This window comes from Sceloporus undulatus, chromosome 5 (genome assembly GCF_019175285.1).
Source record: "Sceloporus undulatus isolate JIND9_A2432 ecotype Alabama chromosome 5, SceUnd_v1.1, whole genome shotgun sequence".
In the NCBI taxonomy this organism is placed as follows: Eukaryota; Metazoa; Chordata; class Lepidosauria; order Squamata; family Phrynosomatidae; genus Sceloporus; species Sceloporus undulatus.
This window is the reverse complement of record NC_056526.1, coordinates 143,150,464-143,221,887: the sequence shown is the minus strand read 5'-3', so window position 1 is coordinate 143,221,887 and position 71,424 is coordinate 143,150,464. Positions and strand designations below refer to the sequence as shown.

At 38.7% G+C, this 71,424-nt stretch overlaps 1 protein-coding gene across 3 annotated transcripts; it reads right to left on the bottom strand.

Annotated features, from left to right (window-relative positions):
- Nucleotides 1-10,807: 10,807 nt before the first annotated feature.
- On the bottom strand, nucleotides 10,808-41,367 carry MAP9 (microtubule associated protein 9). Of its 3 annotated transcripts, none has more exons than XM_042470401.1 (15): nucleotides 41,131-41,367; nucleotides 39,055-39,203; nucleotides 38,040-38,124; nucleotides 36,229-36,807; nucleotides 29,915-30,147; nucleotides 28,958-29,069; nucleotides 25,995-26,275; nucleotides 24,996-25,051; nucleotides 22,425-22,590; nucleotides 21,420-21,509; nucleotides 19,216-19,380; nucleotides 17,788-17,933; nucleotides 17,469-17,601; nucleotides 16,097-16,168; nucleotides 10,808-11,881 (listed from the first exon to the last, which is right to left on the bottom strand). In XM_042470401.1, the coding sequence occupies exons 2-15, from the start codon at nucleotides 39,127-39,129 to the stop codon at nucleotides 11,759-11,761; spliced, it is 2,316 nt and encodes a 771-aa protein (XP_042326335.1). In that variant the 5' UTR covers nucleotides 39,130-39,203; nucleotides 41,131-41,367; the 3' UTR covers nucleotides 10,808-11,758. The 3 variants fall into 3 exon arrangements, with proteins under 3 accessions (XP_042326335.1, XP_042326334.1, XP_042326336.1); XM_042470400.1 differs by lacking the exon at nucleotides 41,131-41,367 and adding an exon at nucleotides 39,752-40,022; XM_042470402.1 differs by lacking the exons at nucleotides 19,216-19,380; nucleotides 41,131-41,367 and adding an exon at nucleotides 39,752-40,023.
- Nucleotides 41,368-71,424: the final 30,057 nt, after the last annotated feature.

The following is a 71,424-nucleotide window of genomic DNA, read 5'->3' as shown; positions in this document are numbered from 1 at the left end:
ATCATCATCATCATCATCATCATCATCATCATCATCATCATCATCATCATCATCATCATCATCACACTAGCATTGTCAAAGCAAGGGAGACTTGTTAGCATTAAAAGCACCCAAAACACGCTTTGGAAGGTGACACTCTCTCAGCTTCAGAAACAGTGCCTGCATGCCTCTCAAGCTGAGTCATATCATCATCATCATCATCATCACACTAGCATTGTCAAAGCAAGGGAGACTTGTTAGCACTTAAAGCAGACAAAATAAAATAAAAAAAAAACTTGAGGCCTCTGGCCACTCACCACCTCCTCCTTCTGCTCCCCCTCCATCTTTTCATCCTCCTCCTCTTCCTCTTCCTTCTTCTCTTCCCCCCTCCTCCTCTTCCTCCTTCTTCTTCTCCTCCCCCCTCCTCCTCTCCCTTCTTCTCCTCTCCCCTCCTCCATGCGCTGCGTGGCCTGGGGACGGGGCGGAGGAGGCAGGGAGGGCACCGCGGACCCGCGTGGGGAGGCGGGGAGGGCAGCGAGGGGCCGCACGGGGAGGCAGGGATGGCGGCACGGGGCTTCCCTCTTTTCCCTCCTCTGCCCCAGGCCGCGCGGCCTCTCCTCCTCCACCGTGCGGTGGAGGAGGAGGAGGCGCGCGGCCTGGGGCAGAGGAGGAGGTGGGAGGAGGAGGTGGTCAGCGGTGGCAGAACTGGGCTGGGGCCGGTCCTGCTGCCTCCGCGGGCTGCATCAGGCCCGCGGGCTGGGGGTTGCCGACCCCTGGTTTAGAGTCTTAGTGCAGGCCCTCAGGCGGCTTATGTTAAACAGGCTACCATCAGTACAATAGCGTATATAAATGCCATCTTCTTATTTGAGATCTGCCATAGCCCTTTGGAGCATCATGCTGAAGAAGATTGTAAATAGAGTTGGAGCGAGAACACATCCTTGTTTCACACCATTTGTTATTAGAAAGGGCTCTGAGAGAGCATCGCCATATCTGACTTGACCTTGCTGGCCTTCATGTAGCAGGATGATCATTTTGAGGAATTTGAGGGGGCCTCCTAGTCGTTCCAGGATCTCCCACAGACCTTTTCTACTCATAGTGTCAAAGGCTTTGGTGAGGTCGACAAATGTTATTAATGCATAGGATTAAACATTGGAGCTCTTTAATACTGGACATTCAAATTATGTTAGAAGCAGCTTACAGATATGACACTGTTGAAATTTCCATTTCAGAGACCACGGAAAGATTAGCAAACACCTTCACCTGTCAGAGTGAAGCGAAAGCTTTGCATTATTGTTCACTGAGATTCACAACTTAATCTTGTGGGTGAATTGGAACAGAGTAAAGGAGGTACCATCAGCAATAAATATCAGGGCTGGCGAAGGACATTTTAACATGCTTGAATGAATGTGGCAATTAATATTTTGAAGAGCAAGAGATAAGAATGATAAAAGTTGATGGGCAATTGGGAAAAAGAGAAGTCTCTCCTCAGTGGTTTTCTATTGCACATAGAATATGATAAAGTGGATTAGGGCTGCCAAGTCACAGCATGGAAGATTCTTCAAACTGAAGCAGAGGAGGCAGAGCTACTCACAAGACAGGAGGGTCTCCTGCATGTGACTTTGCAATCTTAGGGTCCTGCGTAGACATGGAAAGAATATTAAGAATATTAAAAATATTCAGAGTTTGTTTTGGGGGGTAAAACATGTTTTGGGAGTGTCAGACAACCCTGACAAGAAGAATCTTGATGATAATCTTTGCAGCACAGGACTTTGTTGTTAACAACTGTCTGTGGAGTTGACCCTGACTCATGGTAGACTTCTTATCCTCTGCTGCTCTGCCTAGGTCCTGCAAATTCAGTCCCGGGACCTTCCTAATTGAGTCTATCCATCTGGTGTGTGGTCTTCCTCTCTTTCTACTGCCTTCTACCTTTCCTAGCATTATTGTCTTTTCTAACAAGTTGCGTCTTCTCATGATGTGGCCATAAAAGACAACCTTGATTTGATTATATTGGTTTCCACTGAGATTTCAGGCTTCATCTGTTCAAGGACCCATTTGTTTTTGTGTGTTTTTGGCTGTCAACAAAGGCTGGTGCTGAGTGAGGCTAAATGGGGCTGTTCCAACTGAGTTGTAGATTGTCCTAGTTTGCCTGTGTGTTGAGCCTCTCCCCAAATGTATTGCCACCCTCTCAGAAGGAGGCATGATACTTTCTTATCAGTTCTGATGCAGTTTGCTCTTTTCTTATGGCTAGCGGTAGTAAAGAAAGAGCAAGTTATATGAAATAGAGGGGAAATTGGCAAGAAGTTAGAGCGATTGGACTTTGGCAACATTAGTAGGAAAGGGCTCAAGGCACCTGTGAGACACTTAAGGACGTAATGCTCTTGGGTCACAAGTTGCATGAACCCTGATCTATATTAATCACTCTGTGTGGTGAATGCAAAGAGGAATTGGATGAAAAACTATACCATGAAATATGCAGTGCTATGTTTGCATTCCTAAGCATTTCTTAAAAAAAAAAACAACAACCCTGTAGGACCACCTCTGAGCAAACTAGAAGTGCTGTGACCAACAACTGCATGGGGAAGCTCTTAAGAGTGGCACTACCATTTCTTTTTTGGATGGATGGGGTAGGACCAATCAGCACACTGCTTGAAGTATGCCACAAATAGGATTTCCCCAAGATGTTCTTGGTCCAGTTCTCAAACATCCAACAGAATGTTCACTGCACTCTATTCCCTCTTCTGACTTAAGACCCACAAATCTTAGGTGAGAAATAAAGGCAAAATGGTGTAGATACTCAGGGTGTCAATTTTCTGTACAAAGACTATATGTTCCAACATCTCTGTCAGGAGAAATGATACTTACCTCAATTTCTGTTGGGGCATATATGAAGGTCCTGGGAACTTTGACTGACTATAAGTTTTTTGTGTATTGGCCAGAGGTACAATTATGCAGAATGTGATAGCATCATTCTTCAAAGCACAATATACTGTGCAGAGGTTTTAGACTGCATATTTAAAATGAGATTTCATTATCTATTATTTTTACTGTCAGATGGACTCTGAAGTAAGTTCAAGCAATGAAGGGTGGGGTTGGGAGAAGGAGCAAGGTGCTGAAAGACAGAAGGGTATGTAGCAAGAGAGCTCATTCTCCCCAGCTGTAGCACAGAATGTTCCTGTCCTGTCACCAGTAAAGAAATAACATTTAACTAGCAGTGTAATTTTCTTTATAGGAAAGAAGTGATCTTGCCTCATATTTGGATTGCCATATTTCAGGACACTAGCTGAAGGCTCAGGGAACTGGTGTGCTTCTCTGCCTCTCCATATTGGGGAGTGGGGGGCAGGACAGATCTCAGGGACAAGGGAAGACAAGAAGGTTGCTTTTCAATTTGTGATGCAGCTTCAAAGCATGGACACAGATCTTCTCTCCACTGAGGTCAGGATTCACTAGTCCAGCACACTGGGCTATGCACATGTGTGGTGCTTGTGCAATCTTGGCAGAAGGCATGTTTGTATGCGCATGCGTGTGTGCGCATACACACGCATGCACACAGCAAGCCGGGGAAAGGAACTTGGAAAAAAATGCAAGCTTTACAGGTTTAGGGAAGCTTTACAGGACCTTGTTACTGGACCAGTTTAGGAATAAGGGTTAAAATGTGAATTAACATATGGATGAATTCACTGCCTGACTGAGCCACCAGTGAAATCGGCTTGTGATTTGTCGTATGCACTCACAGCACACTTCTTGACTTTCTTGGAAAGCACTAATCCTGCCCACTCCAGTTTAGCAGGGATGCTGTTTGTCGTGATGATTCCACCTGCTGTTTGCTTGGTTTTATTTGAACAGAACTTCATTTTTTAAAATGTGATGTGCTGCGCCGGAGGTTTTCAACTGCATATACGAAATGAGGTGTCATTATCTGCTGCTTTTACTCGAGTGGGCTACAAGTACTCAGTCAATTTTCAGAGAACACTTCTTTGCATAACAGCGTCAAACATTTTTGCTCATGGGAGAGAATTTTAAAGTGTTAGTCTTCACAGCGGTTACCTTCTATACCTTTTCATACAGCCTGTAAATAGGGTAGTCTTGTGTCCTATGTTACAGAAGACAGTATTTTATTTGAATACATCCTCTATTTGGAGAACTGTCTGATCCAAGTCCAGTTTAAAGAAGTATAACAAATGAAAGCATTAGCTTTGTAAGTCAGGAATTAGTACTCATAATTAGCAGTTAGCACAATTGCCAAAAGAGAGCCATGATCTCATAATTTGGGGTCCTTATAAGCTCAGTCAGTGTGTTGTCGTTGTTCAAGTGTTGGACTGTGACTCTGGAGACCAGAATTTAATTAACAGCTCAGCCGTGAAACCCACTGGGTGACCTTGGGCAAGTCACACTCCCTCAGCCTGAGAGGATGGCAATGGCACACCCCTCTGAACAAATCCTGGCAAGAAAACCCTGTGATAAGTTTGATTTAGGGTCACGATAAATCAGAAATGACCACACAACAATTGCCAGCACTGAGCACCTGCCCAGCTGGTCAGTCTTCCCAACTATGCTATAAAGGATAGTATTTTAAAGTATAGTAATTTTTTCAAATGTGCATGTAATCAAGGCGAATGCACACATTCCCTGAAAACCCATGTCTTCTTGTTTTTTAGTAATGCATAAGGCACCAGTCATATGAAGCACTACAATGCTGGGATCCTGCTGAGGCTTCACACGGGTGTAAAATGCCATTACACAAACAACTGCACTATCTCAGAAATTCTTCAAAGATAGCATCCTATTCAGGGCAGTGTGATCCCTGTGACCCAGGCAGTTTGAAATCCCAAGAGATGCAATCTGTTCCTTAGCAATGGATGGGGCTTTGGATCAACCGCTGTGCAACGGAAGAGTGCATGCCCATACTGTCCTGTGTGACTGGGTGAACCACAGTGCTACTCACTAACTACAATGCAGCTATACCAATGTAATTTTATGCTCTGCAAACACACTGGATGACTGTGGGCAAGTCATTCTCTCAGCCTTACAGGATAGCAATGGCAATTCCTCTCTGAAGAAATTAACCAAGAAAACCCCATAATAGGGTCACCATAAGTTGGAAGTGACTTGAAGGCACACAACAACAACCAGTGAACAGGATTTCATCCTGTTCTTATGTATACTGACATCGGAGTAAGCATAAGTGAATTTAGTGGCACCTCTGAATAAACACCTATAAGATCAGGCTATTCGTCATTCCGTTACTGACATAAATTGGTTAAAATATGGCCTTCCTTTCATTTATTTAAAACAAACATAAGAAGAACAGTAATATTAAGGGACAGGGATATAGTTAGTGGCAGATAATGTGTATTGCATGCAGAAAGGTTTCAGTTCAGTCCTAAGCATCTCCAGACAGATAAGATAGAATACGACTTGCTACAGACTCTCAGGAGATATTGTCACTGTAGACTAGATGAGATTACTGATCTATCTTGGCATCTTTTATTATTATTACATTTTAGATGCCATGGATAAAACAAGGGGATGATACTTTACTAGTTTAGGTGTGATAGTGAACTTAAATAAAATTTGAAGGGCATGCACCAACACATTAGCCTGCACATGCAGGACACTGTGTTGATCCAGTTCTAGCAGTTTTCATCTGACCACCAGAAACAGGTATTTTGTAAAGCTGGGGGTTTTTCATTTCTTTTAAAAGACAACCCCTAAGTATTCTGCATAAAAAAGGGATACCTCACAATAATGTATTGCTGCTGGAAAATCCACCCCTTCCAGTTACTGTGAGGACAGCAATTAAATTCTAAGGAAACAGGGAAGCCTGAGGGATAGAGCTGAGGTGACAAATAGTATCATTGTTTCTGCCAAAAACTTGGGGCTCTGCCATTACAAAACCTGCCTCCACAACACTTCATTTTCCAAGATACTTCCCCTACAACCCAAATCAGCTTGGCAGATCCACCATCTCCTCACATACATCCAACTAGACCAGCTGATGAACTTTGGGAAATTTCCTACCAGTTGAATTTCAAAAATTCCCGTTCTAAATAATCTGCATTATGTTCAAAAACCATGGCAAAGTTTGTTCCCTCAGATAATGTTCTTCTATGGTCTCTGCATCACCTATAATTTCTGTTAGCTACAGATTACCTGACAGTAAGGCAAACTTTTATTGTATTGATTGAAAATTGGTTTTGACAATCTGAGCTAGAAAAGAGGTCACATCTGTATTTTTCCAGTTGCATTATTTTTTATTCAGAAACCATCATGTCCCTTACAATGTAACTAGGAGCAGAAACAGGCCCTGAAAACACTGCTGGAGGAAACAGTGTGAGACCTCTATTTTAGCAACTCCAATGCTGTGACCTAGAGAATGATTGAGCTTGGGGAACTGATGAACATGCCGTGGAAAATAGATCTCCTTGCTCCACTGGGACTCAAAATGTTCCAAGCAGTTGGCATGAGACAGGCCTTTTAAGGCTTTCCAATCTGTCTTTCTCTCGGTGTTTCTCCTATTCCTGCCAAACCTGCCACTCGGCTAGGCAAAAGTGGGAAGGGCATGGTGAAGCATGGCCAAAAAATTCTTCTGCGGCTGTTATTTGATCCAAGAAATCAAGGTGACAGCAATTTTCTAGTTATGGTCAAGCATTATATGCCGGTCAAATCACTACCTAAAGTTAAATGACACCAGTGGTATTACTTTCTGCCATGAAATAGGCTAAATTTAAGTATGTCAAAATGGTCACACTTTCCCCCGAAAAGAAAACAGAGTCTTGAGAGATATTTATGCTCCAAACATGCACTGGATTTCTGCCATGTTAACTCTCACACTGGAAAATTCCTTAAAAGTAAACCCCTATATACTGGAGATCTGGGAGATATTGAGCTTACTGTGAGAGTCTAATCACATACCTTTAACTCTCAGAAATGAAATTTCCAATTGAAGCAGGTGTACACACTGAGTCTTTTTAAAAAGTGACATCATGTTGTTGAGCCATTTGTCTACAATCATATGATACTGTACTGACAATGAGCAGAGGCAAACTGTTGGAAAAACCAGGGATGATGTGATCTAAGGGCAAATTTTGTTGTTACTGCTCCTCTTTTCTGCAAGATGACTCACTCCTCAAGATGTGGGTAATTGACGTACTGCTCTCCATGCTATTTAATATCTGAATCATTGCCCATCCATCAGTGCTTACAGAATATATATCCAAGATTTTTTTAATATATAGTATACACATATTCAATATAATTTTACTGTAATCACTGCTAAGCAGGCTCCACAGAAGCATTGTTTACAACAAATGGAACTACATTCATTTTCTGTTTCTACCAATAGAAATATGCATTTGACTGGCTTTATTTAAAATACCTGGATCATCTAAGAGAAAGATTGAATGCTCAGGCAAAATAAAATCAAATTTCTTATAACAAAATAGAATTTATTTTATATAAACATTTTCTCTTCAAAATACAGTAAGCAATAAATATATCTACAGCATCTGCTTAAAGATGTTCTGTTCAAGAAATCCTGAACAATCTTTCAAGAAACTTTCTCTAAACATTAAAGCTAGTCCAGTTTGAAGAAACCATCAGAGTTTTTACTTGCTTGTTCTTTTCCATGCCAACTTGAAAAATATAAAAATAAAGGTGCAGTGTCATCTTTCTTCACATTTCTTAAAACTATTGTCTCTTGGCTGCTGAAGACTGATGTTGCTGAGTTGTTTTAATATGTTAGATTCAGATAAATTTTTCTTCACCTCTCTGGGTGATCAGCATTACACTACCTTATGGTGATATGAGCTCTGGGTACACAAAGGAGGAGCCTATCTACATCCAAGGTTAGAACTCACAGAAAATGCTACAATATCCATCTAAATCTAAAGTATTGAACTGCGTTGTGTGCTTATATTTACAGCAAGCAATCCATCCATAAATGATATCCTGCAAAGATTAGAAAAGATTATAACTGACACAATTAGGAAGAAAGAAACTATCAGATCAAAAAAGATATCCAAGACATAGCCACACACCATTACATTGCATTGATACTACTTTATATATCTTATGCAGTCCAGAGATTTGCATTTTAATGGCACAGATTCAAAATTCTTTGCCAGAGAGTTTTAGTGTCTTGCTAAACCATAAATCCTAGGATTCTATAGGAAGGAGCCAGGGCAATCAAAATGGGAACAAACTGTTATAATTGTCTACTGTGGATATACCTTAACACATGCTCCAGCCAAATTCAAAAATATATGTTATATGTTCAAGGGACATGTTACAGGAGAGATCACCAGTTATTAAAACCAGTTCCAAGGAGGATTAGTGCATTTGTGGTGTAAAGGTGGTTTTATGGGCAGGCAGGAAATAGCAGGAAGATCTGCCTTGACTGCTGTACTAGCTGGCTGACTGCATATATGAATTCGTGGAGAAACAATACCAAGGCAGCACAGGGCCTGGGTATTGGGCACCGGATGCCAGTGACTTGTAGAAATGTATCATTAGAGGCAGCACAGTATAAGGTGGTTTTGACTAGCCATGTTCTCTATTGAGATCTGTCTTTTGTGTAGCACTTAATCGGCTCATACCCTATTCCTACCTTATTCTTAGAACAACCTTTATCAAAATAGACATTAAGGCTGACAGCTGTCAGCCATTCTCCTTAATTAGCAGCCCACCCCCTGGGGCAGAGACCAAGTCTGTTCTGTGCTACACACTGCAAGCCAAGCCTTGAGAAATCCTATGAGGCTGAAGCCCTAACATTTTAACACTATCAAACTTAGCATTTATCTCCCAAAAAGCATCAGGTAGCAGCATCAGCTGTGATGTTTCCTAATTGTTCTGTGTCTTTCTGGCAAAACCAGCCTCATCCAGAACCACTTTTGGATGTGACAAATATCATGCACAGAAATATATACTGTACAGCTCTTGTGTAAGCAAATGCATGAAGATTGCATACAGATGAACCCTTATGAAGGAAATTAGCCTGTTTAATTTCACTGCATGGAAATGGCATGTGTACTTATCATTAGATACATGTAGAATTGCATAACAGGTCACCTATGATTTCTTCTCTCCAAACTGTTGTGCAAGTGGCAACTTTTTCTCAGCCAAACATTTTTTATTTTTTTTTGGTCTCCTTTCTATTACCATCTTCTGTTGTGCTAATATAAACATAATGACAGCTTTTATGGCCCACTTAACAGATTCATAGAATCATAGAGTTGGAAGAGACTGCAAGGAGCATCCAGTCCAACCCCCTGCCATGCAGGAAATCCAAATCAAGGCACTTTACAAACAGAAACCTGCCAAAAATGTGGAATGTGTCTTTTCCCACTCAAGATGATATATAGTCAGAACTGGAGATGGGTCCAGAAACAGTAGATAAGGTTGAATCAACCCTCTCCCACTGATATTTTATAGACCGTGCACCACTTTAACTGACCACATTCAGAACAACTAATTAAACTAGTGGTGTTAATCTGAGCAATTTCTTTTCCTGTTAAAGAAAATGAATGTAAGAAAGGTTAATTGAGAGTGCTGCAGCAATGAGATACTTCTCCATCTGTGAGTCATGGTTCACCATTCCTTTCTGAAGTCACAGAAAGCTGAAGTTACTTTCAGGCAATTAAAAGCATTGTATGACCAGTTATGAAATAATTTCAGGCACTATGGTATGATTAATATTTACAGGTACCATAACCATGTGCCAATTAAATACTTTATAATCAAGGCTAAAAGCAAAAAGAGCCAGGGTTCTTGAAAGGTTCTAATAATGATGCAAGTTTCATGAAAATATTGTCAAAAGCCTAACACCCATTATATTTATGCTGGAAGAAATTGGCAGAACAGCTATTTATAATAGTATCTGAAAGCTCTTCAAAATGAGGTGCTGCAACTTGCAAATATTGTGAAAATCTAGTTATTGGATCCCATTAACATAGTTGTGAAAGAATGTCATTTATAACCAAGCATCCTTCTACTAGCTACTTCTGAAAGTGTTTTTTAAAAATCTGGTTTTTATATAGAAAAATAAACTTGATTGTAAGTGAGACATGATTGGCTCATCTAGTCATTTATTAAGGAAAAACTTGGGGAGCCTTTTTACTATAGATGACAGCTGAGAGGTCTGCTCACACATATACACTGTTCTGTCAGGTTAACTCCAGAAGGTGGTTTCCTCATGTATAGGGCACACACAGCCTCATGGAGCCACCATGTGCAAGGATACCATCACATACTGGGAAAAACATTTCTGTGGGCGAGGGAAAGAGTACGGAGAACTCACCATCATTTCTATGATCACAGCCACAGTGCATAGCCAATTAAATTAAGAGAAAAAATGGCTACCTTGAAGCTACTTATCATAGTGATCTTGTTTCAATCACAATCAACACATGCAAAATAATGCTCTAAACTGTAACTGTGGTACACTGTACAGCAGACTGCAGAAGTCTCCTTCATTTCCTTTCACAGGCATATGTTAAACTCATTCCACCACACTTCAAATGTCATTCTAAAATTCTTGTACCTTCAGGGATGAAAAGAAATCTGACACTACAGTCAGCCCTCCATATCCATGGATTCAGCATCCATCCACAGATTCAACCATCCATGGCTTGAAAATATATTTTTTAAAATGTATTTTAAACCCCACAAAGAAAACCTTGATTTTGCCATATTATATTATGGACATCATTGCAATCCATGGATTTAAGCATCCATGTACAGCAAGTCCCTGTTATGCCCAGTGGCACCACATGTATGCACTCCCATTGGGGACAACAGGACTTGAAGTTGTGTAGATTTTGGTATCTATGTTTGGGTGGGGTGGGGTGGGTCCGGAATGGATCCCCTGCAGATACTGGGGTCCCACTGTACTATGCCATTTTATTTAACGGGACATGAGCATTCACTGATTCTGGTATCTGGTGGGGTCATGGAACCAAACCCTAGTGGATACCAAGGGCCCACTGTATAGTATGGTGTTTCTAAAGTGCCAAAATATGATGCCCTGACTTGTTTGAAATGAATGTGATCTCACAATGTATCAGAGAACCATATTGTGATATTTTTCTTTAAAAAAGGGATCAGGTAATGCATTAAGAAGCACTTAAAGCCTTATTGCACAAGAAAAGAAAGTGGAAATGGAACAGAGAGTAGCAGCTTTTTCCATGCTTTACCACATGTCACATGCTTCAGTTCTTTTCCCATGGGAGATGGTTTTAAAAGCCTGTCTTTTTTTATAGCTGGAAAAATCTGTTTGACAGAAGACATGCTTTTATAGTTGTCTACTACGGGAAGAGAACTGAAGAGCTATGATGTCATGTAAGGCACCCAGAAAGCTGCTACTTTCCAGATCCGTTTCCACTTTCTTTTCTTGTGCGATAAGGCTCTTAGAAATGATGTCACAGCTATTTACCCTGCTTAACTATAATTAAAAAGTGTACTTAGAATACTATCCTTTGAGTATTCCAAAAATCCTGTAATCAACAGAGATTTTGCTTCTACTGTACTTGTATTAGCTGCTGCACTTTGCACTTTCAATGTATGAGTGGCTTTGTCAAAATGGATTTTTAAAAAACCCTGGGAAATTATGTTACATACTGAGTTTCACACATTTAGGACATCTGGTGTTCCTATACAAAGGAGCCAAATCTCCACCTACAAAGAAAGGATACAAGAGCCAATTTCATGTTAAAATCAGATGTTGTGGAATAATGACGATTAGGTGATGGCCAAACACTGGAACGTTCCTCATGACACTGGCATCTCAGTAGCTTCTTGAGGGCATAACTTTGCCAGGTGGGCTCCATGGAGGTGGAGTTTCATCTTCAAGGATCACCTGGAGCTTCTTCTGCTTTCTCTGAATCATTTCATCCATCTCTTTCTTTTCCTGTTGACAGTGAAATACACTGTGATAATTAGTAGCACACTGCTTGAATAAATGCTAATTAATTTGTAATTTATACTCTACTAGACAACCTTAGCGGCCTTTACAAAATTACAGGCATGCCAGCTGCACACCAGAAGAACTGTATACTGGTATCTGAAGCATTATTTCTCTAAAGAAGTTTGTATGTTTAATTATCAGTAGGCTATACTGTGGTGAGACTGTATGTCAATAATCATCTGAAATAATTTAGACAGCTTTGTGTCATGCAAAGAATTGCATAAGGTCCTAACAGCTTTGTTACAGCTTCAAATACAGCACCATACAATTAAAATAATGAAAGCTAAACAGAATGCTTGCAGACACTTTTTTTGTTTTCTAATTAATTAACACTGTCTATCAGTGCATTCATTAAAATATACTCTTGATGGTTCAAGAAAAATAACTAGATTGTGTTAATTATATTTAAAATTCATTGTTTGGTGGACAAAAAAAATACAATTTTAAAATTCCTGTACTACATTTAATTAGACCCTGCATTTACTATAACTAATAATATTCTCTATAAATGCAGTTGCAGAATTATATTTGTCATAATTCCAAATATTTCAAACACAACCATACAAGGCCATTGCATTTATTTGTTCAATGAGATTTGTAGAGCTGAGCTCTTCTCATCATTCTCAGTGCCACAGCAGTGTGTTCCCTGAACTCACCTCTCAATTATACTCACAACTTAGGGGAATGACCAAGTTAACAACTATCAGCCTCACCAGGGAAATCAGAAATCTTAGAGAAAGTTGATTTGGTGCTTGACCTTATCTGAGTTAATCTCTGAAGTTTAAAATAAATTCAACAAACTGTTCTCATCAGCCTTTTTTGGGCTGAGGTTACTCTTTCATACTGCCCCAGGGACAGATTCTTTGGATGAAGGTGCAGTATGCGTATAGTCAAGCAAAGGATATCAAACATTTTGAAGTGTTTTTGTTTGTTTTGTTTTACTTTTTAAACTAAGAGCTATGGATAAAACTAATCAGTTTTCTTCATTTCCTTTTTTATAAAAGGATGATACAGAGATTCAGAGTTGATATTACCTTATGATAAAATATGGCATCTCCTCCTGAATTAACTAAGATAAAGGGTCATATTGAAGAAAATATAATTTGACTGAAAAGTAGTAACTGTTCTCATGAAACTGCTAGGCAAGAGCCTTCTAGTTATATCACCAGTCTTTGCGCTGGGAACATGGCAGTGTACATTTGCCCACACAAGCGCAAAGACACACAACTTCTCAAGTGGCACTTATGGGAATGACTAGTATATTAGTTTCCCAAACACAAGTGCCAGGAATAAATTTAATAGCAAAAAACTTATTTTCTCTAAGCCTACACAGCTGCTTACTATTGTAAAAGACAGCATGAATCCTCAGTAATTAAACCAACAGCCTTCCATATAGGCCATATTAGTTGTAATAGACCAAGTACACAATCCGCTCCATGGTTCAAATTGTATCCTTCATTCAGTACCTTAGATCAATTAAAAATCAGCCAGAGTGTGAATGTAAAAAGAGCTTAATAGTACAACCCTGTGCCTGCTTTCTGAGACCTGCTGAGAGTAATAGAAATTGCTCTAAAGTGGATTACAACACCTCTAAGAAAGGAAATCAGGGACATTTGCTAAACTTTCATTTAAAACGTGACTATAGTTATAGTTTTGTAGAAGGGTATTGTAAAAGAAATGTCTATTTAATAGTTCAATGCTCTTTTTGATACATGGCCACCTACTATAGTAGCATTTCATGACTTCAGACATGTTAAAGCATGAAATAAGCATTTTTCTTTATATTGTTTGATCATACTTAGTTAATGTTTAAGCCACATAATACTGTTGGGTGTTTTTGTAGCAGGGAATTAAGTTTCACAGTCAGCTAGCACATCTTATCTGTTACGTAACATATTAATCATAAAGACAAACAGCTGAGAAGAATTTGGTGTCTCTTTTTTGATTCTGAAGTTATATCAAATTATAATACCCACAAATATCCAAGGCAGAAAATACTGAAAAACACTTAACAGATGTTTTGTTGATCTACTGACCTTAGGGATATTAATCCTAAAACTGTATTTCCAGATCACTGAACACACTGAGCTCATGGTGTGCAGTACCTACACTAGTACAAGATCTACACCACAGAGTGAATTTTAAATGGCCGGTGGTGCTGTGAGCATTAGTAAGTGATTATCTAATGTGTAATGCTAAAGTTGAAACATAGGACATGGAAAATCCCCATAAGGCTCAAAAGAGATCAGTTTCCTTTATTCCTCCTTGAGATGCACAAAGGAAAATAACAGACAATTGCAGAGAAGGAAAAATCTATATTAATATTTATTATTACTAATTTCTTTTTGTTTTCCAAAGAACTCAGGGTAGTACACTGTCAGTTCATGGTCCCAATGCATCACTGCCCCCTACATTTTTATCTCAACCACCATTTAAAATACTTTAATCTGAGGGAGATAGTGGGTCCATGGTCAGTCAATAGGCTTCAGGACTGAAGGGGGATTTAAATTTGCAACTCCCAGGTTACAATCTGACACACTAAGCATTATACCATGCTGGCTTTCCATCTTTGACAATCTAAACTATTCTGTTCTAACTAGCACTCAGCCAGTGGAGGCTAGGTGGGGATATTTATTTAAACTAGTGGTACATAGCAAAATAAAAAGGACTAAGGAAATAAAATATGTTAGCATAAGGGTACCTGCAAAAAACTTAGCACAAAGTACTTCGACTCAGGGAATTATTGAGGATTCAGTTTCAGCATTGCACCAAATTCTGCAACAGTATTCTTGACTAAAAACATATGAAAATGTGTATTTTTTAAAATTTTCTCCCATCTTTTTTGCAAACCAGAGGTGCAAGGCAGCTTACATGACACTCCCCCAGCAGCCAGCCAGTTGCCAGAAGCCTGACTAAATAAAAAGGCCTTTGTCTTCCAGCAGAAGACAGCCAGCATGGTGTAGTGATGTGAGTGTTGGACTATGATTCTGGAGACCAGGATCTGATTTCTGCTTAGCCATGGAAACTGACTGGGTGACCTTGGGTAGGTCACACTCTCTCGGCTTCTGAAGAAGGCAAAGGCAAACTCCCTCTGAACAAGTTTGCCAAGAAAACCTCATGTATAGCTGGGTCACCATAAACTGGAAATTACTTGAAGGCACAGAACAACAACAACTTCCAACAGAGGCACAATACATAGGACTCAGCCTAGCCACCTGTGGAAAGGAGCACCATAGCCTGCAGGCAGCCAGTGGGAAGGTGCTTTCTTGTATCCTCACTGAACAGGATTATAAAGGCAACAGGACTGAGAATGTAATCTGCCCTGAAAATCGGCACATGGGAAAATAGAATTCAGATTAAGGATAAGAGGCTAAATAAATGTGTATCTTAGGATAAAATATATACAGAACTGTGCATTTTGTGAAAAAATATATTTAACACCTGTATTTAACTGAAATTTTTTTGAAATTGCAGATTGATGCAGAAATGTGAACAAATGGACTTGTCAGTGTATACATGCCAAACGGTCATGGAAACAGAAATAACCTGATCCATCTGTTGCTATTTTAAATGAGAATCACAGCCATACTCAGTGTTTTTTTTAAAATAAAGCTTGCTCTGGCAGGAAAAAGTAATATATATATCCACATAACTAGTTCTCTTTGTTCTATACTATAATCACAGTAGCAATGCACTCATTGGCTTGGAAAAGTTGCATTTTGGAAAAGCACAAAACAGTCTCTTGGAAGTGCTTATAAACTGTGACATCACTGAGAGAAAGTGTGGTATAGCTGGACAGCTAGAGGGAAGCTACACAAACTATGCATAACAAATAAAAAAGAAGTACATATGTACTGACTGTACATTCGGACTAGTAGGTGCTATTTAAACCATAACTGTCTCACCTATACTGATTAGTGCTTGGATTCACATGGAGTATATTATCATTTCCCCACTTCTGCAAGAGAGCATTGTGCATTTTGGTTCCTATAGCACTATGATACTTAGATTAAAGTAGTGCTTCCACATGTTCTATGCTAAAATACTTTATGAACACATACACACACATATATAAATCCAAGTGTAATCCTTTACGCAATTCTGAGTAACTCACATTCGCTTTTACAAATTAGTTTCCTTGTATCTACATTCACTCACTTGTGCAGCAGCTGCTGCTATGCTTTGCTGGTTCTGGGCTGTGCTGACAAGGCCTTGCGGAAGTGGCTGTTCCTGACAGTGAACAGGAGAAGAGAACACTCTACTGTCACTGACTATAGCATTGGGACTAGAAACCACCAGCATGACAGTGGTATACCATATATACTCGACTATAAGTCGACCTCATGTATAAGTCGAGGGCAAGTTTTGGGGCAAAAATTATGGATTTTGCTATGACCCATGGATAAGTCGAGGGTAAAACTTAGAAGCATATCGCAAAGGCTCTAAAGGATGTAGCAAAGTAAAACAATGTCAAAGAATTTACAAAATTCCAGCAGATATAAGTCTATGTGCTTAGTCTTAAGGCTGGATGGACGAGAGAGTAGAGAGGGTGAGTGATTCCAGGATAGATTATATAGGGGATAGTTTCTTATTTTAAATAAGAATTAAGATACTCTACATACATTGACTCATGGATAATTCGACTCAGGGTTTTGGGGTCATTTTTTTGACCTAAATTTCTAGACTTATACATGAGTATATAAATCTTTGTGAGGCAGCCAGTTTGCAGTACTGTAAGTGGTTTTCCCTTCTACTAAAAAAGAAAATCTATCAAGTCTAAGAAAAATGCTTAAAATGTAACCAAAGAAGCAGACACAGATGTGCCTTTGGGAGTCCACAAGGAACAAGTGAGGATAACTCTCAATTAGTTCACACATCTTTTGTATGCCTATTACCAAACCACATCTACATATGTAGTTTGATGTAATGTGTATCTTTTTTAAAAAAAACCTGTAAATAGTATCAACCACTGGGCACAAGGTATGAGGCATGCAGGAAAAAAGAGATTAAAAACTCTCTTTACAACATGACTATTGTCCTGATACTCTCTCACTGCAGCAATTTAATACAAGACAAATGTTGCCATTGGCCCTGAAGGAAGTTTAATTCTTGTGCCAAATAGCAACTTCAGGGGAACAATTTTTACTAGGTATGGCGTGGGTTAAGCCTTTTCTTAGTAGCCCAGAATGTGACAAGGACCTTCACTTGCTGCTAATTAGTTTTTTAAAGATACATGCAGTGCCAAATCACAATTTGGCTTCCATGACACTATTACTCATATCTAAATTGTTAGTTGAGATCTAAAACAAAGTATCACTTGTCCATACTATATAGAAAAGTTGCTCCATTTAGTAGATATCAGCCAGTTTTGTTTCCACATCACTTTATGTCAAAAATTTTGCTAATAACTTTTGGTAGAAGCACATTTCTGTGCTTTTCACTTAGACATCTTCATATAGTGGAAGTGGATAAATCAAAATGAGAATACGTATATCTATGTTTGCACATGATCAGCAATGCACATACTTACCAACCATTTTTCATATGCCTCTATGGCTTTTTGATCTTTTTCTTTCATCTCAACTTCTTGTTCTACTTCTTTTTTTCTTTCTTGGATTTTTTCTTTTTTCTTTTGCTTCATGAATTCTTCTTTTTTTTCATTCCTAAAAGGTATACAGAATATGTTTTAAAACATAAAGCACATTCATGCCTTCAATTAACGCAGACAATAGCAATAATGTAATAAAGAGGTATAACAAATAAATGAATTCATTTTGGTTCCTAAGGCTGACATATTCAGGTATAATTATGACAGTATACTGTATAAAATCAGAATGATTTATATGTACCATTTTTCAACAGCAGATCTGCTGTCTTTCTTCTTCTCCGCAATAATCTTCTCCTCTTTCTTCTTTTTTAATCTTTCAACTCTTTTCTCCCTTTCTAATTGCTGTTTCAAATATTCTGCTTTCTTTTCTTTCCATTTCTCAAATGCCTGAAAGAAAAAAAAAGCAAGACCATTAAGATTTCTGTGTAAGAGCTTTCATTAATGTTGTTAAGCAATTAAACAAATTTCTAGTCAGTTCATCAGCTGCTTGAAGCCACTCGATCAATCAGTTTCTTGAGTGTGCATAGTACAAAACAGTGTTAAACAATATACTATTTTATAAATCAATCTAATATTTACTGGGAGAAATAAAGGACACCTGGACTCTATTTATTAGAACAACTAATTAGTTTTGCTACTGAGAGGGTCTTATGAAATAAAAGCATTAAAAAGGCAGTAACATTCATTGCAACAAGCAGATAAAAATCCAGTCTGAATCAGAAACATTAAAAAACCCTGAACAAATAAAAGAGGCCTGGACAATAATAATAATAATAAAAAACCCTGCTGCCTTTCTTCTCTGCAAGAATCTCTTCTTTTTAATCTTTTAGCTCTTTTACACCTGGTATCAAATAAAGCATCAAATAAACCTCTTTGAGAGAGGATTCCTACAATTGGGTACCAGCACTAGAAAGACTTTGTTTCTGGTCAGTACTGAATTTACTTCACGCCACAAAACAGAGGTGGGAGAGGCACATATTAAACAGAGTTTCATGTTAATTCATCTTGGAGGAGACAATCTTTTAGGTGTCCTGTCCTGATCAGCAAGCAATGAACTTATTTCAAAACTGACATAAAATGCTCCCAGATAGTAATCTGGCAGCTATATTTTACACTAGGTTGATCAGTACAATCCCCTCGCAAATAACATTCTTCTGTTATTTAATTTTATTTATATCCTGCCTTTCCCCTTGCATAGGACTCAAGGGAGCTTGCATCTAATTTAAAACAAAATATAGCTGTTGTTAATTTTTTTTCTAAAAGGTTTCTACCAGAGTAACCACCAGCCTAAAAACAAGCATCTCTAATTTTCAGTCTCACAGATTAAAATTGGTCCTTGCCTTTTAAATCTCTAAGTTTTATTGAAGGATTGGTAAATTAAAGCCTCTTTTTATAGATTTTGTCCTGCTGATAGGCTTCACATATTGCCAGATCTACTTGCAAAATTATTTTTCTAACTCTACACTGAATACTGTCATATAGAGCACTGAAGGTTAACTGTAAGTGCTCTATTTACACTTGGCCAGTTTACATATGAAGTTCATTTTCAGAATACTATAGTAATTAAGATGAATTGTAGGGGAATGGAAGTACAATGAACATTTTCTGCAAAGTCCATTTTGCACAGTCCTTTTCTAGGTTTAATGTTTGCAACATAGAAATTTCTCACTGCCTTTTGTGCCTCTTCCTTTTTCTTCTCATTTAGTTCTGCTTCTTTCCTTTTCTTTGCCTCTTCCAACTTCTTCTTCTCAGCCAATTTTTTTGCTTCTTTTTCCTTCATAGCCTTCCAAGCTTTAAAGGATGCAAGTGCTTCTTCTCTCTTAGCAGCTTCCTTCTAAAGAGAAAATGTGCACTTTAAAAATATATAGGAATTTCATTATCACTAATTTTGGACGAATTTATATGCACTGTGAATTACCATATATACTCGTCTGTAAGTCTAAAAAATATGCCCAAAAATTGACTCCAAAATCCCAGGTCAACTTATCCATGATCACTATGGTAATGTGAAAGTAGCTCTTTCAGATTTCCCCATGCAGTTAGCAGAGCAGTTAATTTCTCTCTTGCACTAAGCAGACAGAGTCCTGAATGATTAACTGATATTGCTGTTTAAGAATCCTCTCCTGCCCGCGCATCTGGCTGAAACGAAAGCTGAAATGATGAAGCAAAAAGCCTCAATAAGAGTCTCTCTTGCCATAACACACATACACACATGAAGGAGCCTCTGAGTTTTGCCCTTTATCTATCCACAGGTCATGGCAAAATTCATAATTCTGGCCACAAATCGTGACCTTGAATTATACATGAGGTTGACTTATAGTTGAGTATATACAGTATAGTTTTTATGGGTACATCTGCCCCAAAATTCATGAAGTCTCCTACTTATCTTTGTACCTACTGGCTACCTACATGTTTTAACCATAAAACACACCAGCTGAAATCCTGCATCACCTTATATTTAAGTACTTAACTCAGGGCCAGAACAGATGGCAAGGAAGGGCCAACTTGAAGCTGCCCCCACTGAAGACACATTGGGGCTGTGGCAAACACACACTGCAACCCCAATCCACCCTGAACCCAGCTCAAATAGGAGTGGAAAAGATCCACTACTATTTGGACCGGGAAAGGGCTGTCTTTTCCAGCTTCACTGCAGCTCCAGGGTGGCTTCAGGATGCTCTGGCGGCATGCGGCATATATAGGCTGTGCCACCAAAGCATTTTGAAGCTGCCTACATCTGGGCAGCTCCCTGGCTCGGGGTGTCTTTGGTGTGGCGTGTAAACACCGCACTCCCTAAGATGCCTGGAAACGGGCTTTAACCGGTCATCTGTTTTGGCCCTCAGTAACTTCTCCTGGTCTGACTCCTTCAAACATGATGGAAATGTCATTCAACCATACTCTGATCATTGGCAGAATAGAGATGCTTGTTCCCATGCAGTTAGGTAACTGTTTCATATTCACAATCACTACTTAATCACAATTTTAACACCACTGTCTTGATAGTAAACTACAAACCTTTTCTAGAAATATTTGGTTAGCCAACCTAAACCAAGATATCCTTTTTCGTATTCTTCACTGTACCTTCACTGTTTCTTTAGACTGAAATATACACCTTTATGGCAAAACAAAGGGGCATCTCCATTTGAAAATTTGACTTAGTAAACTAGAAAAAAAATCAGTATGAAAGAGATTCTGTTTAATGATTAACCCTTCTCTTTATTCATGCTTAGTAAACATGATCTATAAATCCATGGTGCAAGAAAGAACAGCACTGGTCATATAATCAAAGTTGTACAATTTTTTCCAATGAAGCTAACTCAATTGAGAGTGAAATGGGATTTAATTACGGTAAGGATAAGGATAGCAAAGTTAGGGAGGGCAAATTGTGGTTTACTTCCTGGTTTTAAAAAAAATCTAAAGAGCTAAATAGAAGGAAGCATGGGATATATGGTCATTTTTAGTCAAGTAGTAAAACTTTGAGGTGCTCAAACCCCCTCTAATATTTTTTTAATACAAAAGACATTATTACTTGGCTAAAAATGACTGTATCCAAATGCTTCCCTCTATTTAGCTTTTTAGAAACCTTTTTTAAAACCAGGAAGTAACCCACAATTTCTCCTCCTTAACTCTTGGCAGTGCTCCCCCTGATCCAGAAGAATTGGCTTCATATTTCTAACACAGACTTATTGGGTAGACTCAAATTTCCCAGAAGATGAGTGTGAAATGAAAAAACATCAATTTTAAAACACTCCATAAACAACATTTTAAAAAAAATTGATGTCAATACTTGATTGGAAAGTCAAACACAGAACAAGTCTGCATAAATGTTTATAGTATGATGATGGCAGTTTTAAATCAGTGCTTTTAAAAACAAACCTTTTCACTTTTTTCCCGCAAGTTCTCAGCTTTGTTTCTTTTAATTCTTTGTAGTTCCAACAGGAATATTCTCTTCTTTTCCACCCAATCCTGAAAAAAACAAAACAAATGTAGTACAAGATTTATTGGTGAATGTTAGCTATCATTTGATAAAATTATCTACTAATAAAAGACAAACAAATTTATGTGATCAGTACCACTAGCATTGTTTTCTAAACTAACGGTATGAACTATTCCTTTAATTTTGTATGTATGACATGATGTTTCTACTGGAATGAAAAATGACATATGCATAACCTTTATTTGCACATAGTGTGCAACTCCCTATCAACCATTCCAGGTGTGGTGTCAAAGGCAGCTTCTTTAGTTTCTCCAAGCTTCTGTATCAATTAAGGCATAAAATGGAATTATCTCATAGGCCACAGAAATCTCATTAAAATACATTTGAAATACATTTCTCCTAATTTGCTGTTGTTATTTATAATGAAAAATTGGGAAGGGAGTGAAATTCAAGGTCTACTCCTAGTTATACCCTAGGTCAAATCCGAAGTTAAATGTAAAATTTGAACTGATTGTTTAAGATAAATTTAGCATTCCCCCCTCCCTTGCAAATGAGACCATCTGAAACACTCTGCATAATATAGTATGAAATAACACTTCAAATTATGTTTTTAAAGAACTCAATTTTAGAAGAAAAATAAGAGTCTGTCTCTTATTTTTAATTAAGGTGAAATATGAATTGTTTTATTCACTTTTTCTGAATTCATGCCACTCTATCCTAATAGAAAAACAGACTGCCTTTTAAAACATCTCTCCCTGGTGAAGATGCGTGTAGTTTCAAAAGCTTACACATAGATAATTAATGATATTTTTGGCTTACCTAATAAAAGTATTACCACATTATGGACATTGGAAATTGTGTCATGGTCAACATGCCTACCCTGCAAATTGTATTCTTAATTAAAAGGCATACTTGTATAGTATTAAGTGGTATTCTGGGCTTACCTGATAAACTGCTGCTCTCAAACTGTCTGCTTTATCAAGTTCAGCACTGTATTTTTGTAAATGCTTGTTGTCCAAGAACTTTAAGGTTCCTAAGTACTGAGATGATGTACTTATTGGGATATGAGAGGGTTTCCCAGTTTTCTTTAAATATGTAGTGCTCAAAGACCTGCAAAATAAAATGATAAAATAAAACATTTTAAGCTTTAATAAACTTTATAAATAAGAAACCTAAAAATGCATTTTAAAAACTATCTCAGAAAATACTTCAATTCAAGTGGGCAGTATGATTCTGGGACTCAAGCATCAAAATGATTAGAGTTTAATGTAGCTTGTAGAGAGAAACCTACTCATGGACAAACATGGAATACTTAAACTGGAGTTTCCAGGTTCAAAGACTTGGAGATTCATGTTGGAGACTGGCCCATAGAGTTGAGAGCAGCTGATAAATTTGTCTAATGTATTGTCTAAGGCATTTTCTCAGTTAAATGGTTTTAAGCTAATTAACTGATTTTTTTTTTTTACCTGAAAAAAATCTGCCTATTCTTTTAACCAAGATAAGTGTAAGGTCCTTTTAAACCATAAAATGTATTGCACTGGGACCATCTCTTTTAACAATTTGTTTCAACTTTTTATTAGAAACTCAAAAGCTTTAAGGAAAAGGTCACAGTAAAAGGGAAAAAATGGCCCTAATATCTATTAGTTTAAAAATATCAGGGAGCTTCCTGTTTGGTAGTTATGAGGTCACATGCTAGACATGAACTCATAACTTGGGATTCACATTTATAATTGGTAATGATGGAATGTGACACCCCAAATCTATCTTTTTTGCCAGGCAAGTACCAGAAGAAGAGTTTCCGTGGGTACTGCAGATTGGGGGCTGGAAAATGATGTCTGCATTGCTCATGGAATGTATTGAGAGAAACAGCTGTGACAGGACCCTGGGGTATCTCCTGATGCCTTTTCTCAATGAGCCTGAAAGCTCTGCAAGTCTCATTTCCCAGCAGCCTGATTTGCAGTGCCTTGGAAATATTTTGCTTGGGTCACTGCTTGGCAGGCTGCCTCATCAGACAGAGTTAAAACAGCTGAGCTCCATTGTTGTAGTTATACTGGACAATGCAGGATCTCGGTCATCTATTTATTTTTTAAGCTTTTATCTGGAAGAATTTTAAGGGACAAGGCTCAACAGTGAAATATTCACACCAGATAAACCTAAAGACTCTACTTATTCACATGACCTATTTTTTCTTTCTGTCTATTGGTTAAATAGGTTCTGTTGTGAAACCAGTACAATATGATTTTAGAAAACACAGAAAGCCCTCAGTAACCTCATCAGGCAAGATGCAACCTGAGACTGATTTCAGCGCACCGTATGGGGTTGAACCTTTGCCCCTCTGCCAGAATTTCCTTCTCTCAATGGGTATAATGGAGAGAAGACCCTGAGAATGAACTGAATCAATCTATAAAATGCAGGACAAAGTGCTTGTCTACTGATCATGGGGGAGGGCAAAGAAGCTGAAGTTCCAGACCCTTTTGTACTCACACTTAATACTGGAATTCCCTCCTATTGCTCCTAACATTTAAGATATGGTAGGCAGTGATCTTTGGATTAAGCCTTGTTTGGCTATTCTAGGAGCCTTTTATGTATGGTCCTTCAAACCCAGAGGATTACTCTGCTCCTTTTGGATGTTCACATCTAGAAGTTCTCTATCAGGTTGCTGTGATGTTTCTGTTCTGTCCAAAGACTTTGGCTAAACTGTTCCTGTCTGTAGGCAGGGAGCCATATGACAGAGAAACCATGAGGCTAAGGACATAACATAGCTCTTTGCCACAGAAAGGTTGGTCTGCAGGACAGAGAGAAAAATGACAAAAGCTAGGAAGCTGAGGGAAAGAAAAACCTTTCTGAAGACCATCCAAGGATATCCTTTTCCAGTGCAAGAAAATATTCATGCTAGAAAATCACAAGGAATGTAACCACATACATAACTTTTCTCCTGACAAAGATGAGTAAGTCAGACAAGTTTTGCTGTCTAACAAGAACAATGTGATTTTAGGAAGAACTACAGTCAGCCCTTCTTATACATGGATTTTTTATACACAGATTCAAGCATCCACGGTTTGAAAATGTTCATAAAAAGTATAAATTTCAAATATCAAACCTTGATTTTCCTTTTTTTATAAGGGCCACCATTTTACTATGTCATTATATTTAATGGGACTTGAGCATTCGCGGATTTTGTTATCCACGGGGGATCTTGGAACCAAACCCCAGCGTATAACAAGGGTCCACTGTATACATTATGTTAATCAGGTGTTAATATTGGGTATTTAGTAATTTAGTAATGGATCATGAATCATCTGACTCACAAGAATACTCAAGAAATATGTTTGCAAAAGTTGGTTTTTCTGATTTATATATCATGATATAGACTTTGTGAAGATTAAAACCAAGTATGTCGGTAATCATGGCCAGTAATATCAACAATGCATTAGGATGTGGCAATTTAAGACCTAGAATGATCTGATGTAGTTCACGTATCTAAAGATCTTATTCCTCAAGTCCTAATTTCCTACCTGCTTATTGAAGATTTTACATTTTGTGCAACTATTTCACTTTCTTCACTCTCCTCCTAATAAAACCAAAAACAAAATTGTTTTAAAATGTAGCAAACAACAGAATGATTATGCAGCATATTTTCCAAAATTTCATTTACTGTGATGGAACCCCTTTTCAGCTTGGCTCCACAGTTTCAGCCACTGAGCTCCTGTCACTCACCTTCCCCTTTTACCCTTGAAATCCCTCCCAGATCTGGTACTCAGGACTCAAGATTACCATTATACTGGACAAGTGGCTGTGTTGATCAGTGGGCTCAATGTGGTAAAGTCTGATCATGTCTTCTTGTTATTTATCAAATGAAAACATCCAGACAGAGATGTACAAAATAAAAACAGTAAAATTATATGGTAAAAGGGAAACAAATCCAGCCTTTGACTGGTTCCACACATAGTATAGATTAACACCTTAACTTCTGCCAAAGTACAGTAACACCTTTCCTGAACAAGTTCCATATTCTCTGTGCCCCAAACCCTATTCAGATCTTATCTATTCCTCTCTCCCTCACAACCTTAACTCTACATCTGACTGGCCCTAATGAACTCTTTTACAGACAAGCCTCTAGGTTATGTCCTTTTCTGCCTGTAGTGCCCCCCAATATTCCATGAGCTGTGATTAGCTGGCTCTTCCCAGGCTTGTCCAGCTAATTGTTTCACAATTAGTCTCAAAGGTGCTGTTAGAACCCTTTAACCTTCAGCTTCCTTTTTATGCAGAAACAGATGAACATGGCTATTTCCTTGAAAACTGCTACAAAGTAGATATGAAGGAACTGGCAAAAGCACACCTGAGTATTCCTTGCCCATGAAAACTCCAAGAAATTCATGGAATCACCATAAATCAAAAGACAACTTGAAGACACACACAGAGAGACACAAATATGTGTATGTCTGCATACACATACTTGTATATAGGTTACTCGGAAATTGCCACTATTAATGGTGCACATTTATCATACATACCTTTACTGAATCCTTTGACACACCCAGTGCAGACTGTGAAGTATTTAGTTCTAACTTCTGTTCAAATTTATCATCTTCTGTTGTCTTTTTTGATCCATCCTCAATAGCACTGCGTTCCAATGCCTCCAGCTTTTCTTCTAGATCATCTTCAGTTGACTTCTGTAATTTCTTAGTTTTCTCATACACTGTTGTCATCATTAGTTCTATCACAGAAGGTGATTTTCTGTCACTCTCCAGCAATTTAAGATCACTACTGTTGCCAGTTTCTTTTTGTTCCTCATCTAATGTTTAAAAAAAGGAAAAGAAAAGAAGGACCATTGGATTAAAAAAAAAAAAAGGTTGGAGGTGGCTGATGTCCATGGAAAGGAGGCTGTCTCTGGCTTTCTTTCTGTAACTCTCTCCAAGATCTAATTTTTCATGAGACAAATATACAGTGACTTGATAGGCAAAATTAACTATACTGCAAACTGTCAATGGAATTTATTCTAAAAACAACTTGGCATGTCATATTTCATGGTTTGTCCATTTCAGTATGAAAACATACTGTCACTTCTTTTCTCATATAGCATTTTAAAAACAAAACTCACAGTTTTCTATTAGCTGGAGCATTTAAATATTACAGGATGCATTTTAAAAATGAACAATAAAATTATAACTTCATTCTCTTATGCGGTTGTATAAATGCAAGTTTTCTTATATTTTACATAGTACATATGGGACATAATGTGACCAAATGCAGGGTTCCACACAGGGCTTAAGAGAGTTATCATGCATTCCTCTTCCCTCAGGACATGTGGAAAATAGAGACTCTAGAAATCAAATAACTAGACCTAAATACTCTGAAGAAACCAGATGCTGCCTGATGCTAGAAGCAAAGCAGGATCAGATCTACTGTATTTAGTACTTGGGTTGGGAACTGCCAAGAATACTAGTTGCTGTAGGCTGTATTTCAGAGGAAGGCAATGGCAAACCACCTCTGAGTATTCCTTGCCTAAGAAAACCCTATGGAATTCATGGGCTTATATATACACACATGCACATGGATATACAGAGAAAGAGAGAGAAATCAAGCAATACATCTGCAGAAATGGGCTAGATGGCCATGTATATAACATACACACTGCTTGCTCATAGGCTAAGCAGGGAAAAGAGGGAAATTGTGTTTTGGCAATTAATTGCCATATGATTGGCTTTTGATTCATAATTATTCTAGTCCCAATCAGTCCTTATAAAAACTCCTCTGTGTGCAGACCTATGAGAGGGAGGGTCATGGCGGAGATTTAGTACCAGTATCTAGATTTACTACCTAATTGAGATTATTAGAATTTTACTGTACAATGCTTTAACAAAATATTTCAGCCATAGCCTTGGACATGAGAAAGCAGTTTTCAAACCATGAGACATCCAGGTGACGTATATAAATAGGAACTAGACATATCATTGCCCCTTGATACATAATTAGTCTAGATCCAATTTGGGGGGGGGGGGGGGGGGACGGGGTATAAATGATAAGAACAATAACAGATCTGAAAGAGGAACAGGGAGAATATCTTTCTCCTACATCAGCTAATTTAAACAAGGTATTTGTGAGTAAAGAAGTAGACTAATGTTTTCCAGCAAGACACAGAAAGAGGTAAAAAGGAAGAACAAGTGTTGGGGAAGGGGATTTTCATTCATGTGCATTTGGCTACCTACTGAGAGAATTAAGCCATGTCTTCAGTGCTTACCCTGTACATTTATAAATGAATTAAAACATGACAAAGATCGTATGGTTTCAGCAACCTCTTTTGAAAGGACAATGAATCAAGGTAAGCCCTGGGACTTTACACTACTTGAGTGAGTGAAATATTTTCACGTTTATGTCTTTCTAACTATGTACATCTATATGAGATAAATACAGAGACTGTCAATTCATAGCAAGAGAGGCTATTTGTGGGTTCATCTGTAAGAAGACAAAAGAAACACAGGCAAAAAATGGTTGGAACCTTATTTATTACAGCTAAAGGTCTGGCATACAGCATGGATCTGACATTGGAGAAAAACCCCTTGACCTACCTGCTGAGGTGCACAAAAACCTGTTGGCCTATCTGCTGAGGTGCACTACTGAGTGACAGATGTGGAATATGCTTGGTCACTGCAGTGTGTTATGGACCTTAGTCTCAGAGAGGCAAAGACAAACCCCTCTGAACAAATCTTGCCAAGAAAACCCTAGCTTCGCTTTAGGGTCACCATAAGTTGTAAATGACTTGAAGGCACTTGACCACAAAGAAATTACTGTATATACTTGACTACAAGTAGGCCTCATGTATAACTGAAGGGCAGGTCTTGGGACCAAAATTATGGATTTTGATATGACCCGTGGATGAGTCGAGAGTGAAACTTAGGGGCATGCAACAAAAGATCTAAAGGATGAAGCAAATGAAAACAATGCAAAAAAAAAAAAAAAAAAAAACCCAAAAAAATTCAACAAACATAATAGCGAAAAATAAAAAACGGGAGGGAGAGAGGGGTTTTTTTTTGGGGGGGGGGATGTCAGTGCTTCCAAGACAGATTACACTCTTGTATTTCACCAGGGGATGGTTCCCTTTTTTTTAAAAAAAAAAATAAGAGTTAAAGTACAGTACTTACATTGACATGTGGATAAGTCAACTCTGGTTTTTTTGGGGTCAATTTTTTGACTAAAATTTCTAGATTTATACATGAGTATATACAGTATCATCAGCTTGTTAGCATGTTTCCAAAGCCCTCTTATAATGGTGGAAAATCAAGGGAGAATCAAAGCAGATAATTATTAATTTCAGATCCCCCACCCCCTGTCATTATGGAGTTTGAAATTTTCCTCACTAATAATCAGAAGTTGCATTAGGTAGTTTAGACATAAGTTAGACGAGTATTACAAAACTGTAAGATCTCAATTATAACCAATAGTTCTAAAAATAATTTTATAGAACCACATTCTTTACCTTTTGGAAATTGTTCTTCCCCAGATAGTCTTAAGTTGGAATCACCAGTTCTCTCATCCACTGAAGAAAAATGAATAGGAAATGGTGATGAGGAGCTTGCAATCCAGGGGCCCTAGGATATAAAAAACATGATGGTAAATTAACACCTGCAATGTGATAAAACCCCATAATCTTGATTCAAGCTACAGGTGACAGAACACGCTTTAACAACAGAAGTGAGAGAATAAATTCCTATTAAAGAAAGCTAAGCATGTGCTTATTTCTCCCATGAGAACAGTGGGTTAAATAACTGAGAAAGTCTACAAGGACATGCAGTGGCAGAGTTAAGAATGACCTGGATACTTTCCCCCTCTTTTAACAGTGCTGTCTCCACCAATATATAAACTGATACACAGGGATGACATTGTCCACTATCAGTCCACTCCCACCTATCTCCTTAGCGCATAGTGAGCTTAGCATATTACAGTACAGGTATCCTAAGCAACTCTCCTAGTCATAGATGGTATTCCTATAATAAACATTAAACTGTTTTTCTTTGCCTATTCATTTGTTCATTAATTGGACCTTACAAACAGATCTGATCTGCTCCCTAACACAAATGGATCGGTCTGTTTCTGGTGCATGTCTGTTTCATATGAGTTCTATCATAAGGCTGTTCTGTCCTGTTTTCAGCATATACATTTTTTTGAAAAAGTCAGGAAAATCACATTGAAATTATATACATTTCCCTCTAAAATATGACTTTTGAAGCCAAGTACTTCACTGCAACATGAGAAGAAAAACACAGTTCCAAAGGCTATTATTCCATTCTGCATATTCGCTTGCAAAGTGTAAATTAGATTGGCTCACTTATAAATATAGACCATTCAAAATAATCCAATGCCCCAACTTACAACGGCTCTGCTTCTCTGTTATTTACCCTTTGTTTGTACTGGATAGCTTAAAATCACTTTTTACCTCAGGACCAGGACTTTCTGCAAGTGCTCTTCTTTCAGATTTCATCACTTGATCATTTAACTTTGTTTCAGAAGATGGTGCCGACAAAGAAAAGAATCTGTAATTATGAGATGCTTTATCTTCTGCCTTGCTTCCTTCATAATCTTCCACATGACTACTTTTTCTCAAAACACTCCTGGGTTGAGGAGATGGCTTTGAATAATCATGTAATGCAGGAATGCTGATATTTTCAGCTGGGAAAAATACAAAGAATGCAATTTTCAACAGGCATTTCAGAAGAAGACAATCCAGACTAAATGAAACAACTTCCCAAAATGTTTCTTGTACCAAACAGTCAGATTGCTTCAAACATTTGTGAGAATAGTATTAAATCCCAGATGTTCAATTAAAATAAAATTAACAATTCAAGTACTACAACTGACAAATAAGAAATATCATTATAAAACTCTTGTACATGATTGCTTCTTTCACTTCTTTGTGAAATCACATAGCCTGACTGTAATCATTTGCTCATTCCTTTTGTGGGAAGCAGGATTTTATGTTACAATTCCAACCTGTTATTTTTAGGTGCAATTGCTAATTCACACCGAAAAAATGTCAAACCGTATGCAATATGAGGCATGATTAAGAATCCACAGAGATTTAGCATTGTTTACATGTGTAGTAAAGAAAGATAGCTCCTCTTTTTCTGCATGAAATAAACCATATCAATGCCATTAAAAATGCAGAGAGATCCAATAGAGCTTGAGGAGTATATACCCTTTCCAACATAGGGTGGCTCTCTCAAGAGTTGTCTATTGCCTCAATGCATGGCTTCACAGACCTCCGTGAATATGAGACACTATGGAAAGTATGGATTAAGAAATCAGCTATGTCTTCTTTAAAGGAATTTCCCAACTTTCAATTCTCTAAGTATCTTCATTATGCCCAGCATTGAAGCAATAGGTCCCATTGGATACAGCTGGCCTCTGTAAGGGAGCCAGTGCTGGGAACCTCTTTCCCTCTCTATCTGCCTACTTTTATACATCCTCACCTCCATGCATGTGTAGGATGCTTCATTCCATAATCAAGAAACAGCTGCACCAGTACAGTATGCTTCCCCTCATCCTTGAGTATATAAGCCACTCCAAATAAGCTACATATACCCAAAAGTGAAAGACTCACTGAACAAAACTGGTTAACATCATAGATTTGTACTATTAACAGTCGGTTTTTGTTAATGATTGCCTATAGAGCTCATTGTTTAGGGCAGAAGACTAGAGTAAAATGTATGATGATAATCCTAGCCTATGACTGTACCCTTGATTTTAGGACTGAATCATAGCTGCATTAAAACTATCTAATTTTGTTTCTGGGCTGCTTTAAAAACAAACAAGCATTTTGGGTTTGGTGATTTTGAGTTCTCACTCAAAATCATTAAATATCCAAATACTGGAAAGAAGTGTACACAGCCCAAGATATACTTTTTACATCTCCCGAACTTAACGGCTTGAATTTCTTTAGCAATGGGAACAATGGATCCGTGTAATCCTCATGCTACTCAGTTTAGTTCCTAGTGACACAACACCTTCAATTAATTTACATTTTAGGCAGAATCCCTCATAAGCCCACCTTTAACCTATGTGACTAAGGGTAGGGCTTTTGCCACAGTGACATGTTTGAGGAGGAGCAGTTGACAGACATTAGGCAAGATCCTGAATATGAGGATGGGGCTCTGTAGTTTTAGGCACATTTGACAATACAATTTCTACAAAACGTATCTTTTCAGCCAAGCAAACAAACAAAGGGTTTCTGAGGTGCTACAGATTGAAGTGCTGGGAAGTAATATCTGCTGCACTTGCAGTGCACACTGAAAAAGGTGAAGAGACTCCTTGGAGTCCTGCTTGATTTGCTTCTTTCAATGCACTCTGCAACTGCAAGAATGCTGGTGAAGTCATTTCCCAGCACCCTAATTTACAGTATCTTCAACATCCTTTGATTGGGGTGCTGCCTGGCTAAAAAAGTAGGGTGTGTGTGTCACATTTTGTCATTAACTAAATTATAAGATCATGAATCCAAATTTGTTGTTGTGGGCTTTCACGTCATCTCTGACTTATGGTAACCTTAAGGCAACCATGTTATCAATCAATGTTTATTGATTAGCCCTTAGGCCATCTCAAAATAACACAAAAGTGAGTAAAGCATGCTATAAAATTCTATAGGAGTTCTATGAAAAATTAGAAAGGAGCTAAAATATAATAAAATCTAAAATGTAAATAAAATACTGTACAGACACCATACAATGCAGTACAATATAAGTACAATACCCCAAAAGGCAACCCTATCATGGGGTTTTCTTGGAAAGATCTGTTCAGAGGAGATTTGCCATTGTCATCCTCTGAGGCTCAGAGAGTATGACTTGCCCAAGGTTACCCAGTGGATTTCATGGTTGAGCTGGGAATTTAACACTGGTCTTCAGATGCGTAGTCCAACACTCAAACCATTACAACATGCTGACTATGAGATCATAGTACCCCAAATTAGGAGATCATAAATCCAGTTTATGATCTTGTATCTGCCAAGCATGATGACACAAAACATATAATTACTGTCATCGGCAAAAGACTGTTTCCTCTACTGGACTGCCCTTTTCTTTTCTTTCTTTCTTTTTCTTTCTTTCTTTCTTTTTTTTGAAAGGTGAAATTTTGGTTGAGAAACTCTGTGATAGTTGTGAATCACCTTTTAGACAAGTTGCAGTGCAGTCGGCACTACTTAACTAAAAAATAACATTAAAAAAACAGAAGCAGATTTCTTGCTACTTCTTGAGTTTTGTCATTATTGATTGCATTTTGGACAATTAGTGCAGCCCGTGGAAGGTCCTAGGGCAAAAAGCTGGCCTCCAATGGGTGTCTTTAGATAAAAATTTATATAAAGTTTCATTTCAGGAAATGTATTTGTCTAATTCAGAATAGTCCAGGGACTGCATAGTATCATAGACTCTTAAAAAATCAGTCTATAGGAACTTTGGTAATTCCTTGTTGGGGCTAAGTTTAGTGTCTACAATTTGCATAAAAACAGATAAATACGTTCAATGTGAATGCTAATTTTTAAAAAGATTTTTATACATTCTAGAAAAAAATATGTAATGTTGGCTTGGTCCAAATCTATGGACTTTTAAAATACAAGCATGTTGTTGTTGTGTGCCTTCAAAAGTTGTTTCCGACTTATAGTGACCCTAAGGTGAATCTATCACAGGTTTTTCTTGGCAAGTTTCTTCAGAGGGGGTTTGTCATTGCCATCTTCTGAGGCTCAGAGACTGTGTCTTGCCCAGGGTCACCCAGTGGGCATATACTATACCATAGAGTAATCGAACCCAGTGGGCATATACCGTATTTGAAAATCCTGAAGCAGTATTTTAAGTCAGTATACTTGGCCAATGCTGCCACTTAGAGGAGAAAAATAACATAAGCTCTTTTATTAAGAGACCTGAAATCCCCATGAAACATTGATAAATAAATTCTCAGAGCAAATATTCATGGCTGAAGCATGACTTTTCCATGTGCTGTGATCCTGAACATATTCAGGTCTCATATATATGTCTCCTTATTAGAAGAGTTGCAACTTTAGTGGTTGCAGTATTTATTGGGAGCACAACAGTACAAGGGGCATTTACAGTACTGTATATATAAGGCTAAGGATGTTAACTCATTACAAGTCATAAGGAAAGATCACACACTTAGCATCAATTATTATGTTGTAGCTGATGTCAGTCCCTGAAGAGGCATGTATCTGCTTAATATACCAACATGAAAAAAAATCCTTTAGTGATTAGCGATACTAGTTCACAATGCAAAATGCTTTAGTATCAATGCTTGGCAGCACTGTTTTATGCAAGATGTTCTGGCACCAAGGCTTACCTGCCTCAAAACAAGCAAAGATCACAGCATGCACTGAGGCTCCCCAAACTTTTTTTGGCTACCATCCCCTATCCTCTACGGTGACAAACTTAGTGCTCCTCCCAGCACATATTTCTTGATATTAGATCTACTGTTCTACTGCAAATTCAAAGCAACCAATCTCAGTCACTGCTCCCTTTCTTCCCGGTCACCATGAGAGCAGCAACCAAGCAGTTGGCTGAGCAGAGACCAAGAAGCCTCTTGCCCACACAGTGGGTGCAAAGGGAGAAGCTTCTTCCAGGCAAGGGCGATCCATCCTTCGTCAGGGTGGAGAGGGGCGCAGCTGGTATGTGTAGGGGGTTTACAGACGCTACATGCTCTGCACTGGAGACTGCCGCAGATAGGGAGAGATTTTTACAGAAACTACTCTAAAGCGAAGGACTTTTTCCAAAAATCAACCCCAGATATCCTCACCCTCCTTCCTCAGGGATATGCCTTCCCCACAAAGCTTCAATTGGGGAAGCTTCACTGTTTCTTCTACTAACTCTTCTCTTGGCCTGTCCAATGAAAGAAAGTACGAACAGCAATGCAACTCCAACCTGCCAGGCAAATCCCAGCAAAGCTCACAAACTTTAAGCAGAGTCCCAAATTTGAAAGCTCCCTTTTGCCACTGTTTCGCCTGCATTACCACAAGCTTCCAGTCAGTCACTCTGCCTCAAAATGGGGCTACTCCAAGCCACAGAAATGATGCTCTGTGCCCATGCCTTGTAAGAGTTTCCCAAACACCACTGCCACCACTAGCAAAAGATGCAGGACTAAGGGAGTGAGCTCATGGGGGCAGGCAAAGAGTGGGAGATACTACCACACAAAGCGATCAGTGAAATTGTGTGGCGGTTTTAAGGGACCCTGAAAAGAAGTTTCATGCAACCCCACCATGGTCCTAAAGGCTGCTGGTTCCCCTTGTCTTTCTTGTGCCCCAATACTTTGACTGAAGGTCCCCCTGCCATCCTCTTTTTCCTCACTACCCCACTGCTGCCCTCTTTTCCCTCACCGCTTCCCTGGATCTCTACTGCCCCCCCCCTGGGGGGGCATATCACCCAATTTGGGAATCTGCATCTGGCTGGAAGAGCAGGGATTTCTGAGAGTAGAACTACAAAGAACTACAACATTTTGCTTGAGACATCAAACCACCTTGTGACTTTTAGTGTGTATAAAATAAATGCATCTCACTATTTAGAGGAAAAATACAAATATCATAATTCCTTCACAAACAGGTTCATTTGATAATCTATACACACTCTCTTTTGGAATTTGTAGATGCAACACACAGCAGTGTAGGATTTACCCTGTCCCTTACCCAAGGCAAGATCCTCACATAAACAACCTATTGGGATACTCTTTCTGCTTTGGTGTGGATCCAAATAACTGATACGAGTTCTGAGGATCTAAGGTGGGTTGGGGTTATGTTTCTTAATTATTGTCAGCAGACAACTCTTTTGAAATTGAGAAGAATTTCAGAATGATTATGGAAATAATTTCTGATATAGCGTGAAGGATTGGATACTACTGGTCCAGTACTTGTTATGATATGACTTGGGAACTGGCATTCACCTTATCCAAAAGATGTAAAACTCCTCTGAAATCAGGGGTCAGATAAAAATGGTTATCAGTTCTCTGTTGCAATAGTGGATAATTATAAAACTGTGGCTGCTGACATACTGCAGAATGATTGCAGTTACATTGCTTTCATGGCTCCATCCTACAGAATCTTGGGGTCTGTAGTTTGTTGTAGCACCAGAGCTCTCAGACAAAAACTACAGATCCTAGAATTTCACAGGATGGAATTGAGCCATGGCAGTTAAATAAGTATCTGCAGTACAGATACAACTATTGTCTGATATTCCAGAGCTAAACATGAGAGTTACACTGGTACCCCGGGATACGAATGCGCCGCCTTACGAAATTTCCGGGTTACGAAAAAAATCCATTCAAAAAAACTGTTCCGGGTTACGAAGGTTATTTCGGGTTACGAAATATTTTTTGGTGCTTTTCGGCGCTATTTCACACGAAATCGCGGCTTTTCCCCATTAGCGCCTATGGGTTTTTCGGCTTACGAAGTATTCCGGGTTACGAAAGCGGCGGCGGAACGAATTAATTTCGTAACCCGGGGTACCCCTGTATATTTGCAGTATAAAACCACACAAGATTAAAAGATGGAAATGTTTTAAACATTGACAAAGCTCAATCAAATATAGCTTACATTTATCTTGGAATAATTTGCAGAATGGGAAAAAAACAACCAACAACTGGCATGGTAACATTTGTTTAAATACACTCAAAAGTGCTGAAGCTCCCATGAAGATGATAATGGAATTATGCAAACTACTTTACTTGAACATAATTACTCCAAGCAGAAGAATGTAAAGTAACTTGTTTTACCAGATACTGATGCTGCCTTGCTCTTGAATTCCCTTGGCTTTGGCACAGGCTTGATTTCAGTTTTCTGTTGAATTACATCATCACTTTCTAACTGCAGCTCAAACACAGGTACTTCATCAAGTTGTTCACCCTCTTCTTCAAATCTTGATCCTTCTTCAGAAACTGATTCATCATCCTGTGCCTCTTTGCTCAGACGTTTATTTTTCAACCCTGTTGTTTCCTGAGATGTCTCCTCATCTTCTCCCAGAACAAAGGCATTAGCAGTTTCTTTTTCAGAAAAACGGCAGTCTCGCAAAGGTCCTTCAAATGGAATGGATTTCTTCCCTACATGCTCTTCATACGACCCAGAATGTTCTGTCAGTGAAAAGGGGACAGCTTCCCTCTCTTCCCTCAAAACTTCTTTCTCCAGCTTGGACACATAGTGAGGTCTCTGATCTACATCTGATGAAGACAAATCATCTTCACTTTCACTTTTCAAACTGCTCCTATTGCCATGATTCTTCTTGCATAATGGTATTGTAAAACCAACAGATTTCTTTGGGTTGTTTTCCAAAATTTCAGGAAACTCCTCTTCTGAACCTAGAAACAGATTAACAATTTGTGTATAAAAATAAATGTCGACAACAAACCTTAATCCCAAACATCAATCTGACATACATTTTTGATCCAATACATTTTTAAAACTTTGCAGTGTCAACCATGAAACAATATGCTTCTTCCTTTGTTTCCTGACTTGCTCCCAGAAGTCATTTTTACAATTATATGGAACAAGTTTCAGAATGTACACAGAAATTGAAAGTATACACTTCATCACTTGTAATACACGTGCTTTATAAATTATGTTCCACTTCAGCATCAAAAGCCTCAAGAACATTAATATACACTAAATCATAAATATATAAAAATATTTGAGCCATTCAGACCCATATAATGTAGAGACAGGAACCCCCAATAAATACATTCAAAAGAAACATGAGGTGCACTGTGATATAATGCAAAAACCAATTCATATACAGCAGTAATTCTCTAAGTACAATTCCTTAACATACCCAAAACAAATACATCCTCACTCAAGAAAAGAACATTGACTCCTGCCTAGTCAGTTGGCACACTGGGATTATCCCATTTGTGGGTTGACTGTTGCTCTGTGCTATCCTGAGAAAGACTTATCTACAGGTTTGAGGAACCCAAATATTTTCCATTCCCAATGCAACAAACAAATGCCTCCTTTTACCAGCCCCCAAGTAGGGCTGAGCATGCAAGAAATATATTGTCTATTATTTGTCCCTTCTTAAGCAAATGTGGAATGCATTTTCAATAGCTTTGGATGTGGGGCAAAAAAAGAAGTTGTTTCAATCCACATTTTCCTATATTGGGGAGGAAAACTGCAATAAATTTCATAGGCATTACTTCATGATCTTTAGCCCTAAGTATTTCGTAAGGCATATGTATAACAGAGGTCCAAAACACACTGCAGAAATAATCCAGTTGGAGACTGTTTTAACTGCCTTGGCTCAGTGCTAGGGGATCCTGGGAATTGTAGTTTATTGTGGCACCAGAGCTCTCTGCTAGAGAAGGCTAAATGTCTCACAAAATTACAGTTCCCAGAATTCCCTAACACTAAGCAAGGACAGTTAAAACAGTCTCAAATAGGATTCCCCCCCACACCCGTGTATTTTGGATCTGAGACTGCTTCTAAGCAAAAGTCCAGACTAAGATCATGTTGCATTACTGACCTCTTATTTGTGGAACAAAAGCAGCATGAGGGTACAAGCAGATGTTATTCTAAGGTATCTTGTTATTCAACATACCTTCATCATCACTTTCAAAGTCTTCGGAATAGTCAGCCATTTGTTGTTTTGCTGCACGAGCAGAAAGTGCTTCCTGTAACTCTGCCTAAATATAAATGCATAGAACAAATTATCATTTTAATAAGAAAAATAATCTGTCTGCATTCTAACAATAATCTTCTGTTTACCACAACTATTTTAGGAAGAGATTTAAGAAACAATTCCAGCATTGTTTACAACAGGCAGCATTAATAATCATATTTTATAGCCTCTGCTGAGCTATGGAACCATGGTAATCTAAAAAATAAATAAAAATAAGGCAGAGCATAGCTTCCCTCTATAAATAAAGCAATTATCATGAAGAAGTACAATCTGATGTTGCTAGTTTGAGCCTTCATTTGTGATCAGTTCACCAATAATACCAAGTCATAGTTAAATATCTTAATGCAAACATATACTTGCCTTTTCCAGTTACTCATTTTACATATGTCCTTTGTTCACTATATCCACCTTTTGGAAATACTGTTATGTAAAAGTTCTGGGCCAAAAGTGTGGAAAACTATTTTGGTTCACTATGATGATTATTCCCTGGCCTCAGAGGGAGAGAATAAGAGACAGGTCCAAAACACACTATAGAAAAAAATCCAATTTGAAACCGCTTTAACTGCCCTGGCTCAGTGTTAGAGAATCTTGGGAACTGTAGTTTATTGTGGCACCGGAGCTGTCTGATAGAAAACTCACAAAACTACAGTTCCCAGAATTCCCTAGCATTGAGGCAGGGCAGTTAAAGTCATCTCAAACTGGATTATTTCTCCAGTGTGTTTTGGACTGTAGTTTCTGCTGGACTTAATTCTCTCTCCCACTGTCATCACCTTTCCTTGTGTGTCTTGTTTTTAGATTATTAACCTGAAGGCAGGGAACTGTCTAAGAATTTGTAAACTGCTCTGAAAGTATTTCTGAAGAGTGGGGTATAAATACAATAAATAAATAAAATTATTCTGCAGATCAATTTTGACTTGGAGATCAAATATTTTACCTGAAAAGAGGTTCTTTTGGAGAATTTTGGACTCTTGCTGTAGGCTAAGGTGCTAACACTTTCTTCATCAGACATGTTTCTTGATCTGAGAAAATTAATCTTATATGCTGCTGAACTTGGAACCCAGTGAAGGCAACTGTTCTGTCTGACTGTAAATAAGAAAGATTTTAGTGGCAAAATTCCTTTGAGGATGTCCAAATACATTTTCTCACTTCAAAAACAGCAAATATTTTACTAAGGAACTTATTTTCCCAGTATATTTGAATTGCAATTACAAGAGGAATTGGGAAGAAATGGCTAAGAATTCCTGATATGAGAGATTTCACAGAAGCAATATTTAACTGGAAAATGAATGCTGTTTTGAATGTTTGATTTGATCTGATTTGGAAAATGTATCTTCTAATGACTGAAAATGGACAATGCAATTAATTTTATATGTATTTTAAAAACGACTAATAAAAAGATAGGTCCTTAAGATGTTTTAACTTGAGTTCTATTCCCAGTGAAAAAGAAATTAAAGTTGAGACAAAGTAGTTAATGTTACTGTTACTGACCCAAAAAGGTGGGGTTTTTTCACTACAGAGAAAAAAAATGTTCCTTCTCTAGAAGGAAGTACAGCAAAAAAATTAAAAATCTGAAATATGTTCATATTATTCTTCTTAGGTCCATCTTGTGCAGGAAATAGTAGAGAACGTACCTTTATGCATAAGCAATGTGTAGGAATAAAGAATGAAGATCTTGCACGTTATCTGCTGCGCTGTCAATTATACGACAGTATTAGAGAGCAATATCTAGCTTCCATCACCAGAAATTTGAGGGAAAGGGATGATGAAAGCAAGCTGCCTCTGCTATTGCAAGGAGACCATCCTTTTATAACTCTTAGGGCTGCCTTGTTTCCAGTCAAAGCAGTTATTTTTCAGATGCAAGAAGCAGAAAAGGGCCTCTTGTGCAAATTACAAGGCGGGGGAAATCAGGTTAAAATATTCCACATTTTATAGAGATTTTTTTTTATTTTTAAAAATTTTATTACTATTTTTAATTGAAGTTTTAACTATGTATGGGTTTTTTTCCCTTTTTTATCATGATTGTGTATGTATATATATATATATATATATATTTCTTTATTTTTATTTGAAATCGTCTGGAGACTTATTCAATAAAGATGCATCTATTTTATTATTTTATTTTTTAATTTAAGTTTGAACTATGCATGTTTCTTTTCCTTTTTATCATTATGTGTCTGTGTGTGTGTGTGTGTGTGTGTGTGTATATATATATATATTATTTATTTATTTATTTTTATTTGAAATTGTCTGGAGACTTATTCAATAAAGATGCATCTATTTTATTATTTTATTTTTTAATTTAAGTTTGAACTATGCATGTTTCTTTTCCTTTTTATCATTATGTGTGTGTGTGTGTGTGTGTGTGTGTATATATATATATATATTATTTATTTATTTTTATTTGAAATTGTCTGGAGACTTATTCAATAAAGATGCATCTATTTTATTATTTTATTTTTTAATTTAAGTTTGAACTATGCATGTTTCTTTTCCTTTTTATCATTATGTGTGTGTGTGTGTGTGTGTGTATATATATTATTTATTTATTTTTATTTGAAATCGTCTGGAGACTTATTCAATAAAGATGCATCTATTTTATTGTTTTATTATGATTTTAATGTAAGTTTGAACTATGCATAAATATTATTATATTAGTAGTAGTATTATTAATATATTATTATAATATATTATTATATTAATATATTAGTAGTATAATATTATTGTATTATTATTATTATTATTATTATTATTATTATTATTATTATTATTATTATTATTATTATTATTATTATTATAATGGCATGCTCCCTCTGAATGAACCATGCCCTAGGAAAACCCCAGTAAGAGGAGGGTCCTATTTGGGCAATAAGAGAAGAAGGTATTAAGAGTTCCAGCCTGGTCCCTCCTTCTCCGCCTTCGCTTCCAAACCCTGCCCCCTTCCTTGCTCCTCTTCCGAGGCTGGAGCCTCCAACTCAGGCCCGCTCCCAAGCCAAGCCCTGGCCTCGCGTACCTCGCGTCGCAGGGAGGCTCTTTCTTTTGTCTCGGGCGAGAGGGCTGAGTGAGCGTCGGCCGCTCGGGTCTTGTCCCTGCCCCAGTTCCAGGCTTATTAAAGCGCCTCGGGCCTACTAGGCCTCTGGGCCTGAAAGGCGTTGCTTAGCAACCACCGCTACGCTAGAGTTGACCGCACAGAGCCTAGGCCGCGTTGCCGTGGAAACCGCACCAGGCTTTCTCATCCTCCACTCTCATTGGTTGTGGAGGAGAAAGTGGCGTGTGACGCAATAAATGCGGGCTCTCCCTCCCTCTCTCTATTGCCCTCTCAGGCCAAGAGTGTATTGCACTACCCTCTTAAAACCTTGCTATTCCTCCTGTTGCATTCTGGGACTTGTAGTTTAGAGAAAGGGCATTTACTATTCAGCCAGAAAGCTCTTAGGCCTCACTGGACAACAAACCCCAAAATGAGGCATTCTGAATAGTGTGATAATCTTCTATATAGGCTTCACCTGCACTGAGGAAATAATCCAATTTGATACCGCTTTAGCTGCCATAGTTCAAGGCTATGGGATTCTGGGGATTCTAGGGTTTGTATTGGTTTTTTGTGGCACCAGAGCTCTCTGACACAGAAGACTTTAAATGTCTCACAGAACTATAAGTCCCAGAATTCCATAGTAACAGCTAAAGCGGTGTCGAGCCGGATTATTTCTGCAGCCATTTTTATAAAGCAGTGGCCCCCCCAAACTGTGCCCTTTAAGGGATTTTGGACTACAGCTCCCAGAATGCCAGACTATTGGCCTACATGGCTGAGGCTTCTGGGAGCTGAAGTCCAGCATTCTCTTGTTAAAGGGCACAGTTTGGGGACCACTGCTTTACAAAAGCATGAAGGGCCATCTCAGAATTAAAACCATTTAAGACAGTGGTTCTCAATCTTTGGTCCTCTAGATTTTTGAGGCTACAACTCCCAGAATTCCTGAACAATGAGCATACTGACTGGGACTTCTGGGAATTGAAGTCCAAAACATCTGGAGGCCCAAGGGTTGATTACCACTGCTTTAAGACATGAAGGACATAGAATAAAAGTATTATAGCACAACTGATTAAAAAAAGAAAGCCCTTTATATATAAATTAATCAGTTCCAAACACCTGCTGGAACAGAAAGCTTTTCACCTGCCAATGAAAGGACAGTAGTGAGGAAGCCGACCTCACATCCACACTGCAGAAATAATTCAGTTTCACACCACTTTAACTGCCATGGCTCAATGCTATGTAGTTGTGAATTGTAGTTTGTTGTGAGTGACACCAGAGCTCTCTGACAGAAAAGGCTAAATCATATCACACAAAACTGCAGTTCCCAGAATTCCATAGTTTTGCGCCATGGCAGCTAAAGCGGTGTCATACCGGATTATTTCTGCAGTGTGGATGCAGCCATAAAGCATGAAAAGCTTCTTTACACTTTCAGTTCTTTTAAAAGCTACAAGTCTCAAGAGGATGTGTCTGTGTGTCCCCCCCCTCCCATTCCAGCTACGTGGAACACTAATATGTTTTTTCATCAAGCTTAAAAGTATAAACCAGGGCTGTATCCGCACTGCATAAATAATCCTATTTAACACCACTTTAACTGCCATACCTCCATGCTATGGAATTCTGGGAACTGTGGTTTGTTGTGGCACCAGAGCTCTTTCACACAGAAAGCTAAATGTCTCACCAAAGTACTGTACCATTGCCAGAATTCCAAAGCTTTGAGCCGTAGCAGTTAAAGTGGGGTCAAACCGGATTATTTCTGCAGTGCGTCTGCAGTCTGGAATTTGAAATGTCAAGTCCTCCCTACGTTTAAATTCAAAGTATTGCTGAATATCATTTTGTTTAGGTTTTTATTTGGTTTCTTGCCATGATTCAAAACTGGAACTGTTCAATCTGCAATTTCATATTTACAGTACAGTGGTGCCTCGGGTTACGAAATTAATTCGTTCCGCCGCGGCGTTCGTAACCCGAACCCGAAAAAAGCCATAGGCGCTAGCGCTGGAAAGCCGCGTTTCGTGGCGAAAAAGCGCCGCCGAAAAGCACCCAAATTTTTTTCGTAAGCCGAAAAAAAAAAAACCGGAACCGGTTTTTTCCTATGGGATTTTTTCGTATCCCGGAAATTTCGTAAGGCGGTGCTTTCGTATCCCGGGGTACCACTGTATCCTCAAAAAGCCAGCTTTTATCCTTAGGCTTAATGAAACCTTGTGTGTGTCTATTCAGAAATAAGGCAGACTGAATTCACTGGGGCTTACCCCCAGATAGGAATGCACACAACTTTAGCATTTTATTTCAACAAAATAATTTATCCTTGCTAGTTGTTTTTGATGAGGATAATACATGAGTGGTGTTTGTTGTAGAAATCTCCCTTTTCTTTCATAAATGAAGCTAGTGTTGTGCAGTGGTTTGAGCAGTAGACTACGACTCTGGAGAGCAGGTTTCGAATCCTGGCTCAGCCATGTAAACCCAGTGGGGGATTTTGGGCAAGTCACACTCTCTCAGCCTCAGAGGACGGCAATGGCAAACCCCCTCTGAAGAAACTTGCCAAGAAAACCCTGTGATAGGTTTGCCTTGGGGTTGCCATAAATCGGAAATGACTTGCAGGCCCACAACAACAACATTTTAAAAATGGCTGGCATATACCTTATTAAAAAAATACCTTTGCACACTTTTGCCTTTGCAGAAAATGTTGGGTCAATTTTCTAGACCTTATGGATATTGCTTCTGAAATAATGTGCCAGTCTAAATTTCTGAAAATGTACAGTATTAAAATTTTATTTCCCAGTCGCATATATGATCTCTTTGTCATTTAAAATTAGTACCATTGGGAGAGGAGCATCTTAGAAAAGTTACTTCTTTGGATTATAATTCCCAAAATATCTCAACCAACAGGCTGCCAGGGGATTCTGAGAGTTACAGTCCAAAAAAAGTCATTTTTTCTTTCAGGTTTTCCAAGGAAAAATGTGTAATAATTGTCATCTCCAGAGGATGGCAGCAAAAGATTTGGCTACAAAAAGTCAGGCACCTCTATCTGATGGTTGTTGCTGAATTTAGTATGTCACCATTTATAGTCAAAGCTTGAAAAACAGGACATTTTTAGTTATTTTTATTTTATTTTTAGTAACATTTTAATGTTACTGCACATTAAAATGAAGCGTTTGCAGCAAAAAATAAAAATGTGGGTTAGACCAAGTAACTGAAAATAAATAATTGTATTCTCTGAAGATGCCAGCCACAGATACTCGCAAAACATCAGGAATAAACTCTTGTAAAACATGGCCACATAGCCTGAAAAACCCACAAAAAACTTTTAGGTGTTTTTAATGTAGAACATGCCAATGCGGTCCCACTTAAAAAATAAAACAAAATTGTTTTACATTTGTTGGAGGTAGAAACCTCAAATAGTAAAGTCCCAGTCCGATGTCCCTCTCTTTATTCAAATAATTTGAATCCATGTTTTGATTAAAGACTGCCATTCTATGCCCATTTTCCTGTGAAAAACAACAAAATAGCTTATGGCATCTGGCATGCACTGGAGCTCACTTCATCTAATATATGAAGTTTTATAATCAGTTGGCAGGAAACAAAACATATATACGTAGGTATAGACAAAAATATATGCAGTGGGATCAAATGACAGCAAAATGTTAATAAAGAACAAGCTCAGTTCTCTTATGAAATGCATGAAGCATCACATGATGACCAAAAATTAGGGACACCCCAACTCTGTCCAAACTGTAAAGCCCAGCTCTAGAACTCTACACTGGCATGGATTTAAGTCTGCACATGTGCAGCTGTTCCTACATCATTTTCCATTCGATTATTATTCCAAGTGCCCTTTCACACTACACAGTTATAACATTATGATTGCACTTTAATTACCATGGCAATACGTAGGGTTGCCATATCCTCTATTTGAAGGTTGGAAAGCTTTTCCCTTATAGGATTGGCAGATATTATAAGCTATGTCCCTCCTTTGAGGGCTGGAAAGGGTGCCCTTTATATTGACTGAATGGGATGCTAAAAAAAATCTTGTCGTTTGGAGGATGGGCAGTTTAAGAAAATATGAGATCAGGGTGACCAGATGCCATTACCGCAATGGAGGACAAAGCAATGCAAAACGTAGGATAGCCAAGAAAAATGGAGAACCAAAGAAAATCTAAAAACACTTCGATAAATGTGAATGCATGCTTTTAGTCATGCTGTACATGGAGGACATTTCTGAATTCCTCCTGGACAAAAAGCTGAAATGTAGGACATGTCCTGGAAAAGGAGGAGGTCCAGTTACCCTGTATGCATTTGACTTGCAGAAATAAGCAAGTGTGTCTGAAGTTCAAATACAGGCAATTGGATCCTCCACGCATCTTTCCTTCTTAAAGCTGGTGGATGTTTTCACTTGAGCACCTTTTCGTCCATAAAAATGGGTAGTGATCAGCAAGGAGTAGAGTTTTGCTTTGGTGTGTGCATACAAAGTGCCTGGCTACTTTTTGTTGCTTTTGGCCAGGGTTGGAAAGTGGGAATCAGGTTTGTTTTTTTAAATTTAAAAAAGTTGAGGTTTATTATTATTATTATTTGCATTAATATGTAGGACCACACCAATATAGGATAGAATATTTAAGCAGCCAAATGCAGTTTAGATGTTATCACCACTAATTTAAATAATAATTATTCTTAAAAAGTGCTCTTTTAAAGCAAGTTGTTTTGGTTGAGCTTATTTTAATTGAAGGATTTGTTTCTCAATGGTATTCTTTGCACTATAATAAAGTGATTAAAAAGAAGTCACTGACACTGGATATTGGTATAACAACAAACGCCTGCCAATAAACTTTTAAAATTAAAATGTTTAAAATTCAAAAAGTTATTGTTCAAATAAAAGGGCTGGAAAATAGTAATAATGGCCACATACAGTCTATATATGTGAATAATCAAACAAATCAGGAGTAGTTTTTTTTTAAATGTTATTTGGTTTAAACCAGGCAACCCTGCTTTTGGCAGAGGTTGACCAAGCAACTGAGAAGGGTGAGACAGTTGAGGATGAAGCAGTCTGTGAGTGGGTGAATAACTTAAAGAATGTAAGTACGGTCAGCAATCTGTATCCACAGATTCAACCATCCACGGTTTGGTAATATTATACACACACACACACACACACACACACACGCACACACACACACACACCAAGCAAACCTTGATTTTGCTCTTTTATATAAGGAACATCATTTTATTATGCCATTATATTTAATGGGACTTGAGCATCTACAGATTTTGGTATGCATGAGGGGTTCTAGAACCATATCCCAGTAGATACCAAGGGCACATTGTATGTGTGCTTGTTTGTGAGCAGAGGAGAATATGTGTATCTGTGGGGCTGAGCAGACCTTACTCATATATCCCTATCTGCTGTTCTGATGTGGGTAGAATTCAGACATAGGAGATTACCAGACATAGACGAGATAGGGATGGGATCGCTCCTTTGTCCTTATCCTGTCCATGACAGTGATCACTTGAAAGCCTTTCAAAACGTAGCCTTGATCCTGTCATTATCTTGTCATTGAAGCAGCATTTCATTAACGCGAACTCCCGTTAATGCAAAATGCTGGGCAATGCCAATTCAATGACAGGACAATGACAAGATCAGCACAATGTCATTTGAAAGGCTTTTGCGCGATCCCTGTCACTTGTGCTTTCTGGATGGGATAATGTCCAGATAAGTGCAACGTCGTTTGAAAATCCTTTCTGCAATCTCACAGGAAGGACTGGACAGAGACATCTCTTTGCCCATGTAATAATCTCCATAGTCCTGTTAGTCAGGAATATCAGTATGCAAATGGATCTTGTAGTGCTTTTTAGTCTGAGTTAAAGAAGTTGTAGCATAAGCCTTCAAAGACTTGGTCTACTTCCTCAGACGTTAAGCTTCATTTTTCTCCTTATTGGGCAAACCACACTCAAAGGAACAATTTTGAATTTGGATGAATCTAAGGGGAAAACTTATCCATATATTCCTATCTGATGTTCTGATGGTGAGGAATACAGTCAGCCCTCAGCATGTTCTGGTGTATGATTCCAGGATTCACTGCCGATACAAAAATCCATGGATGTACAAGTCCCATTATATACAAGGGACTAGTAAAATTGTGTCCCTTATACAAAATGGCAAAACCAGGGTTTGCCTTTTAGGGATTTTAAATATATATACAGTATATTCAAGCCACAGATGGTTGAATGTGTGGATGCAGAATCTGTGGATATGGAGGATTGACAGTCCCACCTTTCCTCCTTCCCGCTCAGTTCTACACCACCCATTAACTGAGCCCTGAGGGTTTATTGCAGTGGGTTGGGAAAGGAGTTCTCCTCCTCTCAAGATCTCCCCTGAGTATCAGAGAAAAGTGGGGAGGGGATGTAAGGAAGGGTGGGTCTCATAGGAAAGAAGTATCCACAGGCCCCTGGCTCCACAATTTCCTGTATGCACTCTATTCTTATGGAAGAAGAAACCCAAAAAGTTCTTGCTTCACTTCCCGTCTACTGGGACTTCAACGCCTTCCATGATATTAAGTAAATGCCATTTTTTTGCCTAAATAAGGACACCAGTAATAGCAAACAAATTAGCAACATTTTCTAAGTGTAAATGTTTATGCTAAAAAGTGCTTGCTTGTTTTCTTAAATTATGGAACCCTAATGGAAACTTGCAGCAGAGCCATATAATATTTTAAAGTAATGTAAATATTCACAGTTGTTTCTTTGATGCTAAACCCTGAATAATTGAAGTGACAAGATGGATCACAGCCAAAGGCCAAGGATTTCTGACACCCTACCAAAATAATGTGTACTCTTCTAATGTACCGTTTGTTCATTTTCTCTCCAAGTTCATTAATCAGGTGGTCTTATGCTTTCCCCAAAAAGATTATACCAGAAAATCTAAAATAAACTGAAAGTTAAACTATGTTGGAACTCATATGAAGGCTTAAAAAAAACAACAAGCCAAAGCAAATCAGTGACACTGTCTCTTTAGTTGTAAAAAAAAAACCCTTTTCAAAAAAACAACTTCATGCATACACCCCCAAAATAAATTCAGGAGAGAAAAACAAGTGAATTTACTGGATTTCCAACTGAGTGTTCTGGTTTAATTCCCTGAAATGTGCAGTGTTCCAAACGGATGATGCTTTCTCCTTTTACTATACAGTAGTCTTCTTGTTTCGCCACATGTATTCAGTGAATGTGCTGGCCTTACCTGCTCCATTCCTCCTTCTGTTTCCCTCCTATGTGAGACTGGTGACCATCTGAAGCAGGTAACTTCTGCTATCTGTGGAAGATCTCCACATGAGCTGGAACCCCAATTTTCCTGTCTTTCAACTCAAGTGGACAGCTTATTATTATTATTTACTTGTATCCCGCCTTTCTTCCAATATAGGAAGGCAGCAAGAGTATAGTTTGTATTTTTCTCTGGTTAGCTGATAACTTTAGAAATGTTCATGTCTTATTTGTGAAAAGGACACCATCTATTGAATAAGGACTTAAGGAGTGTTGGACTATGACTCTGGAGACCAGGTTTTGAGTCCCAGGTCCGCCGTGAAACTCACTTGATGCCCTTAGGCAAGTCACATGCTCTCAGCCTCAGGGGAAGGCAATGGCAAACCTCCTCTGAACAAATCTTGCCAAGTAAACCTCATGATAGAGTTGCCTTTGGGTCACCATACGTCAGAAGCAACCTGAAGGCACACAACATGCTTGGCTAGCCCAGTACCCAACAATGTATGCCAGGGCCACCCCCAATGTCACCTGTGTGGGGGGGGGACTACTAGGGATGTGACCAAAAGGCAGTGCTCACCCCTTTTTTCTTCCCTATAGCAGTGGCAGCCTCCTTGTGAGGAGACCATCACCACTGTGAATAAGAGGCTGGCTATGCTTGGCCTTGTCCCACCTTGCGGAGGTAGTGGCTTCCTTGTAAGAAGACTACTGCCACCGTGGGGAAGTAGGGCTGGGCCCTCTTGCCCCTTTCCCCCAGTGGGAGGATGGCCTGATCAGGTGTCATCCCTCTCCTGGGGTGTCACCCGGTGTGGGCCATACCACTGCACTCCATCTAGTGTCACCATTGTTGTCCACCCCAACCTCTGCACATTAATAGCATTTAGCAATAGCATTTACATTTCAATACTGCTTATCAGTGAAGTCAGCACCCTGTATGCAGGTTACAATCTGTAAACCAGTTGCCCCCAACAAGCTGGATGCTCATTTTACTGACCTACAAAAGGATGGAAGGCTGAGTCAACCTTGAAGCCCTGGGATTGAGCTCACAACCTTCTGGCTGCAGTACCTCAATTTAACTGCTGTGCCACTAGGGCTACTAAGCAGATGTTTGAAGCTGAAAATACAGATGTGATCTATATAGGCTTCACATGGTCAGGATGCCCTACCAAACACAATATTAGGAGCATAGATTACATTTGCTGATGTTTTCTGTCTCTACAAAGTTGTCTATAAATGATTCCTCATGTATAAGAAAAGCACAGTGTATTTATCAAACCAATGCAATTCTGTTTCTGATAGGAGAGCAGTATGCTTTCAAAGGCATTCTGTGACAAAATGCAGCTGGAAAATAAATGTATTTTGGCCTACACTGAAACATTCTTTTCTTGGCAAATGTAAGTGAGTGAAAAGCAGATCAAGATGAGGTCAGAGGAGCACATTAATGTATTCATCCATCATTTCAGAGTTTAAATGTTTCCTAAAAGGCCTTGTGGCTAATTAGCTGCAAGACTAATTTGCATGTTTCATTACAATGGTTAAACTGAATATATGCCACCCTTTGATTTAGATAAGATCTCTCTTTTCCCACCATTCCTTTGTTAATATTGCACTTTAGCACTCCTAGTGCTGAACATGTTAGACAAAACTGAACAGGTTTAACTAAAAGGAAAGACTTGAGAAACAATGGAAGGTTGATGTCAAAAATTCAATTTTCAAGGACGTTAGAGGCCCACTTTATGTGAGTTTAATTTCTGCACACTAGAAGTGGGCAGTTTTGGAGCACTGGATCTGGAGCACTGACCTAGATGTAAATCAGAAATAAAATCTCAAGGATGCATACTTTTCAAAGAAGAATAAAATAGTTTTTATTCTTATAAAAAAGGCATTTCAGTCAGGAAATATTTCAAGCAGCATTCTTTAGGGATAACACATTAGAAATCAAAACCACAAACCTAGAAATCAGACTTCAAGAAAGCATTTTTCAAGATTTAACAAGGAGACTTTGTCTTGCTGATGGATGTTTCTTTTGGTTAGGACACTGTTCATCTTGACTTTGGGAATGGTGAAGCCATTTGCTGATTTCTTAGGCAGCAAAATGTCTCAGGAGGGTCTACTAAATGTTGTTGTCGTTGTGTGTCTTCAAATAGTTTCTGACTTATGGCAACCCTATGGCGACCCTATCATGGGATTTTCCTGACAAGATTTGTTCAGACGAGGTTTGCCATTACCTTTCCTGAGGCTGAGAGCATTTGATTTTGCTAAGGTCATCCATTTGATTTAATGGTGAAACAGAGAATCTGGTCTTCAAGACATAAACCTTTATGCCACGCTATCCATCACTCAAATCATTACACCATGCTGGCTCTACTAAATATATGGATTCATAATAAAAAATTACCTCAGCAAGTGTGACAAGTCCTGCCTGTAGTCTGATTGTAAAGTAAACAGGCCTTTTATTTTATATGTCCCTTGCAAGTTTTTGAGGAATACTTAGCACTTTCCTTCTCACAAGGATGAAAATCTTTTCATTCTTTTTTTCACTGCATACAAGAATAAAAAGTTTCCATTATTTTCTCCCATCTGCCGGACAAAGTGAATATTTCCACACAGTACTTGAGGGGTCTTTGCATAATGAGAAGCTTTTCCAGTGAATTATATTGCACAAAAATATGCATCATTTTTAACTTGGATTACAGGTCAGGCTTTCCCAGGGTGTCCTACCACACTGTTAAGTCCATAGAATTAATCAGAACCTACCATACAACCACAGCCAGTACTAGCACACTAAGGATGACATTGTGTTAACATACACTAGCAGTTGTATATTTTCCAGAGTCACATAATGACAATGTGGAAGGGTAGACAAATTTGCTGCTTCCAAGCAGTCTATTTCTCCGATGCCTTATTTTCTTCATGGTGGCAGCATTTGTGAACTTTTATCTCCTGTCTGTGCCATCTGTGCCAATGCAGTGCACGATCTGTGAGTCTGGCCTAAGTATAAGATGCTGGCCTAAGAGTGGAATGCTATCTGTATGACTCAAAGATAAGCCTCTTTGATTTCAATGAGAACTACTTCCAGACAAGTATGTGTAGGGCTGCAGCCTTGGACATCCCAAAATGTTATCTCAGCAGCAGTTTAAAATGGCATAAACACTTTATATAATAAATCCAGAAGCTAAAAATAAAACATTAGAATAGCTGTAGTATAAATATAGAGCATTAAATATTAATTTAAAGCAGCTCAGAAAAAATCTAAAGAGAAATCTGATTGGAAGAACTTTAGAAGCAGTCTTAATATTTCTTGTTGTATGTGTATATATCTTCAAATTATTTCCAGCTTATGGCTGAACCTATTAGGGCTGAGGCTGAGCTCAAGGTCACCCAGTGGGTCTCCAAGACTGAGCAGGGAATCGAATCCTGGTCTCCAGGATTGTAGTCTGCTACTCAAACCACTACACCTCACTGGATCTCATTGCTAATATACCACAGTCATATTTTGGCACCCATTGCCATTGCTAGGTTGCTATTCATGTCTAGAATTTGTACAGGAATATTTTCTGTGTTGGAATAAAAAACAAAACAAAACATAGATGCCTCCTTTTTGTTTTGTTTATCCAGCATCATAATATACTTTTAATAATTTAAAAGTAAAGACAGTTATCCCTCCATATCCACTGATTCCTTATCCATGGTTTGAATACACACACACACACACACACACAAATTTCCAATGACAAACCATGATCTTGGCATTTTATATAAGGGGCAGCATTTTACAATGCCATTATATTTAATGGGATTTGAACATCCATGGATTTTGGTATCCATGGGGGGTTCTGGAACCAAAACCCAGAAGACACCAAGGACCCGCTGTATTTAAAAAATGTATTTTGGCATATGTTGTATATGTATTTGTCAAATTACATCTTTAGTATTTACTTTGATTTTTGAAAGTATATTATAGTTACCCCATCACTCTACAACTTTATTGTAGTTTACAACATAGTTCAATGGTCAGTCACCCAGTACATAGAAAATCAAGCAGCGTTCCTAACCTATTACTCCACAGCTTTAAATGAGATGCTGATGGAACTTGTGTAGAAAGGTGATTCATGGTATAGTTGGTAAATCAGATCACATTTCCTTAAATGTATCCTTTGATATTTCCCCTTGGTTCATCTGAGCATGGCAAGTTAATTTTTCTGCTAAGGCAGTCCACCAGAATTTGTTTAAGCACCTCCTAATTGACAAATCCTCCACTGACTTCTATGCCTTGGTATCTTAATTCAAGCAGAACATTGTATTATAAAAAATCAATTGCTTAACTGAAAATCTGGGTTGCCTCTTGTTGATTCATTCCTTGCTGTGAGAGTGCCTGCTTGACAGTGGAATAGATTGCCTTGGATGGTGATGGACTCTCTGTCTTTGGAAGTCTTTCAACAGAGGCTGGATTGACATCTTTCAGGAGTGCTTCAGTTATGTATTCCTGCATGGCAGAGGACCGAACCAAATGGTGCTTGTGGTTTCTTCCAGCTCTACGATTCTATGAACCTATACTGTCATTAGCACTACACTGTGAAGTTTCCTTTCCTTTTACTTTGCTGAAGTTATAGCTGTTTACCAGAAGAAAAGAATATATACAATATATATAAATGTTCTGTGTTAACAGCCATTCATTTGTTTATTTGAAAAGCAGAATTTGTAGCGGTATAAAGACCAAATTCTTGCTTGCAATGTAATATGTTCTGTATATAGCTTCCCTGCTTCCCCCAACATATGAAATCACCCTGTCTATTTAGAGTCAGTGTGCCCGCTTCAGAAGTACTTAAATCCTTTCTAATTATGACTTTCTCTTTATATGTATCATTACATATAAAGCAACAACAGAATGTATTTGTGAACGGTGCATATTTGGATGTTAACAAAGCATGGATGTCAAAAGTTTCAAAATTCCCCTACTTTTTATAGGGTGGTAAAAGATTTCATAGTGTGCTAAAAGAGGTCTGTGGTTACTATACCTGAATGTCATTATACCAGAGTAGAGCACAGTGTTTACATGGTGGTATCATGGAAACTTTATTGCATATACAATGGCTTTCTTAAAATTAACTTTCTTAAAGACTTTCTTAAAATTAATTTCCGAAGAAACTGTTCCTTTATGCCATGATCTAATAGTGGCCCTGGCCAAGAGATAAATACATAAAAGTATTGAAAGGGCTAATTTCTTCTTAGGGGTCATTCACACGTTGCTGTTTTTAGTGCAACAATGCAAATAATTTCACTCACACATTCCAGGTTTGTTGTTCGCATTGCTTCCATGTGTCAGCATTCAAATAAAGATGGAGTCGATCATGCAAATGTTTAAGAAGCATGTTCAAGGCATGCCAAGCTTTATCCCAGGTCTATTTGTATCGGTTATTCATACAGCTGAGAATCCAAATTTTCAGAAAAACTTGGAACCTCCCTACCAACATCGATTATCTCAGATTACGTGGGTTTTTTGGCAGCCCCCTTCCAACTTAATTGGATGCATTCAAAATGCATCTGAACAGTGAAGTTTCAACCCAGATTCTACCTGGATTATTTTCATCATCTGAATAACCCCTGAGATGATCTAATCAGGTGATTTTGCTCACTACTAGAAATCCCAAGCAGGTCATTTTGCTGGCAATGTTGCTGATGAGCAATGAGTTTACATTTCATAAAGACCCAGAACCCATTGACACAACACAGAGCATTATTATTCCCTTTTAGCTGCTATGGTTCAGTCCTATGGAATCCTGGGATTTTTATAGACTAATCAGAAGCACTTGAGGAACTCCCTACCTACAATGCAAATCCAAGGATTCCATGGCATGTTATTATGGCACTTAAAATAGAATATAGAGCTATATTTCTGTAGTACAAATGGGCCCTGGAGATATATATCCCAAACATAAACCAAAATCTATGGATGCTCAAGTCCCATTAAATACAATGGGACAGTAAAAAGGTGCCCCTTACTTAAAATGGCAAAATCAAGGATTGTTTCTTTTTGGAATGTGTGTGTGTGTGTGTGTGTGTGTGTGTGTGTGTGTGTAAATTCCTACAAATTGTCTACTGCTTTTAACTGCTATTCTATATTATTGTTTTAATGTCTTTCTAGTTTAATCTCCTTTTAGTATTCCTATGTTTTTATACTGAGGGGGAGGGATAGGGGTTTCTAGAATTTTTAACTGTATCCCGTTTTTATTGTTGTAATCCTCTTGGATTCCAAGTGATTAAGCAGAATATAAATTATTATTATTATTATTATTATTATTTGTTGAATATTTTCAAGATGTGGATGCTTGAATCCATGGATAAGGAATCTATGGATATGGAGGGCTGACTGTACAGATTTGAGACTAGCATCAGAAAGGTGGCTTTTCTCCATGATTGTGGTAGATTCTGTTCATTTTAAGATTATATTCCATGTTTATTCTCTCTGCACAGATAGGTAAGTCCATCTTTTATATTTGTCTGTTTTCTCTTTACCCATGGCTAGCTGGTGGTGTCTATGTAAGTGGCATGGTGTGTCTGTTCTGGGTTTCAGTCTGAACTTTAAAGCTACTATCCAAGGTGCTGAATCTAGTTTGGGGATAGGGTTGAATACTACTTTAAAAAACAACCCCAAAACCAAGAAACCCATCCTGGGACAAAGGCAAGATATAAATAAAATAAAATAAATAAAAAGTTATAAATGTTAAAATGTCATGCTATATAGGTTGACTCAGTGAATCTAAGGAAGGTATGCACAGGATTGCAGTGGAACAGTGGAACCCTATACTACTCAGAAATATGTCCATTTAATTCAGTGAGTATAGGAGTGCAGCCTTAGCTTAGTAAAAGTATAACAAATGGGTTGTTTATATATTTACTGGACATGTAGGTTAGCCTAGTTAATTCAGATTATCTGTTCTCGTTGTTGTTGTTTCCAATGAATGGTAACTTCACTGCCATCCTATCACAGGGTTTTGGGCAAGATTTGTTCAGAGGAGGTTTGCCGTTGCCTTCTTTTGTGGCCGAGAAAGTGGGACTTGCCCAATGTCATATAATGGGTTTCCATGGCCAAGCAGGAGATGCAAAGCTTGATCACCAGAATCATAGTCCAATGCTCAAAACCACTACACCACACTGGCTCTGTTTAGTATTAGCTATATTTCAGAAATATTACTAAAGGCTTTTATCAGCATTTCCTATTCCCATTTGGCTTTTTTATTCAATGACTTGAAAGTGGGCGCTCTAAGGGCAGGAAATCATGCTGTATGTTTTGAAACGGGGGAGCTGTTTACGTGGCCAAACAATAAAGTGCAACTGAAATGTACACTCATCACTTTATTCATACCCACTTGTCTCTCTGCCTTTGTCACCATGGAATCTCTCTGTAACCTTTGTTTGCCTCTGGAATGCCCTTTTCAAAACACGCACACACTGTGCCCATGAGGAAATAAATGTGTCAGCTTTTAATTAAATATTGACAAATAAACTCATATCCTTCATCTGGCCAGGAGAACTGCTTGGGGAATGAACATGTCAATGATGTGGGCTCACTGGGAACAAAACTGTTTTTCTCTCAGTCATCCAATTTGTAGTTTATGAAAGACTCAGCTCCTATTTTTATCATGGGCCCTAGAGCATCATCGTGCTGCGTCTCAGCTATGGGAAGCTGCAACATGTTGTTATAGTAGCTCTTCTTAAAAGCAACTTTTATATGGACAGGAGATGGCATTTCATGGGCATCATGGGTGGGGGAGAGGAAAAAAGGTGTACAGAGGGGGAAGGGTTATGTGCATGCCTGCATATGAAGGAGCAAACAACGTTATGTGTGCACATGAAGCATGTTTCTGTGTGTATAATGGCTGAGCATGAGAGACATAGTGGGAGGAGAGAGTGGCTCAGGATGTACTTTCAGTGGCATCACTAGAGGGTGCAGAGATTCTTGTGGGACTGATATATCAATTGGTCAGGTCAGAGTGTCCTGTACTACCCCAGCTTTGGTGCTTTCTTTGATTATTTCAATCTTTTTCTGCTTTGTGGGTGATGGAGGCCTCGTTTTCACTACCTTTTAAACCGGATCATGATTCAGTTCAAACCGGTTCAAACGACCCTGATTCCCACTTAATCTGAATTGCTGAAGCAATTTCAAGAGGGGGGGCCATGTGCTAGACACATTTAACCCATGTCTTTTTGACGCTGATTTTTTTCTGCTTCTTTTTCGATAAATCGAATCTGCGCAAGTGTGAACCACATGCGGACTGGAATCGATTTAAATTTGCCCTTCGTCCGGCTGGAGCGGGTCCATTTTGAATCAATTCGTGCCTGAATGTGAACCACAAGTGGATTATTTTAGAGGGAAAAAATGCAATCGGGGCAAATGTAGTGGGAATCACACTCCGCTGTCGAATTGATCCATCGATTCGAATCGCACACCGATTTATCTGTAAGTGGAAATGGTGCCATAACTGCAAACTGCTCACCCAACTACATATAAGGTGAGAACAAGAGCCTTCAGAAGATGTCACATCTTTACCTTAGTCATTTTGCTATGTTGGCATGGAGGTTCTAAATACTGCAGGCCAAACAATAACTTCCCCAAACTCTGGTATATATTTTTATTGCTTTCAGAGATACACCATATCTCTTAGTCTTTCCACATCATCCTTTAGGTTTCTTACAGGAAGAGGTACAATCAGCCTTCTATAGCCACAGATTCTGCATGCATAGATACAACGATCCATGATTTGAAAATATATTTTTTAAAAAATCCCAGAAACAAACCTTAATTTTGTCATTTTATATAAGAGATAGCATTTTACTACACAAGTGTATGTAATGTGACCAGCATCCACAGATTTTTGCTATCCATGGGGCAGGGGGCTGAAATCAAGCCACAGTGGATACCAAGGGCCACTGTATTTTCAGTTTGTCTTCTGAATCTTGGACCCAGTTCAGTGAATAGGAGTGTGGGTCATTTTTCCCTATGTTAGAAGGGGAAAATGATCAATGTGATACCACAAGTCTCTAATTTTCAGTGTTCTTTCCTGAAAACAACAACTACAGCCAGAAATTCAAGCATACTTTGGACCCAATTCCCAGTTGGGAATGGGCCATATTTTCCTTTGCAAAGTAGTGACTATAATAAACGTGTCACCATAGCCTGACTTCTAATTGTAGTTCCAACTAGAGTAGACCCAATTGGGACTACTATGATTCAGACTCATTTTTATGTTCTGAAAAATCAGCAACCCTGAAAGATATTCACATGTCCAGAAAGCTCTGGCCAATTCAATTCTGACTGGCACTTCTGACGGCAGTGGATCTATGTGGGATATTGCCAGTTCAAATTCTTCACTCAATCCTGTGGCCTGTGCCTTCACAAACATATTCCCATTTCATTCTGCCAAACAACATTTCAAATAAAAAAATGCCGCAGCCAGATTGATTGCCGGTACTTCTAGATCAGATCATATAACACCAGTATTAAGATCTCTTCACTGGCTGCCTATTAGCTTCCGGGCTCAATACAAAGTGTTGGTCATTACCTATAAAGCACTACATGGCTTGGGCCCATGTTACTTGAGGGAACGCCTCTCCCCATACAATCTGCCCCACACTCTCAGAACTACAGGAAAATGCTTACTTGAATATCCTAAGATGAGATTGGCATCAACTCGCCAAAAAGCATTTTCATCTACAGCCCCCATATACTGGAACAAGCTCCCAGAGGAGATAAGGCTTAGTTCCTCTTTAGATGCCTTTAAGAAAGCCTTAAAGACTTATCTTTTCCGGTTAGCATATCCTTCTGACTCCTCATAGAAATTGTTCCTTTGTTGAAAGATACTCTTCATGACTGATAGATGTTATTAATGTTTTTTATATGTGATTTTAAGGAACTTGGTTTCAATTCATATTTGCTTGTGGTCTTAATTACTATGTATTTTATATAACATGCAATAATATTTGACTTTATGTGTATTTGATAGCAGTGTGAACCGCTTTGATCACTACGGAAAAGCGGTATATAAAGCTTTTATTATATTATTATATTTATTATGTTGAGAGTAAGGGCTCTTAGGACTGCCTTTCTGCATTTTCTATTTATCATTGTTGCAGAGTAGACTATGCTTATCTTTGGCTTGTTCAGCAAAAACCTCTTTGGTTCTCTGGAGTTTATTTTATTTGTTACCCTTCATGAAGATACAGGGAAGTAGCTACAAGGGGGCTGGAATGGAAACACAGTAAATTTAAGAGTTTTAGGTGTGAACAGTTTTCAGGGTCTCATTCTGTACAAAGCTAGAAATTTGGGGGCTGAAGGAAAAAATCATTTCAGGGGACAGAAGTTTTATGTGGGGGCAATGCCTCATTCAGGCCCTTTCCTTAGCTATAAAGTCCTTGTGAGAGTACCTCACTCCTTTCGCAGTGTAATTTTTAGTTGCTTTTACTGCTGTGTTGGTGGAGTACTTCTGAATGGTGGGCAAGGAATATCATTTGGTTCAAGTGCTGGTATGAGATATGCTCCTATTGTGTTGGTAAGAGTTGATGCATCAACAAGACAGATGGGAGGAGAGCATGTTTAGTATCTCAGACAAGCCGCTTGTAGTAATCAGGGTGTTTCGTGGTGTGTGTGTTAGTAACAGATATAACTAGTTACTTTTCAGAACTAGAAAGGAAGCTACTTTGGACATGTGGCTACTTTTTCATATTATAAAGGTAATGAATTACTTTTAAACTAATTCACCAAAATCTGATCTGGGTACTAATTATTTGAAAGATATGAGGAAAGCAGGCAATCCAGCCAAACTCTAGTGTTATTTTCATTATAGGAACCATGGCTGAAGAGAGAAGAGAGGATCAAGAAGAGCACAAAATGAGTTAGAAGGGGCTTAATCTTGTCAGAGGCAGAGGATATTTTGTGCAGATATTTTGTGCCTAAGAAAACAGCCCTCCCTGCTCTCTCTGTATATATCAAAGGTTGTGTTTTCCTTTGTCTTCAAGAGTTCTCAATGCATTTTTCATACTATGTAAATGTCCTAATTATGCTGCGAAATAAAAGGGTTCATTCTAGTTAGAGCTGCTGACTTCTAACTAGGACAATGGCTGACCTAATAAGAAAAACACCTTTTGGAATTGAAATCGGAGGCATGCATTTATCTATGTGTGGGTGTTGTTACATGTGTGTAGTGAGTAAGAGAGAAGGAAATTGATCAAACCCATAGGAATCATTCCAGGTAAAACTGTAAAGGAGCTGTGTTTTGTTGCTGCTGTTGTTGCTACTGTCATCATGGCTATTATTGCAATAGCTACAGCAACATTAAGGACAAAGAGACCCCCCTTTTAAAAAAATAAACAATGGGTTTGGCTGCCTTTTGCATGTATGCATTCTAGTTAGCTACTGAATATTTTTTGTAGCAGTCCTTAATAGGAGTGGCTGTTATCTTGCCTTCATTTCCCTCATTTATGTATTGTAAATAAAAGGGGGAAATCACAAAAAAGGCCATTATAGGTTCTACTTCTCTTTTTTTCTGCCCCAGGCACCTCTCTCTAGTGTATATAACAATGTATACATCAATGTTAGGGGGAAAGCAGTGTGCATTTACAGACGGTTTACTATCTTCAGCATCCATGGTGGCCTTGTCTGTTTATGATAACTTGTACAACAGGAAGAATTTTGAAAGGCTCCTTCTATCTGAATGATACAGAAAAGCATTGCTTGTCACAGAGAATTTCTGCAGCGGCAATGCAGCAAGCTTTTCATTCAAAGCCAAGAAAGGTGGTATAGTAGCTAGGAGAAATACAGTATATGCAAAATTAAAAAACAAGGCAACTATACATCTTCCATCTGTTTCTTGTGCATGGTCAGATGGTGCTGATGGCAGTGGTGATGATGCAAAGAATGTAGAGTGCTTGTCGTCATTCACTGACAATTAATGTTTTCCACAAATCACAGATAATTCCTAGTGCAGGGGCTACAAACGCATTCTGTGTGATTAGAGTGGATTAAATAAAACAGACAATGTAATCAACCAGAGTCCTACATTTAGACGAGGGAAGCACTTTGGGATCAGTCAAGGGATCCCATGCCCTCCTGCGGCTCTGTGTTTATAGAAAGTGATGTGTCTTTGCCACTAGCCAACTCTTGTGTGTTGTTTCTCTCGCCAGCAGCCAGAGTTTGTGCCCTTGAGCCTAATGCTGAAAGATATCAATAGTTAATTATTTTGATACAAAATTCCAACTGTCTATTCTCTTTCAGATAAAGAGAATATTCAGTTGGAGCAAGTGCCAAGTCAAACAACATCAAATATGTTTTCTTTTGGTTTGTACTCATTATTGTTTGGAAGGAATGGTTCTTACAGAACAGTGACAGTTACATATTTCACAAAGCATAGTTTCTCTATTCAGACAAGGACCTGAATACATCTCAAGCAAGCAGTATGCTTTTGCCTGGGCCCACTGGGAAGGGCAAGATCAGCCCTTTCCTCTCCTTTCCTGCCTGCTGAGTTAATGGAGTGGAAACTTTGAAGACATTTTACAGCTGAATTAAGGTGAGGACAAAAGGGGAAAATGAGAGAAGGAGATAGAAAATTGCATATTTCAAAAGCAGATGAAAAAGTGGGCAGAGAGAAGATTAATTGGAACTGTCCTTGCCAAATCAGAACCGTTGGAGGGTATGAAATATGGATACTGTCCATGCTAGCTGAGGATTCTAGGAATTAAAGTCCAAAAAAGTAACCCTTCCCAGCTCTGTTTTCTAGCTCCCAGCTACAGGAGAACAACACAACTAAATGTCACCTATTATTTTTCAGGGAAGATTCAGAATAGAAATGGGGAGTAATCTAAATAGGGAGATTTAGAATAGATGAATCGTAACGTAAGAGACCTCAAAGTCCATCCAGTCAAACCTCCTGCCATACAGGAACTCACAATCAAAGTTATCCCAGCAGATGGCCATCCAGCCTCTGTTTAAAGACCTCCAAAAAGAACACTCCATTTGGATACTTGGGATACTTAGGCATAGTTTGTACATGATGCATGTCATCAGAACCAGGCCTGGACATTTTGCTTCCCAGAGTACAGGAAAGATAATGACCCTGTCCGTACCTACTCCATGTGTAAAAGCTGACCAAATTAGCAGTAGTAGTTGGTAATGGGACAGCTTTTTCTACATCACCTGGTTGTAGGCAACATGCCAGACTAACATGTAGACCAGCCTGAGTGGACAACACAGTTTTTGCCTTCTATAGAGGGGGAAAACCATAAAGCTGCTGCCGCTGCTGTCACTACCTCTTTCCCATACTTGCTTGGGTTACCCTGCCTCATATCAAGACAACTCCCAAGTCACATAGCCTTACCAGCAGACTAAGACAGAGGAAATGAACTCTACTACTCACCTCAATTTCCAAATTACATCAACAACATGTAAACCAGCGGCAGGCAAGTGTGGCCCTCCAGATATTTTTGGACTGCAACTGCCATGATAGTTTGTCATCATTATTATTATTATTATTATTATTATTAACTTTATTTATAAAGTGCCGTAAATCTACATGGCGCTGTACAAAACCAAGTAAAATCAAGAATATAAAAGCCTGCCTATGGCGTACAATCTAAAAGTTAAAGCAACAAATTAAAAACATCATATAAGACAAGTTAAAACAGCAATATCCACTATTGAGTCAAGCGTGCTTGTTGAGCTGATGAAAATAACAATCCAACCACATCTGGAGGGGTGTAGTAAACAAATCACAGGCATGTTCCTCCACCCAATTCAGAGAAATTATCCAAACCAAACTTCTTAATTGAATCAGCACATGGAAAGTATATCTAGATCAGGATTTTCAAGTCCTTTCTTGACATTCCCCTGCTATCTTTTATTGTTTAACTAAATTTAGCACATAATTTTGTTGGGTGTGATGCAAAAACTCAAATTTTACTAGCTGGATGCAGGGCAATGCCCATTGTCATGAAAACTGCAACAAAACTGGATGGGAGTCAGAAGTGGGAATTGACCAATCATTGTTTTGCACGTATCATAGGCTTAACACTAAGGGCTAAACTGCGTTTTTTTACCCATTTACCAAATGAAAGAAAAACTCATGTCTTTTTCAAAGTACTTTTGACTCAGACTGAGCAGTGCCCCTATTTTCAGCTGTTAAATCTATCCCATGTTATCGTTTTGGCTTTGAGAACACATAGTACAAAGGAGATATTTTAAAAGGAAACTTTAAAACAACATAGCAGTTATCTTAATGATAAAAGTACATACCAGACAGATTGCTTCATTTTTATTAATTGAGGATACTTGCTAGGCAAAAACAAAGGGGCATCTATTTGGGGGAAAGAGACAGCGCCATGGGAGGGCTTCCGCCTGTTATTGTGGAATCAGAAACTACTTTAATCAACAACCCATCTCTCTTGGCACAAAGACATGAAGGTCTCTTGGCAATGTCAAAAATCATTAGGAAAAAATATCTCAGGCTGAGCTATTTTTGGAAGTTTCATGGAAAAGAAGGGCCATCCACTTTCCCACTGAAAGGAACATATTGACTCAGAAAATAAATAGGCCTTGTTTTCTTATTAAAGGGTGCTGTCTAAGGATATATGACCCGTCTGTGCCAGAAAGTCAAAATCCTACCAATTATGTGATGTAAACAAATTCACACGCATGTCCAGTGCAGTCCCACAGATTTCTGCTTGGAGGTAAGCCACACTGAGTTCAGTGGCATAGGATTAAAGCCTTAATTATTTTGTAACTGAGAAATTTGCAATGATTGAAGTGAGGGTGGATGGGGACAGATGAATGCTGAAGATTTTCTGATCTTGCTATCCTATGGATGTTATCCAAAATATACATAAAGAAAATGCTGCAGACTCCTAAAGCAGAGTAGGGCGCTAGTGGGGGATACAACAACACACAAAGATGAGGGAGAGCTGGAGCTGAAATGGCCACAACTATACTGACTGCAGAGTTAGACCTTTGGTGTAGCACAGAGCAATGAATCCAGGCACTGGATTACCTATTTGCTAACTGATCAAAACCTAGAATCATAGAATTGTAGAGTTGGAAGAGACCACAAGGGCCATACAGTCCAACTCCCTGCCATGCAGGAACTCTCAATCAAAGCATACCTGACAGATGGCCATCCAGCCTCTGTTTAAAGACTTCTCCCAGCATACCTGGTAGGAGAAACCAAGAAATAATAGGAAGCAGGATTCTGCACAGGTATAACTCTGCCCCACCAGCTAGAAATGAAGGACCTCCACCAGCCCCGAGTTATGCATGCACCACGCACTGATGTAACCAAGGCTATTTAAAGGGATCCCCAAAGTAGAGGAGTCAAGCATGTAGGTGCCATTCTGCTCAGACCTCCACAAGAGGTAGACAGTGAGCTCCTACTCAGCTGCCTCCACATCTGCTATTGTTGCAACCAAGATAGAAGCCCATGGAACCAGTTCTCCTACCCACAGATCTATAGGTGAAACTGTTAGGACAAAAGAGCATTTTGTGTCTGAATGAGAGTCCAGCATTTTGATGCCACCCCAGAAGAATAAAAAGAGTCCTCGTGGGTCAAATGAAATATCCATCTATGCTAGCATCCTGTTTCCCTTTTGTTGCAACCAGCAAGATGCTTAATGGATAGCTGTGTACAGCTATCATGACTAGTAGGTATGGATGAGTACTCAACTGGATCAGATGCCTTGCCCCCCAAGATTGTTAGCCCTGTCTTGCAAGGTTGTTCTGAAGAAAAAACTGGAGGGTCAAGGATGATATATTTCAGCTTGACCTCCTTTGAGGAGACTGATATAACATTTGGGAGCCAGCATGATGTAGTGGTTTGAGCATTGGACTAGGACTCTGGAGATCAGGGTTTAAATCCCAGCTCAGTCATGTAAACCCATTGGGTGGCCTTAGGCAAGCCACACTCTCTCACCCTCAAAGGATGGCAATGGCAAACCTCCTCTGAACAAATATTGCTTAGAAAACCCCATGATAGGTTCACCTTAGGGTTGCTGTAAGTTAGAAACAACTTGAAGGCACACAACAACAGCAGCAACAACAACAACACAACATGTAGGAGTATATCACACTGGGCTTTTGGGGGCTTTTTGGAGCTCAGATCCGGGGTGACTGCGGGTCCACAATGCGAATTCACATTAGAACGTGAATGTGTTATCAGATGAGATTCCTTTCTATGGGCTCTCCTTCCGTGGGGCTTCCCCAGTGATTCCAAAGTGACCCCTCATTTTGGGAAAATCGAGAAAAAAGTGACTTAACAGAATTTGCTTTCAAGCTCACTTCGATTTCACTTCAAATTGGTCTAGTGTGGAAGATCACTCTGATATCACCCCCCTTGGGCCCCTGCGTCCTGCTCCTCCATCCCCCTCCTCCTCCTCATGCCATCTTGTCCTCTCTGCCACCCTGCAACCTATCCCATCATCCCCTGCTTCTCCTGCATCCGAACCCGGCCCCAGTGACCCCCTGCGACCTACCACATCCCCTGCCTTCTCCTGCATCAAAACCCTGGCCCTAGTGACCCCCTGTGAACCTATCCCATCATCCCCTGCCTTCTCCTGCCTCCGAACCCTGGCCCCAGTGACCCCCTGCAACCTATCCCATCATCCCCTGGCCTTCTCCGCCATCCTAAGCCTGGCTCCAGTGACCCCCCTGCAACCTATCCCATCATTCCCTGACTGCTCCTTCAGTCCGATGAAGGATGACAGCTAAGGAGGGGGCAGGGAAGGAGGACAGTGTCCATATCCCCACTGAGCATGCGCAAAGGTCCCAATTCGAATTGTTTAATCCGCATAGTGTGCACTGGTGTGGTAATACAATTTGCACTCACTCCGCTTTGCATGAATCCGCACCACATGACTTTGCCTTGGATTCGATTCCCCCTCAATTCGGAAGGGCAATGGAAGGGCAACCAGATGTGATAAAACATTCACATTATGACGTGATTTTGCATAGCTGAACCAGGAGTCACCCTGATCTGAGCTCCAAAAAGTCCTGTGTGATATACTCCGTAGTCTCTTTAAAAAAAAAACAACACAAAAAAATACAATGAGAAAATGGCCCTCTTAACATGGGAGCTCACCCTCTGGCACAGAGCAGGGAATGTACTTGAAAGAGCAGTTTTGTTGTACAGCTCAAACCATCTTGATTCAGCCTTGGTTGAGCACGCAGCTGTGTCTTTTCAGTCTGCCTAAAAAACCCCAATGTCCATGTTCTCCAAGGTGCTCACAAAAAGAAGCTGATGGTTTCATAAGGAATGATAGTGAAGTAAAAAAATCTATCAATCCATAATGTAAACCATTTTGAGAATTGTGTCAACTCCTAAAACTCTTTTTTTTTGTAAACCTCTTTCTGTTTCATTTGAATGAAACGGTTGCAAGTCATCTATAACCTGTCCATTCTAAAACTGTTGATTAAAAACAGTCGTATTATTCCTAAGAAGAAGGTAGAAGCAAGTGAAAAAGACAGCATTGGCACTGCTCTGAAAATTTAATAGTTCCTCACTAACCAAACATTGCTTATCCTAAAGCTACTATGTCATTATTCTGTCAGAGCATATTCCACGAAGTACTAGATAAAGCTACTGACCTTAAAAAAGAAAATACAACATAAGTAGCCAACATGTGGCCTGCTAGATGTTGTTGGACTGAAAATCCCATCAGTCTTAACCAGAATACCCAATTATGAGGGATTATAGGAGTTAAAGTTCAACAGTATCTGGAGTGCCAGAAATTGCCCATCTCTATAGGAGATCATCATAAAAAAATGATCACTGTTATTGTTGATAGCAGGGTTGCCTAATTATTTTCTATTTCTACTCTGAGTAACAGCTGTGAATTTGATATACAGTGGCCTCTTCCCACCCACAGGCATTTGATACCAGGGACTCCCATGGATGGGAAAAAATGTAGAAGCTCAATTCCACATTAGTCAATGGCTGATGATGCTTGCATAAGTGTGTTCACCAACTTTGGTTACAATGACACAAGGCAATGCACAGGAGCTCCAATCTGTGAATGGCTAGCCCATTGATACACCAGGCTCACTGTACCCCCTCCCTAAACTGCAGATAGCAGGCCTGAATATCCTAAAGACACCAGATCCTGTCTGATTTGGAAGCTAAGGAAGGTCAGACCTGCTTAGTACTTGGATGGAAGACTGTCAACAAATACTTGGTGGTGTAGGCTATATTTTAGAGAAGGAATTGATAAAAGCACCTCTGAGAATTTCTTGCCTAAAATAACCCTGTGAAATTCATGGAGTCATCTTAAGTTAACAAGTGATTTGAAGGCGTCTACCCACAGAGAGAGAATTTTCAGCCAGAAGACTCCAAGATAAAACCTCCAGGATTCCATAGAATAATGCCATGGCATTTAAAGCAGAATCATAGTGCTATAATTGTGTGGTGTGAAAGGGCTCTCAATCTTGATTGGCACATCTGCAAACACTCTATTAATTTCTGTAGCTCTCCTCTAAGAGTGACTAACTCTGGATCCAATACACTGAGTTAGAAAGAAAATAGCAAACAGGCTTAGCTAGTTATGGAAACCAGAGCAGTCAGTAAATGAGAGTGAATATAAATGGTATCTTCTCTTTCTTTTTTCCTTTCCTTTCAAAGCATTTTATATGCAATATAGGAAGGAGCATTCTGACACAAAGATTGTTAAGCAAAGTGTTAACATGACCCTTTGCATTTTTAACTTTGTCTACATTTTAAACTAAATAAAATGATGCATCAAGATAGAATATAATGATCTGTGGACAGAGAAGGCAGAAATACTTGATATCTGTGGTGGCAATACTAAACATGCCTATTTGGAAATAAGTAATCAAAAGTTAGAACTGAGATCAGTGCTCACATCCTAGTGTTTTAGGATTACAGTAACAACAAAAACATAATAATATTTTTTTTACTTAGCCTGTAAGGCAGTTTCCTATCTGCCTCTCCCAATGGATCAAGGTGAGGAACAACAACAGATCAACAAATGACATACAACATCAATTAAAAACACAAAAGATCAGTTAAAACACACATCCATTTAAAAGAACAAATAAGACAAACATATATTAAAACAATCAATGATTAAATCAATCCATATTTTAAAATTAATAATTTAAAATTCACAATTGAAAAGGCTTGTGGAAGAGACTGGACTTTAATGCTGTTTTAAATTCAGACAGTGTATTCAGCTGATGAAACTCATTCCACAATCTAGAGGTGGCTGAAGAAAAAGTCTTCTGGCTGACAGCTACCAACCCAGTCCTGGCTGACCAGAATAAATGTTCCACAAAGAACCTGAGTATATAATAATAATAATAATAAATTTTATTTGTGTTTCCCCGCCTCTCCCATAGGATCGAAGCAGGGTTACAGACTAATTAAAAAACCATTACAAACAAACAATATCATAATAAAATCCAATAATACAAAAAGCTCTAAAAACAATCATGCAACATACATATCTGGGATAGGCAGAGAATCGATGGTATCAAAAATTACAAACTTCATTCTTCAGGGGGGAAGGCTAGACAGATGAGGAAGGTTTTAAGCCTCTTTTTAAATGTTTCCAGGGGGGTCACAAGACGGAGCTCCTCGGGAAGACCATTCCAGATTTGTGGGGACGCCACTGAAAAAGGCCATCTGGGATGTAACAACATACTTGGAAGCTGGTATTTCCAACAGGTTCTTCCTGGATGTTCTAAGTGTGCGGGGCGGATTATATAGGGAGATGCAGTCCCTCAAGTAATTCGGGCCCAAGCCATATAGGGCTTTATAGGTAATAACCAACACTTTGTACCTTGCCTGGAAACTAATTGATCAGGATGGAAGTTGTTGTAGGATTCCCATCATGTTTAAAAGCAGTAAACTGCACCTCGGATTGAGTGGATATTAACCAGCATATCCCTGCACCTACCTTCTGTTGTTAAATTACAATAAAAAGAATATGACCTCCAAGAGATAATTAAAGTGTCCCATTAATATGGCACATCACAAAGGCTGTGGTTTGGTCTGAAGTTATTTCCATTTGAAATCCTTTTCTAGAAAATAAATTAGCATGGGTTATCTGAAAAGTATAATTTATTTTCTTTATTGAGATAATTACTTAAACTGGAGAAGGGCAGAGAAGGAGAGATGTGCATTTCAATACACTGTAAAATAAGCATGTAAAAGGGGGAAATGTAAATTCTGGTGAATAGAAGATGTGTCTGTAACCTACTATTACAGTCACCTTTTTCCAGTTCATACAGGGGGGCAAAGATGGGGAGGGATAAACAAACAAAGTACTAACATAAACTTAGAAACTACAGTAGAGGTTGGGAAATGTCTGACCCTGGTTACTGTTCCTTCAATAATTTAATCAATTGTTTTATTTATTTATAGCCTGCCTTTCCTCCCATTGAGACTGGTTCTCAAGGCCATCTCAATTGCCTGTAGAATTAAAACCATTTAAGACAAGAAGAGCATAGTATAAAAGTAGCATAGCACAACTGCTAAAACAGAAAGCCCCTTAAATATAAATCAATCAGTTCCAAAACACCTGCTGGAATAGAAAGCTCTTTGCCTGCCAATGAAAGGACAACTACACTTTGACACCACTTTAACTACCATGGCTGACTGCTATAGAGTTATGAGTTGTAGTTTGTTGTGGCACCAGAGCTCTCTGACAGAGAAGGCTAAATGTCTCACAACACTACAGTTCCGAGGATTCCCTAGCACTGAGCCATGGCAGTTAAAGTGGTGTCAAATTGGATTAACTGTGCAGTGCGGCTTCAGCCCCTGGTCTCCCTTGCAAGAGAATTCCAGAGTCTGTGAGCAGTTCTCCTGCATTCTTACCCAATGTGCTTGTGAAGATGGTGGGATCAAGAGAAGTGCCTCCTCCAAAGATCATATGACTTGGGAAAGCTCATGATGGAAAGATAGCCTAGATCTGAGCCATATACAGTCATATGCAGTCCTTCATATCCTGCAGTAAACCCACATTCCACCTAGACTTGGTCCTTGTATTTTTGCAGCACTTGAAAAACACCAGTCTTTCTAATACAGGTTGAGGTTCCCTTATCTGACATATCTGGGACCAGAAGTGTTTTGGATTTCAGGTCTTTTGGATTTTGGAATATTTGTATATATCTTGAAATGGGAGCCAAGTCTAAACACAAAATTTATTTATGTTTCATAGTCACCTTATATACACAGCCTGAAGGTAATTTTGTACCTAATATTTTAAATAACTTTGTGCATAAAACAAAGTTTGTATACATTGAACCATCAGACAGCATACGTGTCACTACCTCAGCCACCTGTGGAAAAAGTTTTAGATTTTGGAGTATATCAGATTTTGAAATTCCAGATAAAGGAGCTTATTGTAGTCACTACTAACAATAAATCACTTTGACCCAGAAGACATGACATGACTACAGAGAAGACATGACTACAGAGATTCAATGTGGATTTAAAGAAAAAGAGGCAAAAAACCCAGTGAGTTTTTGAACTTTCACAAGTGAAAGTGTCAGGCCTATTTCTAGGTATTACATGATCCACCTTGTCTAACAGTTGTTACCACTGTTCACACATTAGACTACTAGAATTTGCCTGTACCAATGCGCACATCTGTGGGGTCCAAGCATGGACAGAAATTAGGACATGCATGAAATCCATTTGTTGTCCCCAGCACTTTAGCAGCATGTTGCTGGCAGTGAACATTTCTATCTCAATATGGATGGGAAAACATATCTTTATGAATCATCTGAATCTACCATGGTAGTTTCTTTCTGTTTTTTAATTAAACAAAACAATAAAACATTTAATACATCAAAGTACAAAATACATACATCACATACATAAAGATATTAAAAAACAATACAACAAAACCAACAACATAACTACACACACACACACACACACACACACACACACACACAAACTACCATGGTAGTTTCTCACCACTCTACACATTTTTTAGGCACAGGTTCCACAGAACCATTTTTGGGGCTACCTTAGCAAAGTTAGGAAAGCCTGAAAAATAATGGTCTGGATCTGGTCATTGGCCTACTTAGAGGAAACTCATCAAAATCATCAGGATTAACTTAAGTCTCAGTGATTTCCATGGGTCTTTTTAAAGCATGACTAACTCTGGATCCAACCTCATGTGAAGTGGCTTTTCAAAAATAAAATTGCTTTTATAATTAGAACCTGATTAGAACAGTGCAATATTGTTTTAAGCTAGCTATGGAACAATTCCTGCATACTTTCATTTGCATTTTAAAAATATGATTGCTCTTAAAGAGATCTAATTTTCTTCTTGGCTCCTCTGCCACACAATGCATTAAACAAATGATTTTCCTATTGTAGCCTGATTTCTCCCCACCCCCAAAAAAGTTTGATAATTACACTGTTAGGAAAATGTAGACAGACTTTTATCAGACAGAACTCAGGGTTGATTTGAATGCAAATAACTTTCTTTCTTCCCTCCTACCATTTTCTGCTTGACAAGATGGCATGACACTGAACTCAGAATTAAATGCATTTTCTTGCTTCTTAAAATTCTTAATTCTTAGGTGAGTGAAAGGTTATTATCATCCTGGAAAGTTTTATTTAAAGTAAAATTCATCTTCACTGTTGGCATATTTGCATTTTCAACCCCAGAGAGACCAAAAACCACTGCTGTGTGTCTTTCAACAAAGGCTGGTCACAGTGTGCCCCAACAATTGGCCAGATGTTGTTTGCTCAACAGAGCCAGTAGTGAGGAATGTTGGGAGTTACAGTCCAGCATGATTTTTGACCACCCCTGTCAGAGCCACAGACTACTCTTGGTGCTTCTCTGCTGGGCTCTGCCTGCACCTATTACTACACAAGGTGATGAAGAAATACTCAGAGTTTCTAAGTTCTATTTACAGAACTTTACTACTAATTACATACAACACCATATACATGACAATAACTCTCCAAACAATCATCCATTACCAGTAATAGCCCACACTGTCCACAGGTCATGCCCATATTTATATATATTGTT

Excerpts from the sequence above, each read along its gene's own strand:
- MAP9 (XM_042470400.1), bottom strand. Across the intron at positions 36,808-38,039 it reads CTTTGAAAGTGATGATGAAG|GTTCAGAAGAGGAGTTTCCT; the intron begins GTATGTTGAATA and ends ATCTGTTTCTAG. Across the intron at positions 21,510-22,424 it reads TGAGAGCAGCAGTTTATCAG|GATTGGGTGGAAAAGAAGAG; the intron begins GTAAGCCCAGAA and ends TGTTTTTTTCAG.